Source organism: Neolamprologus multifasciatus, chromosome 8, assembly GCF_963576455.1.
Source record: "Neolamprologus multifasciatus chromosome 8, fNeoMul1.2, whole genome shotgun sequence".
NCBI lineage: Eukaryota > Metazoa > Chordata > Actinopteri > Cichliformes > Cichlidae > Neolamprologus > Neolamprologus multifasciatus.
In genome coordinates, this window is record NC_140446.1 from 7460123 (window position 1) to 7532211 (window position 72089).

Below are 72089 nucleotides of genomic sequence, written 5' to 3' on the forward strand. Positions count from 1 at the left end.
TGGTGTTGTTCATCGGGATTCAAAATCTGATGGTACCTCAAGTTTCAGATCTGGTTTCATTACTTTGTAAGACCTAGCATACCTCGGTCTATTCTTCCTATTTCAGTTTCCACAGCACATTATGCTAAGTTTTTGGATAACATGCCTTTCTCTTTGTCACATTATGTAGGATTTGGCAATGTAACAACTACAAATCTATTATCCACTAGTGAAATCGGGGTACATGATGCTCTGTGCTGAGTCTGCATAATAAAAAGAGGGTGTGTATGAATGCAAAAACTTCAATATGAAAAACCTCTATTACTAGTTTGCTTTGTGTACAGATTTGTGGAGTGGCAGGGTGATTTTCTAGTGTCTGTAATGAATAAAGCTACTTTTTATGTGCTTGATGATTTGGTGGACTGCCTCTATGTGATTAAGAGACTGAAATAATGTGCATGTTTTTTATCTGATCTGTTTTTTCTAAATAGTCATTTAGTTATACTTCTTTAATGACTGAGCCTTTGCAGGATTGATAACCAAAGGCTCCACCATAAAACGTGGAGATTAGATTGAAACGTCTGATTATTCATTCTGAATTATTCTTAGACACTAAAAGAGGTCATCCAACTAATTAGGCTGCCTTTGAGGGTAACATTGTGATGTGTATTCAACTGAATTGAGCTTTGCAAATATCAAAAGAGCTGATTACATTTGCAAGCAGAATATTTCATTGATATTGATTACAAGGCACTGCATGCATGACATTATGTCTGGGAGCTGAGCTCGACAAGAAGTTTGAACCTAGAATCACCCATGACATGAAACCTTACTTGCTTAAGTATATATATATATATATATATATATATATATATATATATATATATATATATATATATATGTATGTATGTATGTATATATATGTATATATATGTATATATATATATATATATATATATATATATATATATATATATATATATGTATATGTATATATATATATATATATATATATGTATATGTATATATATATATATATATATATGTATATGTATATATATATATATATATATATATATATGTATATGTATATATATATATATATATATGTGTATATGTATGTATGTATGTGTATATGTATGTATGTATGTGTATATATATTTATTTATTTATTTATTTATTTTAGCCTGAGTTTAAAAATATGTTACAAGTAATATGTGTTAAATATTATTTGTTATAATAACTGCACCAATTTTAGGTGAGGTTGTTGGTGTCTTAATACTAACCTCTCACGTGCCTGCGGTTCGTCCAATCTCACTTCCCTGTTTAACATCTCGTCCCCCGGAAGTACTTGTTTTTATCTAAGGAGGTCAAAATGGCGGCTCGCTGCATGTGAAGGGGTCGTAACGGGGACCGGTTTTATGATTCGCGATCATGTATAAAACACCATGTAGCAGGCTGTCAGGTAACATGCAATAAAATTTGTATCTGGTTCAAAGGGACATTATTTTCAGCGCAACTTTAATCTGCGGCGGCTTAAATCAGCTCTTGATGCTAAGGCATAAGCTAGCCCACTAGCTTAGCATTTAGGTAACTAGATGCAACTGAGCTGTAGGCAATAGGCTAGCATTGACCTTGTTTATAGAGGGTATGCGCCCCAGGCAGAAGTCGGTCGCATATACAAAGGGGGGGGGGGGAAGAAGGCTATATAGCGACTGTGGCTATCATTGCACCTGCGGTGTCAAAATACTGAACGTTTACCCTTAAGAAGAGTCAATATTGGACATAACTTCGATGCTTCGCCAGTCGGTCTAAGGACACTGTCAACAGCAATTTAGGATAACGTTTTATCCACAGTAGGATTCGCTGTGTTTGAGCTATCGTCTTTAATAAAAATAACAGCGATAGTGTTACCACTAATGTGAAAGTAAGTTTGGTGGGTCGGATTAATGTTTAGGAAGGCTAGTAGCATAACGAAATCTATATCTCTGAGTTGTGGCATTGCATCAGTGGTATGAAAACCACGTCAAAGGATGCTGATTGTGTTTTATTTTATCTGTCTGTCCATCCATTCATTTTATTTGGTCATTTCCCCTCCTGTCCATAGAGTAAATGTGCTTTTTCCTCATGGTTTCTAGTATTTCTCACAGTATTTGTGGCAGTAGGGTGTGAGCACAAAAAGATGAACACCCATGCTTTTTTAAAACAAATAGTAAAAAAAAATAAGTAGCAATTAAGCAGTTTCCCTGCTAATTTCCAAATCCTCTTTCTTGAACTGCATGTAGCAACAAGGTTGTTTTCTGCTCTGCAGCCTTGGTTAAACATATAAAACAAGTCTCCGCCTGCTGCAAATGCAATTTAGTGGTCTTAGAGCTTGCAGCAAACCTTCTGATCTTTACAGCCAACAGGTAGCTGAATGACAAAGATCACCACCGCACTGAGCAGGTTACCTTGCCAGAGAAAGGTACATGAGGTGGGATGAGCTAGCTGGTTAAATTTTCAAATAAGAGCAATGGGATCGTTCAGTAGTAAATTGACTGTGGTGTTCTCTTGGATACTGAAATGCTGAAATGAGCAGCAAAATGTATCTGGGCAACAAATGTTGCCCAGATAAATTTTGATTAAAGCATGTTTTAGTTTTTAATGACCAAGATAATCTAACCAAACTGAATTTTAATAATTTTTAATGTCTTGCGTTTCTTGTAGGTTTTGTTGGTGTAAGTGTGAAACAGAAACTAGCTCGAAATGTTCCTCGATGTAACCAGATTACTCGCAGCCTTATTCAGTTGCACAGACGAGATCCTTCAAACTGGCTGACGTATCAACATTTTAACTTCCTCAAACGTCAGGTATCATCTTGTCGTCTTCGAACGTATTGTATCTCGTAAAATCAATTTATTAAACATTTTTGCTTATCGTTAATGCTGATTTATCCCAGTATTCTGAGGCTAGCGGAGTTTCTTCTTTTGCCTCTTTTTTGCCATTAGAAAATATTTACCCAATAAGTCTCCTTGCTTTTGTTTTTTTCCCCAGTATGTTTCAAAGAACACAAGTGAGCTTCACCAGCGAGCCATCCCCAAACAAGCACCTGTTCTGACTATTGTGGATGAGAGAGATGACAGCGTTGAAAGGCAAGTGGAGCGAGTACCAACCATCAATCCTGCAGCTACAGATGCTGGTCCACAGGCAGAGGATGCAACCCATAAGCCTCAAGATAAACTCTCCATCTTGAAGCACACTGCAGAAAATGCAGCAGCGCAGAATGTTTCCGTTTCCCATATGACTGGAACTTCAGATGAGCCTCCACATGTCCGGGTTGAGACTGAAGAAGAAAAACAGGCACGTCTAGATAGACAGTGGAAGCAGCTGAAGGTTGATAGGACTGACTTACCGGATATCTATGCAAGACTTTCAAAAATTAAACTAACAGGTAGAGTATTCAACACTTATATATTTTATTATTACAATATTAGTTGACTCAATATTCAGGCTGTTCTAAATACTTTAAAAAGCTTTTCCTACTGTTGGATTCATATTAGGGAGGAGGGATGTTTTATGTTGTCATCTCGGGCACACAACTCTGGTTTTGAGCACAGCAAACTCACCTATCTGGTTTTGAGACCTTCTGTTTGATAGGGGCAGCCAATCAGGAGAAAGCTGAACTAAAATGGCTTGACTGGCTCCACCAAGGCCCAGTATAAGAAGATAAAGGGATTGTTTACTGTGAATTGTGCAAAGCTAGAATTGACGATGAACTAAAGGAAATAACATGCAAACACTTATCCCGACATCCATACAGAATCACTGACATTGTGTAAAAATTGAGTAAGTAAAGAACACCAGTCAAATAAATAGAAAAATGTACAAGATTACTGTGGATGGGTTAAATGTGCACATAGACATGACTATGTTGTTGTGCTTAGTAATATAATAAACAGGGATTCATGCCAGTCATTCGGTGAGTGAGTCAGTGGGACTGATCGTCTTCATGAGAGTCACTGTAATTCATTTCCCTCTGTATCGCAATGGGTTATAACAATAAATCCATCACTTTACATATTTAAGTAGAGCTTTGGAGCAATTGGAGTCAGTAGTTTTAATACAAGACCTTAAAGTCATTCTGTTAGTTTTTAGATAAGGTGCATGAAAAGGGGAACAAGCTGAAATCTATTGTTTTGCAGTTTGTCTTGTCCTACTATGTGCTTTCTTTTTGTTTACACTGAATCAAACTTCTAGGGATATTAAATGTTTTACATATTATTTTGGAGAGATAATACTCCGAGAAACTAGAATGGATTATGTTGTTTCTTTTCTTTTTATCACCTTCGTTATTTCAGCTCTGGTGGTTACAACTGCAGCTGCCGGCTTTGCAATGGCTCCGGTGCCCTTTGATCCAGTCATGTTTTTCGTGTCATCTTTGGGAACAGGCCTTGCCTCTTGTGCTGCCAACTCAATTAACCAGGTTTGTTTTCTTCTTTCAAACATACATATATACACACACACACCTTTGTACATATTAGCATGTGGTTTTTACACAAACTAAGAAATTCTAGTCACCATATATGCATTAAAATCATTTGAGCTTAAACAAACATTGTATCAGCTTTCATAGTTTGGCAGTGAATTTTAACCAACAACTCATCAATAAATTGTCATTGAGTATGCAGTTCAACAAGGAGCAGTTACTCCTGTGTTAATCTCAGCTAAATTTCCTGCAAATACAGAAGTCCCAGAAAGCAAGAAATATTAAACACATGGGCTGTTTTAACTGCTTCAAGAATCGCTGTAAACATTGCAGATGTTTGTGGTCTTGAATCACTTTGATTTTTAGTACCAATTTCCTTTTGGAACAAAAGTGACCCGTCCCAGAACTGGCCTGATATTCGTTGGCCTTGAAGTTGTGTAATATAGTTTTTTTGTAGACATGTTATGACAACATGCCTGTTGACCGAGACCCACATCCACCGTTTTCTTTTTAAGTTGTTTTAAGAGATGTTCCAAAAAACGCTAAACGGACCAGCACATCCCCTTATTTACCCAGCCTACATTCCTCTTTAGCTACGCATTTCAAAAATGCATTGAGCTAACTGTAATGCTATTATTAGTTCCACGCTGAAAGCTTTTTTGAAGGTTTAAACAAAGGGGAGCTAGTGTACTTAGACACTTAGAATGCCTAAAGTAGGGCCTTCTCTTGCTCTCTAATGTTGATGTTGTACATCGGAATTCTCTCTGACTTAATAATATTCACATAATGGGTGACCTCTTCTTCAGCCCTGGATTGAACTGTGGTTAGTGGTGTTCTTGGCCTATAATTTGACAAAGACCTTGATTACCCTACAGGTTCATGGCCTTGAAACAGACTCCCCTTCCCCCACCCTGGCTTCCTAGCAGTGTGATTCAGTCACGTGTTCACTGTTTTGCAACCGTGAAATGCCAGGAAGTCAACGAGTTTGTACTAACGCTGATCATCTCGGACGTAAACTTGCATTGTGCCATTTAGGTGCAGACGTCTATGAATATGAATGTGCAGATGTTTACACGGTTTTGTTGCTGGGACCTGAATAGAGTCAATCAGTCCATTGCTAGGGTTAAAATCGTATTGTCTCTGAAACAGAACTGACTCCTCGGTACACCTCACACTATGCAGGTGTGTAAATATCCTTGAGGTATTTGAAAAATGTCTCCCTCTTTCCACGCCAAATAGTTGAGCCCAGGCCTGAGCTCCTAGACATTCATAGCGTTGAGTGATGCAAGAGGCGGCAGCCACTGTTCGTGCCACGCGAGTCCCTGTATTTGTTTGCCCTCCTTGACATCCGTCCTGTCAATCTTCATTTACTCCACTAACTCGGCCTGAGGTTAGGCTACAACTTGGCTTCATATTTCACTGAAACTGCGGTATTTCCCTTTAGTGCCTCGATCTACTTGCAAATTGAATAAATGTGTGTTAAGACCTGAAAATACATAGAATTAAGGTTTCTATTGTAAAAAAAAAAAAAAGGCAAAAACAAAGAATAGAAATTACAATTTTGAGGAGCAGCCTAGTATTGTCATTTTTAAACCCTAGACCTGAGTAAATGCAGTTGGATCCACATCACGCCCCTCTTCTGGGAGGATCTGCAAAATCTGTCATTTACTTTTAATGAATGAGTCACTTTTTTCTCATTCTACGTTGACACCACAGGTGTATCTCTGGTTGGCTTAATGTTCAGGTAGGACCTCAAGGCACTCAAAGAACTCCCTGAATTCTTTGTGGCACAGAATCAACAAGGTGCTGAAAACTTTTCCCAGAGATTTGGACGCCTGTTGACATGATAGCATCACACAGCTGCTGCAGATTTGTCAGCTGGGATGATTTGAGCTTTGTGACATGACATATCATACTGCTGGAAACTGCTATCAGAAGATAAAGGGAAGGACATGGTCACCAGCAATAGTCTGGCAGGCGATGGCATTTACACAATCCTCATTTGTGTGCCAAGAAAGTATAAATATGCACTATACACTGCCAGTATGAACCACTGAATATTGTAGCAGAAAGGCTCATCAGATCAGGTGATGTGTTTCCTTACTTCTGCTGAGCTTGTGGCAATTGTAGCTTCAGTTTCTTTTTCTTATTGACTTACTGATTATTGACGTAGCACCCTTTGTGATAGTCTCCTCCTGTAGCCTCTCCTCTTCTTCTTGCTGCTCTTATGCATATATTGCTTGTGACAGGGGTTATTTGAGTTACTGTATCTGTGCACCAACAACTATACCACTTTCAAAGTCCCTCATCTCCTTCATTCTGATGCTTAGCTTGAACTAAAGGCATTGGGTTGCTACCGTTGAATTGGCTGATTACATATTCACGTTAACAAGCAGATGAACAGGCCACTAATAAAGCTACCAGTTAGCGTACATTAAACATTCAGGCCTATTCATTATTCACACCATGAAAATACTCAGAGATCATTCTGTTTTCAATTTCCTTTTGAGCTCCTTTGACTCTAAAGAACCTCTGACTTACTATTCATGTATATTCAAAAGGTGGCTCAGGGACTTTTGTCTGGTCAACTTCACACAAGAACCTGATGATGAAAAACTGTGGCATCACTGTAGTTGATCCTTCTGTCTTTGTGTGCCACTGCTTGAGTGAGATCATTGATTTCATATGCATAATGTTACAGTCCTGAGTCCCATTGCTACAGGTTTGCAGAGATGTAGAGGGTGTAGAGATGCATTCAAGGATGACAGGGAAAATTGTCAAGCGCTATGTTCAGTGAGTGGAGCAAGAATACCCCTTGTAAGCTTGATGGCTGCACAGGTTCAGGTGGCTGCAGTGCTTTCTTCCTAGGATTCCCTACTGAGTGGCTTCTGACTGATAGATGAGAGGTATGTGGGGTGTATATCTCTGCATGGAAGGATAAAACTGTCTCAGAAGTGTCATGCATTCCAGGTAATTGCTTTTATTGTGGCTTTCAGCTGTTTCAGCATGACCTTGAATGTGCATTCCTTGTATTTACTTCCGCAACACATAGCAGGTACTCCCTTTTTGTCCTTTATTTTGAATGGCCAGATAGTCAAATATTCTGTTAAAACTCTAGACGTATAGTCTATTTTTCCTGCAGCATACACTTACAAAAACACAGAATAATTGTTGATTTAAACTGATATGTCTTGAATTCAGGAATGTGAAAGAGGCTGATATAAATGGCGTAACACATCTCCCAGTTCATTTTGCCTCATTAATGTGGGTAAAAGTGTCACATGGAAGAACGTATAGTATTTTGGGAATGCTTCACATGGTTTTTGAAGATAAATACACAATGTCGTGTAAGGAGATCCCGGTGGCAATATTACTCCTCTCTGTTTTCACAAATGGCCTTGAGTATTTAAGCCTGAAATCCATCAGTGTTTACTCTGAGCCCAAGACATCCCTTTTTGTGGCTAGATGCTGGGTATGTGAGCCGGATCCCCCACACAAGTTGGATTCGTTCTCCTTCTTTATCCCTCGTTCTCTGTGGGCACATTTTGCATGTCATCATAGTCTTAATTGGAAGGAGTTTGAGATGAGCTTATTTTTTCAGACAAATTAACCACCTGTCTTGAAGGGAAGTTGACTTTGAAGTAGGTTGAAAGTCATGCAAGCGGAAACCTTAAAAGGTGATTTAAAAGAAGAAACACTGTCAGAAAAGCAAACCTGTTTAGTGTGGTTTGTGTTCGTTTCCCTCGGCTCGGCTGGTATAAAAAGTACGTGGCCTTCTACAGACAATCCAACAGTTGTTGTTTGTTTTGCTTTGTTTGGATGAGAATGTAATTATATGCACAGAAGCAGCTGGGATGTTGTTTGTTATATAATTGCCAGCTGCACTGTCACTGCGATCATACTTTACACCTCTTTCTAAGATGTAACCTCACCTGGCTGCAGTTGAGCTCAACACCTTGGTTATGCATTTGTTATTGATAATCCAGAAAATCAAGGAATGGAGAAGACAAACATCCCATCTTCTGATCTCCTGACTTTAAAAAAATTCTTTTCATCTTAAAAATACTGGGGCTTCACTAATAGCGTGGTTCGGTGTGATCAAAGAACTTTTTTAATATACAAAAAGTAAATCAAACAAAAGCTTGACAGACAAATCAAAGCAGATAAAAACTCTTGTGAAGATTACTTCCGATGGATTCTGCCGCTCCGCCCTAATCCCTTAATGTTCAGCATCTGAAGAGGCACAGCAGTATGACCAGAGTTGTTGAACCACCTTGAGGGAAGGAGGAAAGTGCCCCGAGGGAGAAAGAAATGCTTTGGCAGAGAGAGCTTGAGTTGAGCTATCAAAAGCAAGGCTGGTTTTTGTCCAACTTGGAAGTGCCCGTAGGGCAAACTGCAATGTTGTGGTTTCTTTTTAAGATGTTACTCTATTTAGGAAACTGACGGAAGGGTGTAAGCGCTGGAAGTCACGTAACAATGGCGTTTTGTCGTCTAGAGTTCCCTGCCACAGTCAAAAGGCTTAATGCTGTCATGTCTGTCTTACAGTGTCGTCCGAGAGCAAAGGGATTTAATTATTTGACCTTCCAGTTAAAGTAGCTTAGATTTCCAATGAAGTCAGAAAATGAGGAATACTTCACACAGACTGGACTCTGTAAGGAATGACTACCTCAGAGGTTTGCAGCTTCCTCTTGAGCAGAGTGTCTGTGATGTTTACACTGTAGCTCAGATTAGTTAAAATATGCCTTTTGCCGGGGTCACGTAACTCCTGGACCCCACACCGAGAGCAGCAACTGCAGGTGTTCCAGCTGTCATCGGCTTCTAGTCTGGCCACTACTTCAGCTAATTGGATAATTGGGTCAGATGAGAGTTTGAGGCTAGAGCCTAAAATACCGAGGGGTGGTCTGAAGTCCCCGGCAGTGTAAATAATATAACCCGATATGGCCTTTTACTGTCAAATAATTACTGCTCTGCTATTTTGGCAGCATCGTCACTTTGTGTGTTTGTTTTGATGAAAATTCAAGCTGGCTTTCTCTGCGGCTGACTGGTGTCATTTCTGTCTTTGTTAAGAAGGCACAGAGATTTCGTTTCTGCGCGTCTGCTCTGTGGTGAGCTGTCTGAGGCTGGCACGCACAAGCGAGCCCCCACAAGCCCCCTGCCCATGCACTCCACACACTTGAAGCTACAGCCTTCTCTCATGTCCTGTGTAGGCATGCATTATTTACCCTCGCAGCATGCTTCCTTCTCGATGCATCTTGGCCAGCCCTTTTAGAGTAGATTGGTGCATGACTGAACACACGCACAGGCTGTGCAGAGAATCACGTGTTACCAGTGTATATAATACAGCTGTGTACGAATATGTGGTTAAATACGGTCGAAATCACTTTGAGTTGGTCAGAAAGGCTAAAAGAAAACGATATAAATTCCAGTCTATTTCTGTGTAGCGGTGTGTTTGGTTTGCTTTTTCCTAAAATTTTTAAAATACAATACTGGTTAAAGGTTTTGAGCCACACCTCATTTCTTTATATTTTCCTTCCAAGGAGCCAGACTTTCTTGGCATTTGTTGTTGTTGTCTTTCTGAAGTTCTTCCAGAAATTTTCTTTGGACATTTGCTGCTCATTTTAGTCCATCCTTGTACCTGACCAATTTTAGAGGATAACACAGTCTGACCAGCACAAAATAGTATTTTTTTGCACAAGCAAGGTGATTCCCAGGGCACTAGATGAACTGTCTTTGAAAGAAGAAATCCTGACAGGAGACCTGAGAGATGAATCTGTTCCGTCAGTTGACACTTGAAAATCAGTGGCAACATATCTTATGAAATGATTATTCCAAATTTGAGATTTGTGTTTCAAATTGTCATCTACATCTACAAAAGAGGTCTGTAGAGGCACAGTAGCCATCTGTAACACATAGTAGAGGCTCTGTCATGGTTTGCAGATTCAATGCAGTGATGTTGGGAATTTTGTCAAAATTGATGGAATTCTCAGTGCAGAAAAGTACAATCATTTTGATCCGCTGCGCAGTACCATCTGGAAAGTGTCTGCCTGACAACAGCTTCAGCATTGCAGTCTCACTGCCAGTGCAGTAAAAACCGAACTGGATATAAAACACCATCAGTCGTGGATTGGCCTCCACCTATGCCAGACCTCTCATTATGGAATTAAAGGCAGCCGTCATCCAAAGAAGAGCTTTGAATGTCCTTCAAGAAGTCTAGAGAACTGTTCCTGGAGGCTGCTTAAAGAAATTATGAGAGTTTAAACTGTTATATGTATTTCCACGCAAGTTTTCAGATGTTTTAAGAAATGGCTGCACCTATTTCCTGTTTTACTATCAAAATATAAAGAAATGGGTAATATGACAGTGCTGAGAGCTTATTCTGATCCTTTTCACGTTTCTAAATGTACCTTTTAATCAGCAGAATAACAGGAATTGATTCTAAATGATCTGTTTACACAATGAAGCGTAGTCATTTTAACCCTCCATAACAAGCAGACGCGCATGCTTTTAACAATGAAAGAACTCCAACACAGTCCTCTATTTCAAACGCGTTCTTACATGCAGTCTTATTCTGTAGCTAGCATCTGTGTTTTGTTTGAAGTGGCAGTCATCTTTTTAATCATGTTTATCAAAAGCTTTGGATGTCAGATTGGTATGCTGTCACCTGTAATGTGATCTGAATCAAACCAGGAATTTCCCTTGCTTTGTGGTATATCTAATGTAATCCATAATGTAATCTGAGTTTTTGAACTACTCTGATTTAATATTTTCAAGCTGGTCCTGGTTAAAGTCCTGAAATTGCACTTAGTTAAATTCAGATAACCTCAGCATAAAAAAATGCATTTATTACAGTGTATTCACTCAACGGGTAAGTTTAAAATGCTGGCTCCTAATCTATAATTGCATCCATCTTGGAAGTATTTTGCAGAGCATGTAGCTCTTTTCTGTGCATAGTCCAGCTATTGTAGTGTTCAGAGAGCAGTCAGACAAATTACTGTGGTTATGTAAAATCAGTAGATTTGAGTCCCTAAATAAAAACTATCGGGCAGTTCTAAACTTTAGAACAAACTAAAGTTGTCCTCTTGTCCTTTATGTCCCAGTACATACTTGCGTTTTCTTTGAAAGGATCGCTGAAGCCAACATAACTGAACACTAAGTCTGCGTGTCAGAAGGGCTGTATGCTGTTTTAGTACCAGGATTTCAGCTGATACATTGTCCAACTGCCTGCTGGGTATAATGATTGGGGAATTTTTTTAAATGTAATTTTAAGATATTTGCTAGACATGTTATCAGACTACTCTTGCCATGGGCTATACTTAAATATATAAAAATATCTCAAAATCACACAGTGAGCATTGCTCAAGCAAAGCATATAGTCTGCAGGTGGTCTTTTATTTTGAAAGTTGACCAGATTCTTTTTTTTGTTTTATTGTGCTTCTGTGTCTGACTTCCTGTTTTCCCAATTTGCCCTGTGCAGCAAGATGTGAAGAAAAGAAAGCAAGAAAGGCAAAAGTCTCCTATTTTTAAGACGACAGAATGTGTAGCTGCAAGTGGAATTCTCCTAAAACACAGTGTAGCACGTCGGGTGAAATTGCAAGGATTGTTGTTCCATCCCTCCAGTTTCGAGGATTGGGAATAGAAAGCAGCCGAACCTGTTTTTTTTCCCCAGGGTTACCCTCGGTTGTTAAGCTGATTTCTGTCCATTTATTTTTGATAATTACAAGAGGCCTAAACATTTATCCATATATGTAAAAATGCAACTGTGGTTCAGTAGACTCCACTTGGTATAACCTTTATTAGTTTTGCTGTGTCGACACAGAAAAAGCATCGCTCTTCTGTCGGTGCCATGTAGCAGGTTTTATGATGGGTGGATAGACCAAAGGATCTTTCCTGTGTTGACAGTATGACTGAAACAGTGACACACTCAGCTGACGGTCATTAGATCTGCTTGATAGCTTTGGCTGTATCGCTGTATCGTGAAGAGGAGCCTTAATCTCTCTTATCCTGTGATGAGTTGTTGCCTTTTCTGCATCAGTTCAGAATTGTGACTCTGTGTTTATATCGTCATCTGCTAAAAACAGCAACGATAATAGTTATACAATCATAATACAAACACGAAAAGAGAATTTGAGTCAAAACTAGGCGTTTTACTGCAGTTGTAGCTTCATTGTATTTATTGTATGGGCTGAATGTTCATTTATTGTCTGTCAAATGATTTAGTTTGTAACATTTTGTTGACTGCTTTTACTAAGTTAGAGGTCAAATGCATCGAGGCTTTTGCTAAGTGTGCATTTTAACAACAGCGGAAAGACACCCCCCACAGATAAACCACAGCTGCCATTCGTAAGATCTTGTTTTCCACCAGTGCATTTAAGACAAAAGAGAAAGCTGATCTTTGACATACATACTTTTTGGCTTTTCCTTTCGACGGTCCCCTCCAAGCTGTTAATTCAGCCCGAGAGAAAGAATGAAAATTCCTTTTTAATTGCCTAGCAAGATGGGACCAAAAGGACTAGATGGGTATCTCTCTGTTAGCGCTGGATTAAAATGAATATTTAACTAGACAGCCCTGTTTAATAGTTAATTTCTTTAAAGCCTTTTGTCTTTGTCAACTGTGGGGTGCCAGTCCATTTCAAACTGTACAAATGGATCTCTTGTAGCCTCAGATGGGAAACAGATGCTATCCTCTGATAAAGTCACGAAGGCTAAATCCATCTATTATATGCCCCAGAGATAATGAACGCGATCAGGCACCAGCTTATACTGCTGCCAGGCTAAGTATTTGTTAAGCTTAGATACAAGGATTGATAGAAATTCTGGTGTCTAGTATTGTCCACAGTTTGTTTGTGAGTTTGTTCCTTTCTTTTAGAAGAATTTGCCAAAAGCTTAACCTGACTGTGTTGTGTGCGTGTGGCCAAGAAGTTGTCTGTGTTATTACAAGAGCCTAATATACTCCGTGTTTCTCATTTTAAAGTTACATTTAGCCGGAAGCTTTAAAAATGCATGTTAGTTATGATGTGGCTGTTAGATTTTCTGTTCTTCTTGTGTATCTTTCATCTGCTATAGAGAGAATTAATTGGTAAGTAGGCAAACCAAACTTAATGAAGTAAATGAACTGGAGGAAAGGTTCATTTATAAGGGCTTTGGCAGGCAACAGCCTTACTCTAATGAAGCACTTGTGGGGTGTTAATCTTAGGTGCTTTTCTATTGATGTGAATCCCTAAAAAACTACATTTTTGAGTCAGTTGAAAGCTGCCTCATTAAAGGAGATCAGTGCAAGAGTGAATTTAAAGAAGTACTGAAGGCAGCTAAAGAAATCTCTTTGTTGGTATCAGGTTTCTTCAAGTTGTCTGTTTTGTTTTTTGTTTGTTTTGTTTTTTGTTTTCTTGAATCAAATACGACTTAATTCAGTATTAAAAACCAAAACGTTACATTTATCTGGCATTCGTCATCCATCCCTAAACAATTCACAAGTCAATAGTTAATTTTATGTCATTTTATGGGCACTTTTCCATTTTCACAAGCATTTCTCTGCCCAGAGTACTGATCAAATTTTAGTTAAATGACTTCTTAGTGGGTTTAATTCTCATGAGTTTCTACATCACAGTTAAACTTCAGAGTAAAACTTACAAACATACACTGATATATAACATATTTCGCTTCTTCACTTCTTCTTGTGAACAACCTATGAAAGAAAAAGATTCTTAGCAGACGCGACAACAAGTGCGATCTGGCCTTTTGTCCAGATCACACTTGGGTGATGCACAAACACTCACGTCTGAAGGGCTTTCAGTGCCACAGCCTGTTAGTTTAAACACACGTCTCCACAATAGTCGACTTCACTCCACGGGATAACTGATGGGCAGGTGGAGCACCTCCTCTCCACCTTCCTGATTATCCTTTAGTTTTGAACAAAACACTGTGATTATGGGCTTCAATGACCAACGTGGCAAGACGCCGACACAGACAGACCCACACGCAAACACACACCTCAACACCGTCTGGCACCAATGAGCCTTTTTCCACTCCTCACGCACACACACATACTTTTGGATTCATTTAGCAGTGACAGACCTAACACGAGAGTAAATATTTTTAACACCAACTGTAACAGTCCATCTGTTGTGTTTAATTTCTCAGTTGCGATTAATTCTTGCAGTTGAGAGAGGGTTTTTTTCAGATTGTGGTATCTGAAAGGAAGAAACTGAAAGAAGCCCTTGAGATCTGTTTATATGTTGGTGCTACTACAGATAGTGTCATGTGCATTCATAAAAATCAAAAACCACACCTGATTGGTGAGGTCTCATATGTCTGCTATACGAGACCATTCCTCTGTTTCACCACACTGAAATAGATTGAGGACAGTCCTGGCGGGCTCCTCATTTTTAGAAATGACCCTCTCTGCATTGCTGAACATTTGCAAGTTGGAGGCCAGAGAGTTGCATGTCTATTTATTGAATGTAATGTCACTCGGAGACAACTATCCCCAGCCCAAGTGTTTTTTGTTAAGCTGAGCTCAAAATTACCCATTATGGCATGAACCAAGCGAAAGTATCATGACAGAAAAAGCAATGGCTTTGCAATGATGTGGAACGTCTTTTGTGAGGCTAATGTTAGTCAGATGAGAACATACTGTGTGGTGATATGTACTGCAGCACTTTCAAAACTGTGACAGAGAAGCGAATAATAAATTTGATGGAATGACCTGCTGTTTTCAGTTGAGTTTTTGTTCTTCTTTCTTTTCCTTACTGTGTTTAGTTGCTGGAGGGATAATTGGACATGTGGATATAAAGACAACTCCAAAGCTCACTGATATTTATGCTCTTTATATTAATATGTTACAGGCTTTTGGTCTTATTTAGACATAAGGCAGAGAAATAATTCTTTAAAAAACTGCTTTGTGCATGATTCTTTCTGGTTTTACAGCGAAGAAAAAAAGAATTGTTGTTTTGGAAGGCTAATTAAAGTAAGGAGGCTGGGAAACGCACATTTAGAGTATCTGTTTTCTTAATACATCACATTTATGTATTTGTGTGTTCTATTTTTTCACCTTTAAATGCAAGTTTTGCCTCTCTATTTGAACGTAACTTAGCCAAAGGCAAGTAGGAACACTCTTTGTAATGCTGAGATCCATGGATAATTAACAAAAGCAGCCCTGTTTATGGCGTGCCCGTGAGCCAACACTGCATGCTAATTTGATTCAAACCGAGAAGCTTTTGGGGCAAGGGCATCGTTGCTGGAAAACAAAATGGTTCCCAACATGCACCAAGATTTTCCCCTATGCTTATGGTGTTGTCTTACATTCTCCAGCTTTTTTGCATTTTTCTCTAAATGTGATGAAGAGTGCAATTTTTTTTCCTTTTTAAATGCCACACGGAGGGTTCAATTTCCAGCCATTTTCACAAAGAGACATTTATTATATTTAATCTTAAGATAAACGAAGCTGTGCCATGCAGATTGACACCGTAGGATAGCCAAGTCATCTCAGACAGGGTCTACAAAACCCCGAGTTGAGCCACGTTGGACCGTTTCCTATACAGCTGTTGCTCTGCTTCTCACTGTCAGCAAAGAAACTGTTGCATCTATTGGAGAAAAGTCCTCAGAGATCGTTTTGCTTTGCTGTTGCATAGTGCACTCTGTCTGCTAAGCATTATGAAGACGTCGCATTATTATCAGGAACCCCAGATATAGACTAGCTGTCTTTTATTACTATTCTGTAGTTTGAATAATTGTTTTGTGTGCTTTCAGCTCCTGCACATATTTGAAATTTAAAAAGGTCTCATGCCCGGTCTACAATGACTGTTATTCTGGCCATATTCACCCAAAGTCTTCAGTACTTCATTATGTAATCACAAAGGATAAACTGAACAGCTGAAAAATGCCACAGCTGATATTTTGCATATAAAAAGGTTGTTTTATGTGATCGTGGATGCCCTTTTAGTTTTGCTCATAATGGTCTCATTTAAAAGCAGAAATATCCTCCAGGTCTACTTTGTCATTACAGTTATTACCATGCTAAAACTTAACAAAATACGGGGCAAGAAACAAAAGAGAAAAAGATCTGATAATTTGGAAAGCCTTTGAGTACATAAACTTCATTAGGGCTTGTGTATACTTTAAAATCCATGGATATTGACAATGTTATACAATCACCCACCACTTCTTGCTTACTTACTGCTGGGATGGAGCTACTTTTGCCTTGAAACTAGGGCTGCACTATTTTGCAAAAAATGAGAATCACGATTTTTTTGCTTAGAATTGAGATCACGATTCTCTCACGATTTTCTTTTCCAATATAATATTTATTGCACTTATTAACTGCACATCAACTTCGTAACAGTTGAGACTGAACATAAAAACAATAAATAAACATAAAAACAACAAATGTCTCACATTTTTCTTGTTGCCGCAAAATGTTGTACTGCTTGAAATTCCGTCTCCACTGTTGCTCGACACTGCGTGTATAGAGCAGGTAGTGCAACAATAGAAAAATAGTTAGCGTTTGTCTAGGGTGTTGATCATTTTCCTAAATCCCTCGTTTTGCACAGTGTTGATGGAGCCATATCTTTGGTCAGGTGATAAGTAATAGCCTCCGTAATTTCTTTGTGCCTGCGGGAGTTCGACGGGTATAGGGAAGCGCTGTATAAGGTTTGGGTGGTTGACCGGGACGGATTTTCTCCTGTCACTTTCTCGTCATCCCTGACATGCTCTCTGTTGTTTTTTCCCTGCCCATTTTAGCAGCCAGCTTCTGTATCACGTGGTATAAGGCTCCGCCCTTGTCATTTGTTGAGCAGGAAGAGTGAGCGCTTGTTTTCATGCAGCTTATGTCCCGGATCAAAATGCGGTACAATCGTCGTCGTCTTTTCTTTTTTTTCTATTTTTTTTAAATCGTTGTCATTTGGAAATGAAATCGCACATAAGTATGAATTGAGATCGCGATTTTCTAACGATTAATCGTGCAGCCCTACTTGAAACTGTCTTAATTTTAGCACAGACCCAGCAAGGTGCAGCAAACTTTCTCCAGAGAATTGTGTTCATATTGATATGATGGCATCCCGCAGTTGCTACAGATGTTTTGGATGCACAGATCTCCTGTTCCACTGCATCCCAAAGTTCGATTGAGATCTGGTGACTCTGGGGTCATTTGAGTACAGTGAACTCGTCATGTTCAAGAAACCAGTTTGACATGATTTGAGCTTGGTGCATTATCCTGCTGGAGACTGTTATTCCAGTACGTACACTGTGATCGTAAAGGGATGGACGTGATCAGTAACAATACTATGGCGTTTAAATGCTACTCAGCTGGTACTAAGGAGCTTAAAGCGTTTAAAGAAAATATCCCACATGCCATTAAACCTCCAACACCAGCCTGAACCATTGATAAAAGCTATATGGGTCCATGCTTTCATGTTGTTTACACCAAATTCTCACCCTGACGTCTGAATGTCACCGCAGAAGTCATCAGACCAGGCAGTGCTTTCCTATTGTTCAGTTCTGGTAAGCCGTGCAAATCGTGGCCTCAATTTCCTGTTCTTCACTGGCAGGGGTGGTGCCTGCTGTGGTCTTCTGCTGCTGTAGCCGATCTGCTCCAAGGAAACAAGCGGTTGTTTGAGTGTCTGTTGCCTTCCTATCAGCTTGAAACAGTTTGGCCAATCTATTCTGAGCTCTGGCATCCACAATGCATTTTCACCTTTTTACTGACAAGGGTTTGCACACCTTGAGCATGTTTGCGAGGGACAAAATGCTCTGTTTGACCTTCATACAGTTGTCTGAACTATGTCTACATGACTAAATGCATTAAGTTGGTTAGATGTTTGCATTAACAAGCAGTTGAAGTGGCTTTTTTTGGGCATGTATCTCGTGCCACGCAGCAAATGCTACGATTTATGTGGGTGGTAGCACTGCAAGGGCAGACACAAGACTTAGTAAGTCTGTCGTGCTCGTGCTCGGATATGACATTTTAGAGACGCGTCAGTTCACCTCTTTATCCTCCACCCGTCATTCCTCTCACCCGAGGAAGCTATTATTCTGTGTTGGGTGTGTGATAGTTAAAAGGATCTTTGGGCATTTGATGACACGGCAGCCTAGCAGACTCTGTCATGTAGTAACTGCTGATTACTGCTTACAATACAGTTCAAAGCATGCGTCCCTGGGTGTGTACGTACATATTTGCTCAGGCTTTGACGTCTCCATTCATTTCTTTCAACACCTTATATGAGGCAACACTTTTTGTTTTCCCCTCACCTGGGAATCACAAAGGGATGGTGAACTCAAACTTGCTTTTTTATCATCTCTACACTATAATATCACTTGATTGCTCGTTGCTGTACATCGCATAACCATTTTCTCTCTTTCTAGTCTCGCCCGTAAGCATCACTTTTTCATCCCACAAACAAAACTGGTGTAATCGCTCAATGTAGCCCCCATAACATAACTTTGCTTTGAAGGGGCTTCTGTAATTAAGGCTTTGTTGTCATAGACGTTCCCCTAAATTAATGCTCATGGCGGTTTGTGTTATAAGAGAGCTCATTTGATCGTTCAGATTTAATTCAGCAAAGAGTATATCTGTGTCTGATTGTGCGTGCCTACATGCTTCCAAAGCAAAAGATGTGAATGCATAAAAAAGGGCTTTTAACTGTAAAGGCTGCACCATTAATATAACCTTGTAGCGACTCATTCAAGCAGAAGGACGTAGCAGCTGCTGTGTTCCCATTCATTTTACACCCACTCAACTGTAATGAGTTACAGAATGATAGACATCTAAAAAAGTACCCTTAGGTGGTTATACCCTATATGTGTGTGTGTGCATTACATGCAAAATGTATCAGATCCAGTGAATTAAACATTTAACATCTATAGGCTGGAATTGGTAATAATAATACCCGGTAATAGGGGTAATAATTGCTTACCATGAGACAGGGTGAGTAGGGGAAATATGGGTCTGATTTTCACCAGCATACAATCATAATGGCACTTTTTTAATTGTGTCATTGGGATTTTATTAATACTATTATTCAACATTATGGTTTTAATGATAGGTATTGACTTACAGTTTTTAACTTAACCATTGGTTTAGTGGCCCAGGGCTAGTAAAAAAAGGAATACTTGGCAAATTGATTGGCCATCTGCTGGCTAGTGAGGAGTTTCCATTTATCAGTTCACCTTTGAAGTAAGCTAACCTTGAATAGCTTAATTTTGAGAGGCAGTGTTTTTACATTAAAGTATCACTAAAATACTTCAATATACCAGCCATGGTTTAAATGAGAAGATTAGCAAGCGTTTTAGCTGATCCCATTCATTCCTCAGTTTTTTCACACAATGATCGCAGAACTAATTTAACAAGCAGCTTAACTAAGTTAGTCTGTAGATGAACTACATGGTCATTGAGATAGCTTGGAGCAGAGTGTTTATGTTGAACACAGCTTAATTTATTATCCATACTCTGTGCTCTTTAATGCTATTGTGTTTTTTTCAAATTCAAATCAATTATTGAGTCAGGCACAGTAGTTTCATATCTGGCTTTTACTGTATGACACCTAACTAGTGACTGGTTGTCTCACGTGGACATACTGACAGAGATTTTTTGGGGAAAAAACAGCATTTAAATTTGTTTAAAAGACTAAAATTGAATGCTGATGAGCAGATATACTGTTTCTTTGGTTAGCCAGCTTTGTCGTTGTTGCAGCCAAGTGTTTATGCAGCATTCATTCTAGGGTTTCTTTATATTGTGTACCAGTTGACATGTTAAACCCCTTTCCCTAGTAAAAATAAAAGCCTGTAAATTGACATTTTCTGATAATTCGATGACAGTTAGACAATTAGACACATTTTTGCAGTCATGAGTTTAACTTCTCCTTGAGAACCTGTGCTAGGGCTCATACACTCTACAAGTTGTGTTGTGCCACATCCTGACAGGAAGAATATTTGTTGCTTTCACAGGACAGATAGTTGACAGCTCACTTCTAACCCATCAAGATGCTAACTGGTTGCTTTTCCACTTGAGAGGATAGTGAGGGAGATGAGGAGGCACAGATACAGAGACATAGTGAGAAGGGATGGGTCTCCGGGGTAAAGCTCTGGTAGTGGAGGAGGACAGACTCTGACAGGAACTTTGTTACCCTGTTTACACGCTCTCCTCCTATTTGCTCCAGCAAACAAGATTGTCACTCACGGATAAATAATTTAGTCCCGCTGCTTCTTGCCACTGTTTACTGTCAGATCCCTTGCATTGCGTGTATCTGCATATGTTCTGCCTCCAAATACACATAGCTCAGCTTTTTCCTATTGTGTTTCCTGTCGCTTTAGAAATGTCAAACTGAAAAGGGGGGGGGGGGGCTGCCAGATGCTATCTAAGACTGAAAACCACAACTTTTTGTGGTTTATAAGCACGTATGTAGCAGTTGAGTTATGCTAAACATATTGACGCTGGTATGGCTACCTATACACTGTATGGTGAATGTAGAGGCCCGGGTTCCAGCCCTGTCTTTCCCCTGCTCTTCTTCTATCCTTTTCTTGTTTTCTATTCCAACAAAGATAAAAAGAAATGTATAAAAGACTAAAACAAATATACATCCTGCCTTTTCTTCACAAATGTGACCAGTTTTAAGTTTTTCTTTAAAACCCGTATCGTCTTCCACCTGAACTGAAATTTCATGTCCTTAAAGGGAATGCTATGGGTGAGTAGGGAAGTGCGGGAATGCTATGGGTGAGTAGGGAAGTACGGCTGTAAATAAAGGTCTATACCCAGCCTTGTCTTGTTCTCGTCCTCATTTTGATTTGAAAGGCTTGTTGAATGAACCTGTCTAGAGATGAAGAATGGATCTTACCACAGGTCACTGCCACAAATACAAATCCACCAGAGGCGGTGATGGCTTCTGTCATGTTTTAGAGAAGAGTGAGGGCTTTCATATGTGTCTGTTCCCTATTCTATTTTCCCAGCATGCATTTCTTCCACATCGAGCCGTATCAGAGCCATATTGAAGCACACACACACACACGAACACCCATTCACACTCATTCCAGTCTTCCTGTGGTCAGACACAGCTGCGGACGAAAAATCTAAACACTCACATTCTCTCAAACATACACATGGTCATGCACATGTCTCTTTTTCAACTGCACCCGAACTGTTGAGAGGCTTTCAAACTGCATGTCATGTCAGTCACACCCTCACAGTTACTTCCAAATGCACGCTGATGGCGGAAAGGACTGTTTATTTCTTTTTAAACAAGTGACCACACACACACACACACACACAGCCCAGTTCTATGAATTCAGCTTTCACTATTTTATTTTCCCACACTTTGTGAGACTGAATAGAAAGCAGTCAAGTGTGCCCAAAGTTAATGGTAATCAGAAACTGGCCTGAAATACCCTCATTAGTAAGAATGTTAACTTATCAGGCTGAGACTAGAGATATGGCTGGCCAGCTTTCCAAAGGCATTCCTCTTGTTTGCATAGTTATGTGTACTGTAGAGTGAAAGTAAGGATCTCACCCAGCGTGGTCAATATCTAGTTCTGTGAGAAATTATATCAACCCCTTCCTACTTTTCTACTTGGAAAACTACTGGGAAATTCATCCAAGGATAGAGCCGTAAGTCCAAGTTTAAGGATTTTACATTGTATAATATTTTAATGATCTGAATGTATCAGTAAAATCGCAAGTTTACTGATCTTGGGTGCTATGCACTCTTTCTGAAATCTGTTTGTGAGAGTGGATGCTTTAATCCCAAAGGTTTTCTCCTCTTCAACGTCTCCCAGCAAGAGTCAGTCTTGTAATCTGAGCCCTCCTTCACACTAGGAGGCACTGTGGCCTAGTCATAATACAGTGTAAAAGATGAAAATATTGATAGTTTATGACACGCAGGGAAAGTAAGATGAACTATGGCATCACTTCTAAACCCATATTCCCACAAGGCTGGGTCCTAGCAGCTTAAACCGGTCTCCTGCGCACAACAGAAATGGATAACACTCATTCATCTTTAGTTGTGCAGTAAAAACTTTCCTTCTGGAGGCAAAGCAGCAGCTGTCAAACCCTCCTTTGATCAAATGAATTAGAAGAAAAACAGGTATGAAAAATCCCCTGCATTTCCTTTCTTTCTTTCTTTTTTTGTTAAAGTTGCAGCACTCCATCCTTCTTCATGCTCCAGGCACTGAGTACAGCATGCCTCTGCCCTGCAGTAAGATTTCCCAGATCCTGCCCATATCTTCACAGGCAACGGGACTGATTATCGGCAGGGCAGAGGTAATGCAGCTCTGCCCGGCATTAATTGGCTGATTAACATGGGGACAGTTTAGCGCTTCACTGTCCCACACTCGGCCCATTAATCAAGAGGGATGCTGTGCCAGCTGAACCGCTGCCAACAGCTCCACACAGACCACTATAAAGAGAGCTGGAAGAGGTGTGGGTTCAGCACACAGCTGAAAGGGAGACGTGATCCACGCTTTGGCCAGACAGAGTACTGCAGTCTTTAAAGTGGTGCGTGGGAAGAGACTACGCTATACAGCAGCACTGAGTGCGGCTGGATTTCAGAAAGCTAAGAATTATGGGATGTTTCATTTGGGGTAGTTGCATGCTTTTAGAAGGCTAAAGCTAATAGCCTAATTCTGAACACATACGTGTAACGAGGGAAAGCAATCAGGGCTTTTTATTTTTAATCAGACAAGCTCGTCTAGCGCCATTGATCACATGAAGAGCCTCAGACACATCTGCCAGCTGTTCATATGCAGCATTCCAGACTCCGGAAGACATTTTTATCTTTCCCTTTCACTGCAGATAGTGGGATCTAAATACTGCTATATACAGAAATGGAGTAAGGGAGATGCCCTAAAGTGCTGCGCTTCTCAAGCAGTTTTTTTTTTTTAGCATTAAAGAAAATCCTGCATTTACATTTTCTGGAAACAAATCTTTTCTCTAGCTGAACATGTGTAGCTGAATTCATATTAGGACAGTTGTCTCTTGTGGTGTGTCTCCTTTGCCACCTCGGGCTGTGGCTCAGGAAGTAGAGCAGGTTATCTACTAATCGGAAGGTTGGTGGTTTGATCCTTGGCTGATGCAGTCTGCATGTATAAAGTATCCTTGGGCAAGACACTGAACTCCAAGTATGAATGTGTGTGAATGTTGGAAAGAAAGCGCTTAGATAGAAGTGCTTGTGTGAATGGCATGTTGTATAAAGCACCTGGAGTGCTCAAGTAGAGTAGAAAAGTGCTATATATAAGAATAATTTACCTTTTTTTCCCAACCAGTTTTAAACCACCAACAACCCATCTGTATCGAGGCTTTGCTGTCCTCACAGACGTTCACAAACGGCTCATCTTTGCAGTACTAATAAGTACTTTGGCAGTGTATAACAGGTTTTTCAGGGAAGCAGTGTAAAATTAGAGCATTACTCAAATAGTTCCAAGCCACTTTATTTGCCTCAGTTGCATTTTTTGTGACAGCACAGCTCATTCGCTAGAAGTGGAGACCCCTTGAAATAACCTTGATCTTCCATACCATTGTTTAGTGTTGTGACTAGTCAGGTCGCATGCCCTGTCTGTTTTTTTCTTTTTCTTTTCTTTCATTTGACTTCCAAACATCGCGAACGTCTGCCAGAAACATTGAATTGACTTCTGAGGAAAGCTTAATCTATGTAAATCTTTGGCTGCTTGTTTGTCAAGTGGCTGATCAGAGACAGTTCACAGTTGGTGCTGAAAGGGCTTTTAAAAGCTCTGATGCTTTTCTCTCTTTTTTTTTGTAAAGTAGACTTGGCTCGCATGCAGCGGAGCACCACCCACCCCTGTGGATGTTTGACTCTGCTATTCAACTGCAGTGCGCAAACAGGTGACAGTCTTGACAAGTGATGACTTGCGATTGTCGGGCTTACCCGTGCACCTGGGTTTTTTTCGCCAGAACAAGAGAGGGAGACGCTGTTGATGGCCAGCTGATGTTTCTGTGAGCCAAAGCCATGCAGCTGCTTAGTTGTGTCTGTGTTTAGGCACACTTTTGCCTCCTGAGTAAACAGAGTGTACTTACTGTAGCACTCCTTTCTTAACCATCGCTGCACTTCCTATTGTTGTTTTTGCTTTCAGATCAGAGATGTGTAAGCGGTCAGTTAACATTAAATTTGTCCTCTGTTGTTCATTCTTCTTAATTGTATTACAGGCCAACTTCATGAAATGATTTTTTTTTTTTTGCACATTTTGTTAAACTATGGCCTTAAATTATGCTGCCTGAGTGTTTAAATTACAGTCATCAAACAGATACACTTCTGCACAAGAATAGGAAATGCCTCCCCCAACCCTGTTATCAATTGAGCCCTGGTGGTTGGCGGTGGATCACGTTCTGTCTTTGATAGCTCAAAGGATCTGGCAGCTGAACACCCCCTCTCCTTTGCCTTTTTTCCTCTTTGGTCTCTCCTGCTCTCCATCCTCATCGTCTGGCAGATAATTGTCCCTACAGTTAGGGGTTTTGCGTGTGCGTGTGCGTTCATAATTGAAAGCAGCACTCATGTCCATAGCTTCCGGTCCTACACCGGTCTTTTATTGTATATCCCTAAGCTGATCCATAAGGTTGGAAATGTTGTCGGTTTAGTCATTTCTTTAGCTGGAGCTAAAGATGCAGTTTGTTTGTTGCAGCTACGCAGATTATTATAAATGGCCTATTTTCCTACACCGTTCGGCATTGTCAGGAAATGAACGATGAGTGAACAGTGGCGCTCTTAAAATAAACAGAAACCATCCGTTTCAATTAGACGTCATAGTGTATCAGTGAGTGCTGTGAGCAGAGCTGCATGAGGTTAAAAACAAACAAAAAAATCCCCCAAAAACTCAAAGATCTGTTTATATCTTCTTCTGAGACATTGTCCAGATGCATCACAACTCAAAATGTACTTTATGCATTAGCATATTGCTCATACCAAAAATAAAAAGAGGCAATCAAAGTCCTTTCCAAACCTTGTCACAACAATCAACACTCTCTTCTTTTTACTTTTTTTTTTTTTAAATCTGGGGGGCATACATTTTTATTCAAAGCAGGGTATTTTTATATATCTCACCACTAAACACATTTTTATTTTTAAATATAAACCCTACTCTGGTCTTAAAGTGGAGTTCGAAATGGTTTCTAAATGCTATAACCGTCATCCACAGTCAGTTAATTACACAATCAAGGTCTCGGTGTAGTTGAAGACCTGTCAACAATTACAAATCATTACAAACTCTGGACCTACCTGTAGCAGCACACGCGCACACACACAAAACACAACTGGCCCAGTTATTTTAATGCCACCACTGTAACACATGGCGATGTTGGGCGGAAATAATGACATGGGTTGTGAAGGCCGCTAATGCGAACCAGATGAGGCAATTCGACTTAAAAGGCAGAGAGGGAGGAACACGAGCAGGACTGGACAAACTGTGAAATGACAACACGGATCACGGAACAGGATCGGCCGCGTGACATTTACGTATCAGTCTCTGCAAATGCACGCGACAGCATGATCCGAGCGACGGGAGAGAGATAATTTACTTCACTTCATATGTACAGTACAGGTGTGTTGTTACAAAAGACAGAGTCCTGTTGTGCACAGAATTTGGGCTTTTTTTTTTCTTTTTTTAAACCATGTGGGATGATGTTATTGGAAACTAAGTGGGTCCTTTTTTATGTGAGCAGTGTTGCAGTGAGCTTGGCCCTGGGCCTGCCTGAGGCCAGCTTCAGTCCTCTTATGTTCTAGCCTGGCCGCAAAGTGCATTTCTCTCTCATGCGGCCCCTGACCTCCTGACGCATTTCCTGACCCAGGAAATAGAATTAACACCTTGGCCTGGGCCTTCGGGTCCTACAGCAGCATACGCAGCTGTGCCATAGCCTAGTACAGTCCAAAACCAAGCAGAGCAGTAAAGCTGAACCAAAGATGGAAAACAGAAGACAGAAGTTTTCTTTTGAGTGCATGAAGATGGATTATTATTAATTATAGGCTCAGTTTCCCAGGCATGGATTAACCATAGTCCAAGTCCCTTTTTTTTGAGTTTCAGACTAGGCCTAATCCAAGTGTAAGAAACTTGTTCTTGACTGTTAAACATTTTTATTGGACAGTTTTATTGCATTGCAATTTTAGCAGTAACTGCATCCAAATAAGGAGCTAAACTTGACCCTCAGTTCCAGTTTTGTTCTTTTATCTTGAGATGGGATGTAAAATTGTGACTAAAGGATAGCTGTATCATGTGACAACAAGCAAAATGAAATACTTGTATTATATTGTACTATTTGAAATGTGTGTAGCATTTCGCAGCCCTCATCTGAATGGCTTAGTATGCCTCCCAACACCAAACATAGTGCAAACTGATGTAAGGGGACCACATTGTTATCAAAGATGTTTGATCTTTCCATCAGTGTTTTTACTCCAAATTACAGTCGTCTATTATGAGAGATCTTCTGTATCAGAGATTGATGGTGTGGCCCACTCCCTAATGATTTTAGAAAAGAAAATCTATGTGATACCAAGGGTGGCACATTCCTCCAATGTTTTTTATGATATGATTTTAATGACTGCAGTAAATTTGGTAACTGGGGTTTAAGATGAGAAAAGTGGATTATCTGTTTATTAGATATTTTATGTGAAGCGTATATCAGGAGAGATGGACGTCGATATTCCACAGTTCACATGCTTTATCTGCTTTTTTCGTTAGTCAGATGCTTCATCAGACAAGAAACACACACGTATGTTCATTTTCTCACTTGCACACAGATACGCGCACACACAGATTAGCCAGTTCCTGCATTTAAGCACCCCATATGTTTGCGTTTTAGTCACACATTGCCAATCTCATGGGAGCACTTTGAAGCTTACTCCTCCAGAGCAGATCATAAAACAGGAGTATAAGTAGTTTTTCACATAGTTGTATCCCAGAACACTCCCACCACTACCACCTCCCACCCAACAGCTAGCTCACTGCCTCCACCTTCCACCTCCAGTCCATTTACTCTTAAAATGCAGTGCGAGCTTTCGATTTAGAGAGTTGGTATGACCGTACATAAAGCGGGTCCCATCACATCGGTTCTGTTCCTATGCTGCAGTAGAAAGACTCACATTGGCAGTAATAGTGAAAGTCTCCCATGTTTGCTCTATGAGGCACACTATATTATGTACATTTCTGTGAAAGCTTAACCAGTATGAGGTTTAGGCTTTTTTTCTCCTTTTTGCATCTGCACAATGTTTGAATTAAAAAACAAATAAAAACATGTTTGTCTGGGTCTCAGCCCAACCTTTGCATCTCAACAATATATTGAAAACTCATTTTAATTTGACAAGCTGCATGTTTTGAATTGCAGTGTAGAAAGTGTGCAAGAATTTACCTTAAACGTTTTGCAAAAGTTCTCATTTCATAGACTGATAAATATTCTCCGCTGCATGCCGTACAGAATATGTCTCACAGGACAGCTCCTCCTTGTTTCTTCTTGTCTGGTATCTTGTATCTGGAACTTGACTGTCACTTTCCTGCACTAACCCACTTGTTCTTCTGTCTCCACAGTACTTCGAGGTGCCCTTTGACTCCAACATGAACAGAACAAAGAACCGTCCGCTCGTAAGAGGACAGATCAGGTAATGTTTTCCTTCCTGCATATTAAACACTGTGTGATTGATTTGGTATAGAACTACCATCGGTACGTTTTATCCCTTTAGAAAGACTGTAAAACAAATGCACATGAGGAGTGAAGTGCACCAGCTCACCACGAGTTTGGGTTGAGTTTAGTGCAGCGACACTGTGTGACAGCTGCTCAGCCACCCTGACTAACTCTTGTACATCTCACTGGGTGAATGACAAAGTGTGTTACTGTTTTCTTGCTCACTGACCTGATCCTTACCTTGTGCCTTAGCTGGATACTTTTCCTGGGGTGAAACGTGATCTATGTCAGAGCCTCTGCGCACTTGCAGGCGATATGATGATTACTGCTTAAATAAAACAGTAGCACATATTAATTTACACCTTTCAGTTCCAGCTTTCCTTTTTGAGTTATTGTGGTGTTGAACCAGAGCAATAGCTGTTATGTAGAGAGATCTTAGCTGCCAGGAACAGAAATGCATGCCAGCACTGATGAGCCTCGGCTCTCCACCTGTCAGGTGTAATTTGAACTTGTCAGCAGGTTGGAAAGGAGGGTGATGAGGTTGAGATGAGGTGTAGGTTACCTGACCGCCCTCACTGTGCTACCTCTGCTCTTTAGATATCAGATAACCTCTGTTTTGGTGCTCAGTGAACTATGTGGATTGCCACGCTCCTACAAATCTTACTCAGTGACTGGATATGCTGGTCTCTGCTTGCCCCTTTTGAAAGACTAGCACCTTTAAGCAGCAGGCAAACACATGGATTTTCACTGATGCATAAACCCAAACCGACTACAGGTCTTCTTCAACCATTATCATTGCCAGGAAATTGCCTCATTTGCCGTTCATTCTTACAGGATGAACATCTCCCCAAGAAATAAAGCAACCTGTTGATGTGCAGCTCTCTAAATATAGACTGAATGTCCACACGATCTTTTTTTTTTTTTGTTTAACTAAAGATTCTGTTAGTACCATGACTGGTTCTTCACCCACACTATAGCTATCTCATCCCAGTTTAAGGAATTCTCCATTGACATGCTGTTTAAAAGTGTACTCGTGCTGCTGAGGTGGTTATTGGAAGTGCTCTCCCTCTGTCTAAACACAGCCTCTCTTCTCTGGCTTTTAGCCTTCGTTTGACAAGAGGAGGTGTACGTCTGTCTCCGAGATTCACAAAATAGCCGCATCTCTTGCTCATTGTTTCTAGCACGTCTCCCTTCTCCTCATTCACACATACAATCTCGTGCGGAGACAGAGAGCAGATGGCAGGCCGGACTGTCCTGTCAAACAAGCCATCAGGAAGCCACATTTTACACATCTCTGTGTTGCCTTTAGGACAGCGCTTTGTATGAGTTAAATTGTGTTACCCAGCTTTGTTTGTCCTTACTGCAAAACCTGCTCCGCCTAGTGTGATGTCAGTGTTGGATGTAGTTTGTTGTGTTACATCAGGACAATACTAGTATATCATCTTTCCCACCTTTTTTTTTTTCTTTTGGGAAATGTGAATGACAGTCACCCTCTCTTAGTTGTGGTCTTGTCAAATTTAAGGCTTCCAGATGTGGTGAGGCAGTAGATCATTTTGAGTATCTCTAAGGAGAGCAATTCAGATTGCAACTGTTACAACCAGAGATGTCTTGATGCATTCTCAATCATCCAGGAAAATCATCTCCAAAAGTTGATTCTGTTCTGTTGTTCCTTCAGTGGGCTGGTTTCAGTCATTATGCAAATGTACTGTTTATAAGATTGGGGAAACCTGCAGTCAGCTGAGACTGAAGAAGTCACTTGGATGAGTGACGAAACGTTTCTCCCAGAAAACGCTACGTCCAGATGAACACAATCAACTTTTGGAGACAACCAGAGATGGTTACAGTGTGGAAATCAGCACATACTTAAGTCAGAGTGGGATTTCAAAGTTCAAAGTTTTAATGGATCTGGGACTACTTACTAGCTTTTATAAAGCCATCAATGCATCTCAGTTTTACCAACAGATTTTATCAAACAACTATTTCAGTAACGTGAACTAAACTTTGAGTAATTTAATCATATTTACAGAACAGTATACAGTATTACATTTATTTAAATGCTAGTAAAATGCAAGGTAACTGAAGCGTAGTCACCCTCAGTGCTTTTTCAACTAAATATTCCGTTTTTGTGTGTAAATTTCAACAAAATGAGTAAGAAAAACAGCTTTTGAATGTTTTCTTGAGATTTTTGTGGCAGATTTCATGTCAGTTTTTTTGAATGTGTTCAGTATTTGCTAAAAAAACAAACAAACATCTTGAAATATTTTTTAGTAATACAGTGGGGCAAAAAAGTATTTAGTCAGCCACCGATTGTGCAAGTTCCCCCACTTAAAATGATGACAGAGGTCAGTAATTTGCACCAGAGGTACACTTCAACTGTGAGAGACAGAATGTGAAAAAAAAATCCATGAATTCACATGGTAGGATTTGTAAAGAATTTATTCGTAAATCAGGGTGGAAAATAAGTATTTGGTCAATAACAAAAATACAACTCAATACTTTGTAACATAACCTTTGTTGGCAATAACAGAGGTCAAACGTTTACTATAGGTCTTTACCAGGTTTGCACACACAGTAGCTGGTATTTTGGCCCATTCCTCCATGCAGATCTTCTCAAGAGCAGTGATGTTTTGGGGCTGTCGCCGAGCAACACGGACTTTCAACTCCCGCCACAGATTTTCTATGGGGTTGAGGTCTGGAGACTGGCTAGGCCACTCCAGGACTTTCAAATGCTTCTTACGGAGCCACTCCTTTGTTGCCCGGGCGGTGTGTTTTGGATCATTGTCATGTTGGAAGACCCAGCCTCGTTTCATCTTCAAAGTTCTCACTGATGGAAGGAGGTTTTGGCTCAAAATCTCACGATACTTGTCCCCATTCATTCTGTCCTTAACACGGATCAGTGGTCCTGTCCCCTTGGCAGAAAAACAGCCCCAGAGCATGATGTTTCCACCCCCATGCTTCACAGTAGGTATGGTGTTCTTGGGATGCAACTCAGTATTCTTCTTCCTCCAAACACGACGAGTTGAGTTTATACCAAAAAGTTCTACTTTGGTTTCATCTGACCACATGACATTCTCCCAATCCTCTGCTGTATCATCCATGTGCTCTCTGGCAAACTTCAGACGGGCCTGGACATGCACTGGCTTCAGCAGCGGAACACGTCTGGCACTGCGGGATTTGATTCCCTGCCGTTGTAGTGTGTTACTGATGGTGACCTTTGTTACTTTGGTCCCAGCTCTCTGCAGGTCATTCACCAGGTCCCCCCGTGTGGTTCTGGGATGTTTGCTCACCGTTCTCATGATCATTTTGACCCCACGGGATGAGATCTTGCGTGGAGCCCCAGATCGAGGGAGATTATCAGTGGTCTTGTATGTCTTCCATTTTCTGATGATTGCTCCCACAGTTGATTTTTTCACACCAAGCTGCTTGCCTATTGTAGATTCACTCTTCCCAGTCTGGTGCAGGTCTACAATTCTTTTCCTGGTGTCCTTCGAAAGCTCTTTGGTCTTGGCCATGGCGGAGTTTGGAGTCTGACTGGTTGAGGCTGTGGACAGGTGTCTTTTATACAGATGATGAGGTCAAACAGGTGCCATTCATACAGGTAACGAGTGGGGGACAGAAAAGCTTCTTACAGAAGATGTTACAGGTCTGTGAGAGCCAGGGATTTTCCTTGTTTGAGGTGACCAAATGCTTATTTTCCACCCTGATTTACGAATAAATTCTTTACAAATCCTACCATGTGAATTCATGGATTTTTTTTTCACATTCTGTCTCTCACAGTTGAAGTGTACCTCTGGTGCAAATTACTGACCTCTGTCATCATTTTAAGTGGGGGAACTTGCACAATCGGTGGCTGACTAAATACTTTTTTGCCCCACTGTATGTGAGTGGTGTTGGTTCCATAAATCTGTATTCAGTTTCCAGTTTTACACCAGTCCCTCAAGCCGCTTTATTTCTGGTCAGGCTTGAATAGTGAAGGTTTGCTTTCCACAGTTTACTTTGCGCTCTCTGACCATTTGAGTGCTTCACAGATTACAGGGCTTTAAGTAGATTCATCTTGTTTCTTCAACCTTATGGGTGTTTTACATTTGGATCCATGACCTTGATTGTGGTCTAACCAAAAGGAAACCTGTTGGGCTTTCTGTGTTGACATTAAGAGCCTGACGTTATGACTGCGGCTGTGTCGAGCTGTAAGCACAGGACACTAAACCCACCTCAGGCCATGTGACGCACTCCCTTCCCTGACCCCCACTGAGCCAGCCCAAAGCCAGCCTGCACGGCCCCATCTCAGCCCACATAAAAAAGACATAACACCACTAATCACATTAATGCTCCAATCCCCCTGTATGGCCACACCACCAAAATAAAAGCCCCGTTGGCTTTCTGAAGAAAAAGGCCTGCGTTCGGTCAAGATTTTAATCTCCTCCCTCTTTAATTTATGAAGCATTTACTGGTGAATTTGAACCAGACGTTGCCATCGCTGCTTTCAGTTAAAGATGAGGGGTGAAGGAAGAGGAGGAGGAAGCCTTCATCCAGCTAAAAGCCTGAGCCACAGTGGTTTCCTTCAGCTAGTTTTGATCTCTGGTGCGTGCACATGCTCTTCATCTTGCGGCGCTACTTTTATCCCTGACAAACTCTTATCAGATGAGTGTCCTCCACGCCTCCCGTTTTGAGACTCAGCCATGCTCGGCTGCTGGCTGCTGGCCCCCACGGGTCTGCGTGTGTCTGTACTGAACATTTGAAGCTATTATTGTCTTATCTGGTGTCTGTTTGAAAGACCTGGGAAACATTATCAGCACACTGTTCCCATGCTTTCTCCTGAGCTTTGTCTAGTCGATATAGCTGACTCCCTCTCTGTTTGTCTCCCTTCCTTATATCAGCCCCCTCCACGCAGTGTCCTTTGCTCTGGCCTGTGGAGTGCCAGGAGTCGCTCTGCTCACGCTGGCAGTAAACCCCTTGACAGGCTTCCTGGGCGCCCTCAACATCTTTCTCTACACCTGTTGCTACACACCGCTCAAGAGACTCAGCATCACCAACACGTGGGTGGGAGCAGTTGTGGGGGCGATACCTCCTGTGATGGGCTGGACTGCGGCCACAGGTTGTCTGGAGCCAGGTATGAATGTAGCATTGTACTGTTGTGAGCTTCTTACATATTTACCCTTCTTAAATAACACCCATATTATCATTTTTTAAGGTAATTACAACCTTTCCCATAGGTGTTCAGTTGGGGTGAAATCTGGAGACTCTGAAGCACAGAAAATATGATCCACATAGTTGTAATCTTCAAAATTACACTGTTATGTCCCCGAATGAAGGGACACGTTGCAAGCCTGGTAGAGACCACTCCTCTCTGCAGATATTTCATCACGTATTGATTCGTCGTCCGACATGCTCCAACAGTATAAGCGAGTCTTCTGATCCCGTCACTTAGTCGGGGTCAAAGGTTTGCATCTGTATTTTTGATACTAGTGTAGACATTTTGAAGTTAGTTGTAGGAAAACCTGCAGCTTGGATAGATTTATCAAACACAGATGCCAAATATCTGCTGCACACACAGCTTTTCGATTTACTGCAGATCTGTTTTATATCATTGTAAATCAAATATGTTCTGGTTTTAGACAGTTGAACAGGATGGAACAAGTCATTTGAAAACATCTCAAGTATAATGCACCCCCACCCCCTCCCCCCCCACATTATGGGACATTTGATATAACTAAATAATTAATCGAGGGATTATTAAAAGATTAATTGCAGGCCTACTGCACAATGAAACCCATACTGCGCCTCAGTATTACTGTCATAACGTCACTGTTCACTTTTCACTTGTGCCAAACTGTGATGCGATACAAACCCAGCATGTTATTCCAAACTAAAGGCGCGTGCTGTTTCGTGTCTTCAGCCAGTCTGTAGGAAAAAAGGCTGCATATACAGTACACAGACACGGCTTCCCGGACTGCCGTCTTCTAAGTTTTTTAGTCGTGACAAAATTATAGCTTCACTTACATCCATTTCAGCTTTAAACCAGAATGCCCCAAAACAACAGATTTGAGCTTCTGAAATATACCCTTTTGCTAGTTTTCCTTCATAATACTAATAACATTACATGAACTACATAAATCTTGATGAAAATAATTATTTGTTGCAGTAGGTAATTTGATCATGTGGCTGTGCTCTTGTGCTAACTTATTTTAGTGTGAGACCGGGCCTGATTTTAAAGCAGATAAAGCTCGATTTACATAATGCCCAGGGCCCCTGTAGCATTATTAGTGCTTTTGTTCGTGTGGAGTTTAAATACAGAGTGTCAAATGAATTTGGTATTAAATGAAGATGTTGGAAAGATGGAACCCGAGCAGGTTATTCAGCATGTTTGGTGACACATCAAGTGTTCGGTTATGACATCTGTGTGAGATGTGGCGTTATGTTGCTGCTCTGTAGAAATGTTCGTCTTCACATTTGTCCTACTTATTGGGTTTTTTTCTGTTTTTTTTTACTTTTAGTTTGAAGTAATTCATCATGAAGTAATAAATAGGCCAGAGTTATTTAAGTGGTTACGTGACCTCTCAAAGTAAAGTGCACTCATTTCCGTTCATAGTCACACGAAAGGTGTGTTGCTCTCTTTTATTACGGGACTTAACCTCATAGAGAGAATTTAGTAAAAATGTATTGTGCTGTGACCCACAGGTCTGTTTTTTTTGGGTTTTTTTAAACACTTTTGCAGGGTGTAAAATACAAGCCACTGCCGCTAAAACAAAGTCTTGTGGCGAGGGAATTAGATCAAGTATTTTCCCTTCCTGTCAGTTTGTGCGCTTCTTTTTCTGGTTTGACTCACTAATTGCGACGAAATTGAATAATACTTATGAGAAAAGCTGCCTCTAAGCAGAAAAAGAAACCACTTATTTTACTTTTGTCCTCTTTTATTAACCGTTTGCTTCGTTTCTATTTTAGAAGTAGGCCTAAATGTTTGTTTATTGTAAATGAGAATTGTATTTATTTATTTATATATTTTAAGCAAAAGCCGTTAAAAAATAACACAGTACTGGCTTGGACCCATTTTTGGTTTTAGGCCTTTAGACATGCTCAGCAATAATACTAAGGTAGGCCATAGCATTTAAACTATTCTCACTTAGTAGTAAAGGGGTTCAAAGTGTGCCAAGCAAATATCCCCACACCATGACACCACCACCACCAGTCTAGCTGAAATAAGGGCGGATTTATGGTTTCATTCCAAATTGTGACCCAATCATCTAAATGTCACAACAGTAATTGGGACTCATCAGACCAGACAACATTTTCCAGTCTTCTGATGTCCAGTTTTGATGAGCCCGTTTGAACTGTAGTCTCAGTTTCCGGTTCTTAGCTGACAGGAGTAGCACCCGGTGTTTTGGAAGTACATGTAGGTGTACCTAATAAAGTGCATGGAAGTACTGTCTCATCGCTTTTTTTAAGATTAAAAATATGTGGTTTTATTTTACACCTTGATCACAATTGAGTAATCTGAGTGTGAATTAAATAAGCACCGCATCAGTTAAACATTCATGTCTCTCTCTCACCCCCCCATCACTCTGTCTAGGTGCTTTGTTGCTGGGTGGTTTCCTGTACAGCTGGCAGTTTCCCCACTTCAACGCCCTCAGCTGGAACTTGAGGGAAGACTACTCGCGTGGTGGCTATCGAATGATGTCCGTCACCCACCCTGCCATGTGCAAGCGGGTGGCCCTACGGCACAGCCTCGGTCTGATCGGTCTGTCAACTTTAGCACCCGTGCTGGATGTCACCACCTGGACCTTCCCCATCATCTCCTTACCCATCAACCTGTACATCAGCTACCTGGCCTTCCGGTTCTACCACAAGGGAGATCGCAGCAGCGCCCGAAAGCTGTTCTTTTGCAGCCTCTGGCACCTGCCCATGCTGCTGCTGCTGGCACTCACTTGTAAAAAGTATAGCAGTAATCAGGAGGGCGCCGCTCTACCTCGGGCCTTTTTACCCCTCACATTTCCAGCCAGCTAATTTCATAGATAACCCATGACATCAAAGACAGCTGTGCGACCCTCGTTTTAACCACAATACTCCTTTAGTGTCTTACTTCAGTTGGACGGGAATGTGATCGGTGCTGACTTCATATCAGGACATGAGCTGGTAGCTGAATTACAGAAAACACACTGAATTATTACATCAGGTTGTAATCATTTGAATGTGTGTGTACTGTATATATATATATATTCTGTATTTATTTATAACGGGGCCCACTAGTTGATCTCTCTTTTACATGACTGATGTTGACATACTGCAGAGTATAAATTCCAATGCATTGTACAAATGCAAAAATCAAATCATCAAACGAAATGTTTTATTTTCAGTCAGTGTTGACAAAAACAGGACGAATCAAAGTTTATCTGGCAGCTGCAGCATAGCAGTTATGTCGACTTTTGCTCGACTTTCACTTGATCCCTGATACTTGACGGTTAATAGGCCTTGTTGCGTTTTGCTTTTACACTGATGGGTCTCGATTCGTTAACACGATGCTTTAATTCCACATGGTTTGCCTGCACCAAAACAAAGGGAAGGCTTTCACCCCTGTAAGGAACAAGGGCAAATGCTCTCTGACAATAAATACGCCATGATCGTGATTCTGTCTTTTGTGTCATCATTTACTGTGTGTTAATAACTGTGCATGCAGTTGGTTTCTCTATACATATTTAAAGAACACACACGAACTGCTAGCACACCTCGTTAGGTGTTGCTGCCTGCATGATGTATGGATTTAGGTTTCAATTAAAGCCTTAGTGGGTATGCTCACTTTCACAACAAATCGCCATCCCTCCAATGAGCTCCATTTAGCAGACCACCTCTGCACCTGTCAGTCAGCATGTGCTCCCCTTCCGCCTTTTACCCCTAGTTTTGGTATTTGGTTACATTTCCATCACCGCAGTCGGTGAAACAAGTGCCCCCTTCCTCTCGCTGCCATCCTCCTGCCATAAAAGGGGGCTGTAGGATTTAGCCGTGGCCGAGAGACCTGAAACGGCTCGACATCCTCGTAAAGCGCCTGACCGGATACAGAGTTTCATATCAGAGGGCTGAAGGAGAGCGATTGAGCCAGCTGCTACAGTTGGGGTGGGGTGAGGGGGGCGCACAACCTGTGTGGAGATTGAATGTCTTTACCAAACCTCACGGCTCAAAGTGATGGCCTGTTGTGGTTTACACGTGTTCTTATAGAGATCGAGTGGTGAACCTCGCCTTGTACCATCAGGCAAGATAGTTGAAGTCTTATTGCTTTTTGTGTTATTATGTCCAGCCGTTGCTCCGCGTATAGAACAGTTTTTGAGTTTCTCTTCAGATTTAAGGTAAAAGGAAAAGAAAAATGTTTTGTTTAAATCAGTAATTACCGCTGAAAATCTAGGGAAAGTTCATTCTCAGGAGGAAATGTATAGAAGCTATTTAAAATTGCAGAAAATTAAAATAAACCTACTAGCTGGATTTTAAAAGACTTCATCTCTTTAACTTTCTCCTTAACTTTCTGGAACTTTATTGGTTTTTTAACATTTTCTCAGCAAAATTATATATGTGCCCGACTCTTTTTTTCATTCCTGTGTGTCACCTTAAATATAATTTCAAATATTTGATTGTATCCAATAATGTAAGTTATTGCTGTAGCTTTAATGGAGGGTGCTTTTAAGCAGACTTTATTGTGGTAAAACTTACAGTAGAAATAAAAAAAAGAAAAGACTGTTCAAAGCAGGAGAATTAAGATGTCTAAAGCGAAGCTAGAGCAGCTCTTTAAGTATTTGATTTCCAAGGACACCACAAGCTTCTGTTAGTAATAATACTTTACATAAAAGCTGACTCCTATATTACATAATAGAGTACATAAAAGCTGACTCCTATGTTACTGGGCATTTTAAACTTTAGATTTATCACATTTACTCAAATGTAGAATGAAGAAAAACTTCAGAAAGGCTGCGTCTATTATTATTTTATAAGTCAACAATATTTTATGAGTACTCTTCTCCCTTATTTCACTCCTCTCCATGCATAAAAACATGGAGGTCTCTCTTCTTCCCCATTGCTGATATCAGCCATTAAATCATTCATGTGATTTGCCAGTTCAGCGCGAGTGGGAGCTTTCATGCCAGAGTCAACAAAGTGAAGATCGAAATATGCATCTGTAAACAGGGGAGACTCCCTGAGCAGCAATCTGCAGTCCAGCCCGGTGCAGAAAGCTTTCATATCCAGACTGAGACTCGGATCAGAGGAGGAGGGAAACGCTGTACAACAGCTCGGATTCCAGGACTCTTCAAACCAAGCGCAGAAATCTCAGGATGAAGGATGACCTCTGGCCTCTTTTCAAAGGTTGGTTGTTGCAAAACAGAATCCAAATAGCTGCATTAATCCTAAAGAAATATTTAGAGTGAAACTATACATCCAGCGCAGCAAAACTACATCCAAAAAGTCCCCGCAGGAATATGCTATTAGAGTAAAGAGTGACTGATGCCATGGGGAGAAAATATTCAGTAGGCTACGATAAACTCGCCGTGGAGCATCAACACAAGCAACAGGTCCTTTTACTGCAATGCCATATTTTTTTCCACCAGGAAAATGACTCATATTTATATATCTAAAAAAAAATAGATCTGCTCTTAGAAATGCTCTGTGCGTCACGTTGCGGGCTCGGGATGATTATATTATCTTCTGTTCTTATTATAATTCAGGCCGTTGTTGCGACGTGGCTTTGACTCTTGCAGTCAAAACTTTAGTGGGGAAAATGAATCGTGCTTGTTCATGTGTAATAACACGCATGAAAAAGAAGGCTGCACAAATCATTAAAAAACCCACAATAGTTTATCAGTGGGTTGGCTGTTTCATAAAAGGGGCTAAAATACCGCGAGGTTTAAATTATCGATCTGTTTTGAGTCATCTCCAATCGAAAAGCACTCGGTGTCCCTGTTCTCCTCTGTTTTTCTCTCAAATGAAAATTTAATGCATGTTTCCAATACTCGATGCGTTTTATTTTCTGAGTTTTGCTGAGCTTTGGAAGTTCTCAGATAAAAAAAAAAAATCATAATAAAAAATAAATAAATAAAATAAAAAGCATGCCTGGGTTTGGAAGATGGCTGAACTATGACCGAAAAACCTCTCCAAACAAACTATATTTTAAAAGTTTGCCTACATTAATGCGAGGGATCCTTTTTTTCATGAATAAATGAATAAAGACACCTTCGTGGCATACTTTCTTTAAAAGTAAAATAAATAAATAAACACACGAAAAAAGATTAATGAATGCAGATTAAAATCGTGATTTTCTGCTTCTCAAGCTTTTGTCAGAAGCAGGATATTAGAATAACAAAGCCCGGGAGAGCACTGCCTCCATCATGTTGGATTATCGAAGTATTGTTTCCTGCTTTGCATCGTTAATTAACTTGCTGAGTACTGAAAAAAATTGCAAAAGTAAGTTGGAAAACCATTATTGTACTATTATTGCTATATTATTATAGTAATATTACTATTACTATTATTGTAATGCGCGAAAAAATCCAATTAAGACACACGTTTAATACAAAGGAAATTAAAATACCTGGGAATTATAGGCTAACTATTATTATTAGTAGTAGTAGTAGTACTTAGCATGTCATTGTTAATAGGTTTTATTGCTCTTTATGGGGGGGATAAATTGTAATTTTTGATAATATGCACAAAATGTCAACTAAATAATGAAGTAACGCTTCCTGTTTCCAGTTCAAACCGCCAGCACTGTGCCCTCCTCATTTCTTCGCATTCACTCACAGTCAGTGTCATTCAAATTATGTGGTTTGTGAACTGAGATTATTTTTGCACTGTTTATGTAGCCTATAGACATTTTTTCACCACCTTTTTTTTCATATTTCTGACAACATTAGCTTTGGAATTCGTAGTTGTAAAAAACACATTTTGAAACTAGATGGGTAAAAAACTGTGTGAACGATGAGTGAAACATTTAAAACTTCAGCTAATTGAACTCTTTGCCCGGTGTGAAAGTTTTCCAAACTCTCAGCAGAGTCCCGCACACACGCCTCATTTCCATACCCGGGATCCCACGGCCGGACTCGCCCATGCTCCCACCTGATTGGCCCGCTTGTATCAACATAAGCCTTGCATATTTATCTCCCTCGCGGCTATTGGCCGTTGCCGCCGTCATTCTCGCGCGCGTCTCTGTATAAGGTCTCGCGCTCACTCAGGAGCTCGAGCAAACCTGAGATGAGGCTCGCGCGGGTCTGTGCTGCGCCTGTCGCAACTCAACACTTTCCCCAAATTTAAGCACCCTTGTGATTATCGTTTCCTCCATGCCTTCTCATTCCTGGATGCACCGATCCCTCCGCTTTTATTTAGGCTAGTTTATTTGTTTGTTTTATTTGTAGGGTTTATTTATTTTTAGTTTTTTTTCATGAGCATGTACTTAATTTTGCAAGGATTGCAAAGGTGCCACCGGGAGTGAGTTAGGCAATATGCGCCGCTGGGATATGGTTTTCAACCGAAAGGCTTATGGAATATAGCCTGATTTTCCACAACCTGTATGCCTTCTGGTCCAGCCCCGTGAAGAAGAAACTAATACTGCTCAGCATCATGTTTTTAATCTGGGTATACATGCTGTACTCATGCGTGGGCTACTGTTCCACCATGCCAAGTTTGGTCGTGGAGAGTTACCGGGGCAAGGAGACTGGTTCTGCGGTGGGCAAGAGGACAGAGGGCAGCAGGACGGACCTGGTGTCCAGACTGCTGGCCAAACCGCAGCCCTGGGAGGATATAGAGAGTGACTATGAGGAGCCGTCCATCAGGACCGCTGCGTCCAGAGACCTGCTCAATAACGAGCTGGACTCTGACAGAGCCGAAGACTGGGACGAGATGCACGGGGAGCACCAAAGAGCCCCGGAGCCCAGCGCCATGTCCAGCTTCTCCAACGGCTCCGGGAGCAAGAAGCTGCCGCAGGCGATCATCATCGGGGTGAAGAAAGGAGGGACCCGGGCTCTGCTGGAGTTTCTCCGGGTCCATCCTGACATCAGAGCCGTGGGAGCGGAGCCTCACTTCTTCGACCGCAACTATGACAACGGGCTGGAGTGGTACAGGTAAAACTAATCACCGGGCGTTTGTTTATCTGGATGCAGGGCAAATACACTTTTCCGGGTGAAGAAACTGCACGAAAGAATTTTCAATGCAGTGCAGAACAGCGATGCTGAATTTATTTAGTAAGCCAGACGAACAAGGGTCCGAAAGGCTGTAGATTTTCTTTAAAGTGCGTCAGATTTAGAGGTTGCACACAATTTTTGTAAGCTTGTTCATTTTTCAATCCAACAACATTTAAGCCATTTTTCTCTTTTAAACACAGCTTAATCTATTTACCCGTAAATTGATTTATATGTCACTCATTTGGAGCCCATCAAAGCACACCAAATTCTAACAATTATCCAGCATGTTTTGAGTTTATTTCACAACTTAAACCTTTAAATAAACACACAGGTTGTTACCTCCGCTTTGTTCTGTATGTTTGCGTCGGCAGCACAGATTAGGCATTTTTAATTAACTGTTAATTTTGAGGATTAATGGCTTGCTTTTTTCCCCCTTCCATCGCGTGCGTAATTTTGTTTTGAAAGAATCGAAGAATTGAAAGCGCATTATGTAGCCGGGTAGAGATTACGGTGAGATTGGCGTGTTTCTGCGATGTGCAGTGATCTCTGTTGGACACAGTGCAATATTGCACCTCCACGGGGATGCGTACTCAGGCTTGTATGTCAGATTCAAACCTACTTTTCCAATTTCTTTGATTGAGTCGTATTATTTTACGACCAAGGAGAGGTTTTAATTAAATTATTTCCCATTTATTATGTTTGTACGGGATACAGTCAGGTCCTGACCGACCTTTCTCTTTCGCTTATAGTGAGCAAATACGGACAAATTTCAGACTACTCAGCTACAATGCCTTATGAAAAGAGGCTTGAAGCGCAATTCAAGCAAATCTGACCAACCTCACTGTGTTAAAACCCAGTTTAAAAAAAGGTAAAAATCTGTTGATTTGTTAGATCAGGTTTGGAAAATTAAAAAATCTCAATATTATTACATGTTGTCCCGTGGAATATTTTACCTAATAGTGTTTGTTGCTCTGAAAGGGGTTGAACTATTGTTATGTCAATGGGCTTAATGCAAGTAAATGGCCTGTAAAAGACAATGAAAGGGTTCTTTATAGAACAAAAGCCATTTAACATCTTCAGAGGTCCAGTCTGAGATTATCCTGGTCACTTAAGTGTTAATATAAGGAGCTCAGGGACTATTGAGCTTAATGACCATACTTGGCAGGTCACAGCACAGACAGACTTAAAAATATATTCTAATACTAGTTTTACACATATTTTGTTTCGTTTTAGTTATATTTTACTTATCTTATTTTTATCAGTGCTCAGGTAATTTTTTAAGCTATTTTTAAAATGCAGGTAAAGTTCCAGCTGTTCATTTACCAATGGTCAACTGATTGTATTGATTTATTATCATTTACTAATTGATAAAATGACACCTACAGATACAATGTTATTGTTAACGTTATAATCACTCTTTCAAAAACATTTACCCAATGTGGTTAATTACCATCTTTATTTATTTATTTTTTGTATTTAAGTTTTGTATGAATATAAAAAAAAGCAAAGTTCATCAAAAGATTTTACACTTTAAATTATGATCACGTCTTTCTGATTTGTTTTTCATGTGCTCGCTTTGATAGAATCATTGATTTATTGCAGCCAGATTAACTGGTTTGGGAAGGCGGTTATTTCACTGACTTCCAGCGACTGCATGCCCAACTTTTCTTGTATGGGGAAATGTGGAAAAGTACAGTCAGCTTTTAGACTATGAAATTCAATACTTTTTCAAAACCGTGTAAAGAAATCAGAACTCGAGGTTTTGTGATAGAATTTTATTATTTGTTGAATATTTTGCATTGGAAACACAAGCTATTCGACAGCACTGGAGCAGTGTACACTCCACATTATTTTTATGTGTTTTATTTTTTGTGATAAAGGCGTTTTATTCTTTGGAGGCACATCTAAACAGTGCTTATGTTAAACAAAAATCCATGAACTTTTTGTTCAAGTTCATTCAGATTGGTAACAGCAAAACTTGTTATGAAATACTTCTATTAAAGAACTGCAGTGAGGAGTGAACATTACAGTGAAACAGCTGGTGTAAGCAGTCCCTGTAGTGAAAAAAAGGGGTTCTTTTTCGAGGGTGAGGATGGACAGAGAAGGGAAATTATACTTAATTCATTGCTGATCCCCCTCACTGTCCCATTAGAATAAAATACTGGAGACGATTTGGCAATTTGGGAGGGGAATACTGACATTTTCCAGACAGAAGCAAAATTGTGTGGCATTGAAATATTTTCTGTGGGAATGTGATCAGAGATCATGGTCATTTATGGAGACAGTTATGTGTGTGTGTGTGTGTTTGTGTCTGAGTTGTGTAACGTACCTCTCATTGTTTGTTGATTTGCACAATCTCCCTGTCATGCGCTATTGTAACTAGCTTGCACCATCCTCGCCTCCCCCAATGGGCACGCATTTAGCGTTGGAATTCCACCAAGTAAATGCAGCCGCAGAGAGAGATAGAGAGAGCAGAAAAGACTCGGGGAGGCAGCGGGAAGAGAAGTTTCAAAATGAAAGGAGGTGGAGATAACAAGTCCTTTTGTGGATTTCTGATGTTCTTTGACAGTTTTTAGTTGTGCCAAAGACAAACACATGATTCATGCTTTTGACCGAGGGGTCCTTGTATCAGGAGGTACACATTTTCGCAGTGAGGTCATGCATGAACTAGCCCCGGCGAACACACACGCACACACACACAGAAAGAGTGACTCAGAATTAAGCAGGCCACTGTGACTGAATGTGAAGAGGAACATTGGTTCTTTATTTTCTATTTGCACCTGTTTCCTGGAGGAGTGTAAGCGAAACCGGTGTTATCTGATAATAATTTTAAGAACATGTATGCTTCTCTATGGCACACACATTAATGGCATAATTGCAGTAAGGTAATTAATAAAATAAAAAACGAATAGCTCCCAAAGAATAAGCACAGGGAAAACAGTGCAAGTGCTTTTTTTTAATTAACCACTTTCATTTTTGTGTGACTGGTGTAGAACAAAGATATTTAGCAAGCAAACGTTTGTAACTGTGTTTCACTTGATGGAATAAAACAATCAGAAGTGACAGGAACGCTCAGAAAAAATTGGAGTGATTTGGCTTTTTTGAGAGTTTACAGAAGTTTTTAAGAAACTGCGAATAGCTTAAATCAGTTTTTCCCCCAGTTTGTATGATCTTGTATGTCACCTTGGAACATGCTTTAACTCATGCACATTAGCTGAAGGCCTCTCTCCTTCCAACCGACTTTGTTTTCTTCAACTTGCAGTATTTTATTTATTCCTAACTCTTGTTGACTACAGTCCTCATCCCGCCCTGTCAGTCTGTGGTGCACATTGCTCTCTTCATATCCCATTTAGCCGTATTTGCTATGAAGGGGCTTTGATATGTAATTACTGTGCTGTGGTTTTGCTGTCGTGTCGCGGGCTCTGGTCTTAGCTCACTGTCAGGCCCAGGCACTGTTGACGCTGCCGCTCCTCCCTCGGAGTGGCTTTAGCATTAAACGAGAAGCTGTACACATGTCGGGCAGGGTGCAGTAACACAGTTTACGGCCATATGGTGGTATGCGTCTTAGGTTTGTGTCTATTACTAAGCTCGTTTTAATTAGAACCTATCAGAGGCTGTCAGCTGTTTGTTCTCCGCATGAGAATTTTTAAAAAGGTTTGCTTCTGGTTGTGAGTTTAAAGAAATGGTGCGTCGAAGTAAAGCAATATAACAGTTGGATCGCACACTTCATGTGATTTGCAATCAAAGGTGATTCCACTTCTGTAGAGATTGTTCTGTCTGAATGGGTGCCTTCCCTGAGCAGGATGTCTCGCTGGTCAACCTTTGTATCGAGTCTGTGATAAAACACCGTGGAGGTAAACGGACTTAAAAAGCAGTGTCGGTAAAAGCTACTTCCAGCACCACAAAAGGACAAGTGGAGCATTGTTGAAAAGGGAACTTCCTTTAAAAAAAATGAAAAGAAACCAAGTTCCTCTATCAGACTTAGGATGCTTGCGGAAGTCTGCACTGTTTGAAAGCCGTTATTTATCTCTACCCCCACTGCTAGTTCTTGAGTTGGAGTCAGACTGCATCTCTTGACCATGTCAGAGACGGTTCTGGGTGGGTGCACGTCCTTTATCTGCTCGCCACAGGGGAGCTCCTATTTCCATGTAGGTGACCCATCCACTTTCTGTTGCCACTGACCTCACCCTCCTTTCTTCCTCTCAATGGCCAAAAGGGCCACCTGGTTCTATAGAGCATCGTTTGACCAACAAAACATCGAGTGCTAATGTTTGCATACACGGGATGTTTTAAGGAAAGTCAGCGGGTACGTGGAAGTGGTGTTCATTCAATGCATACAGCGTTATTGTAATAGGCTCAGCTGTGAAACCACAAATAATCTTCAGTTGATGTCACAGAAGACTGAAACTGTCAGACATCATACACAAATGTCTCCATGGCCTGACCCCTCGGGGATAGCCAGTATTGATTGGTCAGGCTTGATTGGAGGTAATGTGTAGAGGTGGGTTAAGAGCCTTTGACTGAGGTCAGACCCACGTCTGCTTGCTGACAGGGTCTGTGTGTTGACCATCTGCAGAGCTACAGAAAGCTGCTGGAAGCTACAAGCCCCACAGGGGATCTTACAACGCTTCATAAACAATCGCACGACAGCAGAAAACCTACTGAGTTATGTTCAGGAAGATTTAAAAAATATATATTTAAACTGCGTTTGATAAAAATCAAGTACTGAAAGTTTAAGTGGCTCTCATTCAGATGGAGCTGCAGTAAAGACAATGCCAGATTCATGATTAGATACTTTGGCCCTCTGATTGTTTCCTGATTCCTGGAACTCCACAGTTCCTCTGGGAATGAGCGCCCGGCCAGCCAACCGTACAGCTGACAGCAGGTTCACATCCTCTGCTCAAATCCTCAATAGCAGTGGCCAACGTGAAAACAAGCAGTTTGAAACCGTGCCTCCGTGTTGGCTAAACTTCCGCCTTCAGTTCCCATATGGGTGGATTATTCGTCAGTGGCACCCTGTTTCTCATCGGTGCCTCCCAGTTCTTCCCCCGAACATCATCCTCAAATCTCTTCCTTCTTTTCCAGTTTTCCAGCTGCGCACTTGTGTTGCTGATGTGCAAGAATGGTGTCACATGTCATACTTGGTTTTTACATTTCTGGGTGGGGCTCACTGCAGGCCTCGATGACCAGACGTGACCCACTACCAGAGAAGGCTTTGGTCAGTGTAGAGGGGCGAGGGGAGCCCTCTCCTCTTTGCCTAAGCTGGCGTAGCCCGGTCAAGAATACAGAGTGACCTTGGGGGAGGTGGAGAAGCAGGGAAAAAAGGCAGCTTTTATCCCCAAATTACAACCGGTTAATAGTGAAAGGGGAGACCTGTGGAGAAGGGAGTGGCAGCGCTGTGCCGTGGTGGTTTGCATCCCCCATCCTTCTCCTGTTGGCGTGCAGAGAACACTAGCCACACCAGTGAAGACAATCTAGCTGCAACAGACAGCAACCTCTTGCTGAATCAGAGGATAAAAGAGGAGGCTGACAGGAAGTTGCTGTCAACATTCGACTCAAATGGATGATGTAAAGAATAAGAAGACAAAGCCATTCAAACAAACACAAATAAACCCACACAAACACATTTTTAAAAGACACATTTTGTGGCATTGTTCTGTAGTTCTGTATAAAAGGAAGGTTGGATTGGGGGCTATGTTGGAGTGACTTAAGCATTGCAGTGCGTGTAGTAACATCTGTGTAAGTCAGGACTGGCGCTGCTTTGTTAGATGTCAAACTCCCCTGGTTACACAATGCCAGCGCGCTATGCAAAATCACACACCGGGGCGGCATTACACTGGCTTGTGTCAGTGTAAATAAACAATGGCATCATAAAAAGAGGCTTGAATGGCATTGAGGTAAAATCTCTCTGTTTGTAATGAGTAATTCAAGCCCACCAACAATAAAATGCAAAGAATTCAAATGAAGTGGTCTTGGAGCAAGGAGAAAGGAAGCTTATGATGGAGAAAGCGGTATACAAACCCTCCCTCTGTGCTACGTGTGAATTAGACCCTTTTTAACGAGGTGATAATTTGGATGTTGTTTTACATGTCAGAACAGAACCAGACATCCTCCCTCCAGAGTTAATGGTCAGTCATTGCTGCTAAATAAACACTTTCTGGCACATTAAAAAGGTTTCCCTGGAGGCTGCTGGAGACAGACACCCATATACCATTTTGTTAATTATTTACTGTTACTCTCCTAAAGGTAGGTTAATCAGGTGAGTCTTATGTCCTTTCCAAAGGAAAGGAAAAGTAATTTAGGAGTGGGAGGAACGGAAAAAAAACTGATGACAGTAGACCTTTACAGCTTCACTTGTCCCAGGTATTAAGTCCCAGAGGTAGCCATTAGGGTGTTGGAGAGCGAGCCTGCCTGTGGGAGAAAGGAGGACACGCTTTCTCTCTTACACTCACACACACACACATACATACAACACACACAGAAAGAGAACTCAAGGAAGGTCTCCCGAGGTTTCCATTAGCCTGGCAGTAAAAGAGCAGAGCTCATTAGAAACCTCGAGCTGTCTCCCTCCACCTTGGCTGCTCGACACTAGTCACTCTCTCCATTTAGATGTACTCCCAGTGCTGTTGGGAGCTGTAAGAACACTTCAGCTCACCTCTAAGACAACCTGGCCAAACTCTACTCAATGCCAATTATTTTTCCACCACGTGCAGTTTTTCTCTTCCTTGTTCAACTGATCTAAAGCTGAAAACTGCACTCAGTTACTTTGGAAGCAAAAACTACTCCTCCATTATCTGTAAGTTGTATTAATATTACTGTAGCGGTTATGTGCTAATTTAACACCAAAACACCCCAACAGGAAGCCAGATATTAAGATCTTAGTGAAGTTTATTTATGAAAAGTGGACTAAATTTTATTTGCTGAAAAAAAAGATGAAAAGCCTCACGATTTCTATCTTTGTGTGAAGAGTGCCATCGAAATACGACTAAAGATAGTTTCCAAATCGGAAAATTTAGAGCATTCTGCGTTTTGGCATGTCTGTTAAATTATGGATGTGCGCTGGCATTTGGAAGCCAGAAATACATCAAAGTGAGCTTATCACGAATGTGTTTAATCGCAACATTCTTTTTTTTCCCTCCTAAATACTGCAAAAATGATTAATTGCGTTGCTATTTTTAGACACTGGCAGCACTGGAAGCACTTGCAGAATTCAGGAAGGTGACTTGACATGTAACATGTTTATTTACTAAAACCACGGTATTTCTCTAACCCTAGCAAAGCATAAAACATAACCACCAGTTGGAATCTGGATGGAAACCCTGCTCTTCTGTGTATTGAGAGCTCAGTTTGCCCACCTTAGCGAAAAATGCCTCTGACTGGAATTTATAGCAAACAATGCAGCAAAACATAAGTTCTATAATGCTGAAGACAGAGTTATTGCTTGTAGATGGTATTGTATATTTATATATAAAAAAACATCTATGCCTCAGACCAAGGAAAAGAGAGAGATTAAAGCCTAAAAACTGCTTCTGCCACTGTTTCCATCTCGGAAAGGAGTAGGTTAATTGTCATGCTATCCTTACTCAGTATAGCTAATTATATGTTTGCTTGGGAGGCAGGCTGTCTTTAGGAATTTGTAAACCATTAACCTGCAGCAACAGCTGCAGTGTGAGTAATAGAAGCAAAATGATAGAGCCCAAACACACGCAGAGATGGTTTTGGGCTCGGTGAGTGACATACAGTAGAGAGGAAATCCCCTCTTTCTTGCACACACGCTTTGTAGTTCACCTGTCTTCAAAAAGGTGTGCAGGCAGTTACGGATGACAGCCAATTCAAACAGGATGCAAAGTAGCTTGCTCGCTCCCTCTGTCTCTCTGTGTGTGACTGCGTGTGCGCCTAGGGAGTGGGGGTGGTGGCATGTAAGTTCTTCTTGAGTCTGTTTCATCTTTTATTCATCTCTGCTGTAGCTAGATCAAGGAGTCATGTGCCTCTTGGTGCATGTCAAGCGTCAGGAAAGCAGTCAGAATCAGCCATTCTGACTGCACACCCACACATCAACACCCAGATATGCTTAGACACACACAGAGTAGGCAAACACTTGCTCCTATACACAAGCCGAGTCTTCACCTGCAGCTCCCCGTTGTTGTTTGCCCCGTTGTTTTTTCTTTTACGGTTCACTGGTTTATTTCATCCCAGCTGTCATCCAGTCGCACCCTGATACTGATGGAGTGGTGGAATGCGTGGCTAGCTCCGGGGTAACACCTTCAGCAAACACCCCAAGCAAACACATTGATTAAAGAGGATTACTAGTGCTAAACAAATTTTGGCTAGTATCACAAAGTGGAGGCTTTCACAGCGTGTCCGTCTGATGGCTGGCGCGCACGCAGCGAGTGGCTTGATCGCTGTGGCGCTGTCAGGTGAATCATCTTGTATCACATGTCAAACAAAGTGATGAGATGTAGTCTTAAGTGATGCTCATATGATGGGATGTTTCACTTCTTTAAGGTTGGCCATTTAAAGCTTTTTACTTTTTTACTTCTTGGCCGATGCTTTTAAAAGCCTGAAGGAGGAAAAATAGGACAGCACTTGTGAAGAGTTGCACATTCAAAGCGGGAGGAGTTACTGCTACTTTCTTCTCTCCGCCATGCCTTTCACCAACTCCTCTGTTTTATTTATGCCACATGGTGGGCTCCCTCGCTTCGCTGCAGGGTTATTAACACTCAGTAATTCTAGGCAGCCGCCTATGGCCACAGGCCGGTGTGGTTCCAGGCCTGAATAATCCCTGCGGCTCCACACATTCCAGTGTTGTTTTCCGAAGGTGCCAGATAGCAACAAATGCACTTGAAAAGAGATTTTCCGAATAGGAAAACTTATAGTTAGTTTTAAAATTGAATAATTTGTGCTTGTCACGCCTCTGCAGCTCTACCCATCATAAGGTAACCACGACAGCATCAGAGAAGAATGTCTCAACCTCACTTAAGTATTTTCAGGACATTACAGAGGGGGGTAAACATGAAGCCCATGGCATTATATGTGGTGGTTTGTTCTCTGTTTATTTATTCTGCTTTACTAGTGTCTGATGTTGCCTCCAAAACCGGGCTGGGTATGAGCCCAAACCAGTGTGCATGGTCTGCAAACCGCTAGGCCTGACTCCCCTTCTTCCCCACTTTCTGTCTTTCCCTCTCTTGTCGATTCACATTGTCTCTGTCATTCACGCTCCCACTCCTACACACTGTTTTACACACACATTCCTTCTGTAAGAGGCGCTAAAATGAAGAGGGAAAAAAAAAAAAGCTCCACATCAGTGAAGTGCAACTCCCTGACTTCAGCTTAAAATGATGGATGGACGGGTTGCGACGGTTGGGTTAACTGTTTTGTTTACTTGGAGGGTCAGGATATTCCCAGGCTGCTTTGACATAGCGCAATGTCTTGACGGAGTTCAGGGCCTAGGAGTTACATTTATCAACCAAATCAGGACTTCAAGCCCAGAATTTCTGTGTCAAAGTGTCACAGAGCTCTGACCAGTTTGTCCTCTGCAATCTGTGCTGCTCTGAGAAAGATTAAAATGCTAGCGAATAATTACACCCTGACCTTTTAGACCCGGCTGTGGAATCTTTGGCTATTTCCTTTTTGCCCTTCCTTCTGTTCTTGATAAGACCTTGTTAGCAGAAACGCTGCGATAAATGTTCTAGGTATGACCTTGAGTCAAGACCATGGGTACTATTGTTGGTGAGACGGTGGGACTTTCTAAACAGAATCGCTTTTTAGTAGAGGAATAGAGATAGGGGTGCACAGTGGTCTGCAGTAACTCCATTAATACTGACAGGCACTCTTGACAACAGCATTCCCAGCAATTCGGAGGAGGAATTTTGCTTTCAAGCAGCACTCCTCCTTTTAGCTGCAAGATATGCCCCATCCCATGCAGGGTCCTGCTCTCAAGGTCTGAGTGTGTGATACTAGGCTAGCCTGCATTATTAATCCCTTTAGCAGACAGAAGATTTGGAGGGGCTTCCACTCAGCCACCTTCTCTTTACAGTGAAACCATTATGCACTGAAGCCAGGCTGTTAATTTGAGGCTGTAGCATGACTTTGGTGTGTGTGAAATGTACATGCACATATGGAGACTTACTCAATAGTATGGCCAAAAGAATGTATATTTTTTGGAGTTCCCAAAGATATATCGCCATCAAACTGTAAGATAAAGATGCACACAGACACCTTTCAGCCTATACTCCTGCAAGATCTCATCTTTAAGCAGGGGTGTCTGGCTCTTCTCAGCCAGGAAATGAGCTGTCAAAAAGCTCTAAGTGACCACATACTAACACCTGGACTCCTCTTCGAGTGCTTGAAAGAGAGACCAGATGAAGCTTCTGCGACTCCATTCAGAGCACTCCTCCCTCTCTGCATTGGAGTGGCCATAAACCATCTTCTTTATTCTTTTAATTTACAGCCAAAGCCATGCTCTGCGGTAAATATAATGTCAGACTCCAGGCACGGTGGAGCGTATTTCAAAATGTCTGGCTTCTGTATGTACTTAAATGCTACTTTGAAAATATTCCGTGAACCAGCAGGGCCGTGCATGCTTGCCTCCCTCAGTAGCATCTGTAGTGCTCGTGTCGTGTAAATGCAGGCTACTATGAACAAAACCCTCATCCGTGAATTCTTTCGTATGCGTTCGTGATGCACATGAAATGTCCTGCATTTCCAAATCAGGCTCAAATGCTTGTTGTCTCCAGGGTTGAAAAGATGGAAATAGGAACACTTTGGACTGCGAACGAACAAATGGCTTTCGAGATCCTTATCATCAAGTAAGGAATAAAGATGTGTCTTTGTATTTCCTGAAAATGCTTGTACGTTCAGCGCATTGGTTCATGAGAGGGTCTCGGAAGGAGGCCCTTGGAAAAGAAAGGGAGCCTTTCAGTACCTCTTCCCTCATTTCCTCCCTCTCCTGCTTTATACTCGTGAAGTGTCACTTTGCTATCGGACTTCAAGGCCTGATTGCCAAGGGTCGAGTGAACCTTCTTAGATCACTGGAAAAGAGACGGGAGTGAATGCAAAGAAAACTCAGCACAAAGTTAAGTGCTTGATTCCTCAGAAGTGCCCGATTTGTTTGAGTTTCTTACACTGGTGTAGTCTGACAGGTTAATTGAGCCTGTACACAAACATGCTTAGAGCACTGTACAGTGTATACTGTTGTATACTGTTGTTGTGGGTGTTGTTACCTCCCACGGGACGGTAATACTCACTCCAGGGTATTCAAGCCATAGAAATCAGAGTGCATTAGCTTTAAATGCCCACGCGAGTAAAGCCACACCCTCCCTTTTTAATGGTCGATACAGAATGCCCTCCGATTTGTCTGTATTCAAATAAACAAACCCTAATTTGAGATTCAAATGCTTTCAACATCCAGACATGTGAGATAATTGAAAACCTTTTGTATCAAATATAAAATCGACAGACGCACGCCAAATAGCTTTTTTCCTTTTGTCTATGAGCAAACCAGTCATTTTGTCAGGGATGCTGTGACACAGACAGCTCAGTGGCAGCCCGTTATCATTGAATCAAATGTGACAGGAGGGAGGCAGAAACATCAGATCGAAATAACCCTCATTCTGAGCTCCGATGGGATGAGGGCTCTTTAAAACGCAGGCCAAAGGGCCGCTCCGCTGGCCCTTCTTTGATGCTGTCATGTGACAGCGGCTTCTGCTTTCTGTCTTATCACTGTTTTTAGCTTACCTGTCAACTTGGAATTATTCTTAATGGAAAACGATGTCCACACACACACACACACATAAGTATATAATTTCAAAAGTGCCACCAAGCAAAGAATTCTTTGTGATATACTATATGAGGTCCAATAACTTATTTGGAGTGTTATTGTTTCCTATAAAAGACAAGAGTTGCTGTTATCTAAAGGGGACAGGGTGATGTTTGCAGGGCAATTTTGGCACACGTTTCACTTAAGAGCTCTCCAAACAGCTTCTCTTGAGGTTGAGAAGGATGGCGAAGTGCTCCACTCAGGCCCCAGTAAGCACCCACCCTCCACTTTCTGCCCCCTCTCTACCCTGCCCCCATCCCCGCCCCTGTGCCCTGACCACTGCCCTGCTCACCCCTCCGCTCAGGGACAAAGGCTCACTTTCAAAGAAAAGGAGGAAAAAAGAGGAGCCTGGTGTCACAGAATTGCCTGTTTGCTGACGGAATCTTTAAAAGCAGCACCTCATAAATCAAAAGAGAGCATAATAGGCATTGTTTTTCCAAGAGCTACTTGTCCCACTTAAATTCCCCTCCTTTTCTCTCTTTTCTCCTTTCCTGCCTTTTCCCCCCCCCCCCGGCTTCTTTGGCAGAGAGAGTGGGCAAAGTCTGAGGTGGAGATTTTTTATTAGGGGGGCCCTCTTCTTGTGGATTTGGCGCCTTTTAGGGGTTTCCTCGCCACTTTCTGACCATCCCCTAGTTTTATGCTCCTTCAACCCCCAACACTTGATTTTTTTTTAGGATTCCCTGAGCTTGGATCAGCATAATCTATCACTATGCACATTGTAACTCAGGCCTCCTCCCTATCTCCATGCCACATTGTCGTGTTGAAATCGGATTAGCTCGGGAGCCATTTGCCTCTTCTGTTTGGCTCTGAACTCTTTTTGTATGTTAGCACAAGGAATGACAAAAAGCTTGCAGGCAGTATCGCCATTGTGCGTCGAGAGAATGAAGAATGGCATGCAGTTTGACTCAAGCGTGTTTGGTTTATACTCCTCGAGGAGATTCAAGAGGTGCTTTTCAAAAACGTAGCGTGTGCTCATGTGCTGTTTGCATTTATACATCCAGAAATGGCTTGCTGGCGTGCACGTTCTGATTTCAACAGGCTATTAATGTTTGGAAATAAGCTCGCTTTTCCCTTAGTTTGCTCCGTTCACTCTACTGATGTGTCAGTAATCAAGATGATATCATCATAATTAGATCACAAGCACTGCATTAAGATTACACAAATGCCAACAACATTTCCATGAGACATTTTAGTGATTACCCAACATTACACTGGGTATTTTTTCTCCCCTCCCCACTTTTCAACCTCGTGCGCACTGATATGTGCATTGACGACAGAGAGCTGATGTTACATGAATTAACCACGAGCTAAATGGACATGAACTAGATTCCAGCCTTTAGAGTATATTCCTGAGGAGCAGATGGAGGTCTGGGAACGAATCAAGCATTACAAATATCTAAATGTACAGAATGTGTTCAGCCTTTGTCACCTGTAAACATATTGTGTAGGATTACAAAGTGTTTGAATGGGATCTGCTACCATAGTACTGTCTACACAATGGGCTATTAGTGTTCTGGCCTTAACAACAAAGGCGAGCTTCAGGCTACAACAGCCTAACAGGAACCTTATCTGTGAGAGTGTTTTTCCTGATAGATCAATGCCCTCAGTTATCTCTCCCTTCCTTTGAATGACTTCAACTGCTTTTTCTTCATTCTTTGTTGGGATGTTTTATGTCTTGAATTTCAGCTGATTTTGTGTGTGTGTAACAGTCCTTTGAATCCTTTCCATCCAGCAAAAAACAGAAACATATTTGATCTCATGTACATTACACAGGCTACTTTTTCTCCCAGTCTGGGGGCCAAACAGGGAAAAGCGATCCACATCCCAATGTCAGTCAAACCGCTCTTATCGCCTCCACCATAATCTAGACTTTGAGTTTGGCCACTAGTTCTGAAATCCGATGCGGAGAGAGCGGAGTGATTCACTTTTCCTTCAAAACCAGTTGTTCCCATGTACCTCTTGATTATATGTCTGCGTGTAACATATATGTTTAAAGCCCATTTGCCAGTTTTCGCACAAAACCAAAGCCATTCTTGTAAAAAAAAAACCCTTTCTGAAACAAGCATCATCATCTTTCAGTGGTGCTGCATTTACTGGGGGTCCAGTCGGGTGGTAGAGAACCGTGGCCATCTATACCTGAATCAGCAAGGCAAATTTTTTGTGCCTGTTTGCTCCATTGGGCATATCAAGGGATTTTGATTAAATGTGACCACTTTGAAACATTATATCCAGCAGTGAGGTTTGGGGAAAAGCAACTCAGGGAAGACACATCAGATAATGGAATCTGCACATGCTGTGAGTTAATTTGGAAAGAAAATACACTGTAAGGCTCATCAGAATTATTCACAATGAAATGAAATCTTGCCCCATCTAGGTGATCTGGGTGTTGCATTTGTCTTCTCAACCATGCAAGTCTGTGCAAAGCTTAGAAAACCTAATATGGTTAACGAGAGGATTGGTCACGTTTAGAAATTCCTCTAGTTGTTTGATTCTGGAGTAAATAAAGGTTTTCTGTTTTTTCTCAGAAGTGAGATATCTCATGAGTGAGTGAGCTTGTTGATGTTGGAGAGCTGCCTGCACTAATAGGTTTTCAAGCCCTATAATAAGGCTTTACAGGCTTAGTGAGTCATTGATTGCAGAGCACAGTACACTCCATCAACTTGATTACATTATGCAAGAACCTACTGCATCTTACCCTTCTCCTAACCTTCTTTTTGGGCCTGCTTTCTTTTTTTCTGCAGGGAGCTGATGCCCAAGACCCTGGAGGGCCAAATCACAATGGAGAAAACTCCCAGCTACTTTGTGACTAGGGAAGCTCCTGCCCGAATCTCCGCCATGTCCCGGAACACCAAGCTGATCGTCGTAGTGAGGGATCCTGTCACTAGAGCTATCTCCGACTACACACAGACACTGTCTAAGAAGCCTGACATTCCCTCGTTTGAGAGCCTCACCTTTAAAAACAGGACTACAGGGCTCATTGACACGTCATGGAGCGCCATCCAGATTGGCATCTACGCCAAGCACCTGGACAACTGGCTGCAGTACTTCCCCATGGAGCAGATCCTGTTTGTGAGCGGCGAGCGTTTGATCAGCGACCCAGCTGGAGAGCTGGGCCGTGTGCAAGACTTTCTCGGGCTCAAGAGGATCATCACAGACAAACATTTTTATTTCAACCAGACCAAGGGATTTCCGTGCCTGAAGAAAGCAGAAGGCAGCAGCAAGCCCCACTGCCTTGGAAAAACCAAAGGGCGAACCCATCCAAACATTGACCCTGAGGTGGTGCAGAGACTACGAGACTTCTACAGGCCCTTCAACATGAAGTTCTACCAGATGACAGGACATAACTTTGGCTGGGATTGATGTGAAAATGACTTTTTTTTTTTTTTTTTTTTTTGAGAAGTTGTCTTTTTTCCTCTGTAATTCAAAGGCAAGATGTGGAGATATTGTTATATATATGTAAAATGTACAGAAAATCTATTTTATAATAATTTATTTTTATTTCTAAGCAATTAATTCACTAAGCTGCCTAACCATATTTGTACATAACATCTGACCCACGTGTTGTTTTTAACATTCCTCGTTTTTATTTTGAATTCTCATGCTCCTCCCTTGTGGTCCTGTAAACTCAGTGGATTTACTGGTGCTTCATAATGCAGATAATCAGCGAAGATTGAAGCAGAAACTAGGGCGGAAAGTGTAGAGGCACGATATTACGGGTACAGAGTGCTCACGGAGAAGTGGAGAATCTTCATGTATACTTACATCACACACTTTACCTTCATCCTCTTCATACCCTTTCTGAAAGCGATTCTTTTTTAAGGTGTTTCACATCCTTCTAGGTTTTTCATGGTGCAAGTTTCCTGCTCTGCCATTGACCCTAAGCAGCACATCTCTTGTCCCATTCCACTCAATAACAGGTAGATCAATAGACCTAATTGATACTCATTGTGTCACTCATGCTTAAAGTATACAGCTGCCCTTTCATTCTCAGTGCTCCTGCTGCCTACTCTAATGAATGGCCCATCCATCAAATGTTAAATCCTATCCCGGACCACATAAGGGCCCATGTTAACGTTATGCTAATCAAGTAAAGGTAACTGGCAGATCGATCGAGTCTCTGCTCTCTAGCTCCGCATTTGAAGTAGTGTTGGCTGGTAGCCAGGCTTTTGCCCTATCTACTCAGTTCAAAGGTCACACAAAGTCTCAATCAAATTTCCTTGAGAGGCATTTGATTTGTTGAGGAAAAGAGGAGTTGGTGCACAGCGGGTCACAGGGACAGCGTGTCCTATTTTCTTTTCTTCTTCTTTGCGTGAGGTAGCAGAGGCATATCTGCCAGAAATCGAGCATAAAGATAGAAAAGATGACAGAGAGACGACGGCAAGGTTTCGCCTCACTGAAATGGCACTTCTTCAAACAGAAGTCCACCAGGCCCCATCTTAGATCCCAGACTAAACAGATCAAAGGAACAGGAAAGGTTTTTGTGAAGCACTCATAGCACAGCAAGAATTGCCTCAGGCAGGGTTTCGGTGTCTAACCTCTTGTGTCATCAGAAAACCTCATGTGCCATCATCCATGGCCGTTATACTTTATGCCTTATTCACTCTTCTCAAGTCTCATCTCTTCAATCTTAACACTCGTTGCCAAAAAAAACTTCATGTCGATATCGTGTTTCACACGGCTTAGTCGCGATCTGCTTTTGTCCCCGGCATTGCTTCGTAGTTTTTGTCTTTCTACTTGAATTCTTAATATGCAAGAGTGAGAAAATGTGTGGTGATCATCTTTGAAGTGATGTCTTTGCAGCGGATGGTGCACCATCATAAGGGCACGGGGCTGCTTTCAAGCTATGCTACGCTACGCTGTGCTATACTAAGCTATGCATGCTCGGTGTGGCAGCGGTTATGAAAATGCAGGCATGATGGAAATGAATTATTAGCGCCCAGAGAAGGGTTTTAATGCGTTTATGCAGAGCTCAGACTGAATGTAGACAACCTATCCACACAAGAAAACTCATTCAAGTCAGACTGCCATTTAGTGAATAGTCAAATCTGATTGTCCTTATTAAAATAAGAAAATGTTGTGCCTCTTCAACTGTTGGATCCAACACAGTTAGCCTGCTTGCGTTAAAACAGGCAACCACTTATTCTGCTATTTCTCTTATTTTCCATTTGAAACCAGCTACCGGGTTTCACGTCAAACCAATGGTTGCTAGCAGGGGTGATTGAGGCTTGCTTTTATTCTGCCTGAGCGATGGTACTCCTAGTGAGAACGTGTTTGAAGAAAGCCTTCATCGCCTCTTCTCTCCTTAGTGCAATGTTTGATTATTAAAAGCATTTATGGTGACCTCTTTCAGCAAGCTGTCACGTCGTTGAAGAAAAGTTGGACATTTTCCCGTAAGCTGATGGAAGTACTGCATTTGACTTCTGTTCATTTTTACTGAGGGGATATCTGAAGAAAAAAAAAGAAACAAGAAAAAAAATAAAACCCTTGCACCCATGGGTTTACTCCCATGTTGCTGCATCTGTTATGGTTGAGTTTTATTCAGCCTGTTTTCAGATCTAAAAATGTTAGAAATGTTTGTCTTATCCACATATTATATGTATTTAGTCTAGCAGATCTGTATGTACAAAAATGAAAAAGACATGTAAATCAAGTATTTTGTGGTATGTACATCAAAGGAATTAATTTTACACAATGCAAGAGCAACATGGAGCAGATGTTTCTAGATGATTAAATACTGAACATTCATAATATTTCTTTGTATGAAGAAATAAATAAAAAATATATATTTTACCAAATCCTCTGGTGCTTGACTTGTATCCTTGATTCTATTCGAGGACTACACCATCTGCATAAAGTACTCTCATGAATACTGCATATTCTACTACATACTACATCTTTTGCATCAAGTGGTTTTATCTGTGTATATAGTTTTAAATAGAGTAATTCACCAAGCTATGTTATTTATTTAGTATTTTCAGTGGCATGAGGTCAGACAAGACAAGCAAAGTGGAAAAGAAATTAGGAAAACAGAGCGTCAAAAAAGGTGTAGTAGGTACACAAAAACTGATTTTATGGTTAAATGTCCTTTTAAAGTTTAACTGCCTTATTTTTACAGTTTCTTTTTCACGAGTCAGCTTCAGCCAGTCATGATATGTTCTAAGTATATGGCTTAGCTAGCTACACTTGTGAAAACTCAAAGTCAACTTTGTCGTCAGTTCTGTAATATGTAACTTACACAGGATTGTAATGTCGTTTCCATGTGCAAATAGAACGAATAATACATAAGAAAACAGAGCACTGCAAGAATATGAGGTATAGCTATAAGAGATCGACACATAAATATGAATTACACAAAATATATTAAAGCCTCTTTATTAAATTATTGCTGTCTATGTATAAAAATTGGAGGTGTACATGCATGCTCAAAGTTACATTCATTACTGCAATTCTTTTTATACAGAGTATAAATGAAATGCTTTCTTTGTTTAGAATGGCCTGACTATGTGATGGCATTCATAAGAAGTTATTTCCTGTACAGCCGCAAACACAACACACTGCCTGCTATTACTATACAGCAATGTAAACAACCTGCAGATGCTCTTCAGTTCTTTGTGTAAGATGTTCTTGAGAAGATTTTAAACAAACTGCGCGGGGATAAATCCAGGCATTTTAAGATGTAGTGAGGACAAGCCTCGTGGTGTGACACCTACTTTATATTCTTCAAATTCTTCAAAATAAAGTCTGTAGTGCATATTTAGAGTAACCACACATACCAGATTTTTAAAAGAATATTCACATCTGTTCAGCTTTACTTTATGTGGTGAAAGGAGATATTTCATATTTGCAGTTTCTGTGAACTGACCCTTTAATTTAATGGCGCCACTTTGAGTTTTGGTACCCCACAACAACTACCAGCAGACATTAGGTGGCCATTTTCTAAAAAGTATATGAAACACACTTTTAATAATGCAGGACTTTATTATCAAGCTGTTCCCCTAACAGTTCAGTTATGCCACTTCATGGAGAGTTTGTGGAAGGAATGAGCGCATTTGTTAGTTACTGGCTTTCTTGGGCTTCCATATACATCGGCTTTGGACCGGAAGTAGCTGTTGTGTCCAAATTCATGGGCTGCATCCTCCTGAGGCCGCATTTGTAGACCGATTACGTCACAGCGACGCGCCGAAGGCTGTCCAAATTCGTAGACTTCTCCGAATGCAGCCGACAAATGCGTCCTCCTTTTCCCCGAATTTGAAGGATGGGTCGGGTGTGTCCTTCTTGGCCCACCATATCCCAGAATTCATAGCGCGGCCCAGCCAAGCTCCAGTTTCCGGCAATGGCGGCCGCTACTAAGTTTTAAAATTACTCTTATTAATCTTTCTGGGCCACAAAATAAACTTTAAACATATTTTAAGGCGAGAATGTGGGTTAGCTCGTTGATAATTAAAAATGAACACAAAAAACGGAGAAAGATTTCGGGGTCCATTTTCGATTTTCGTGCCGTGGTGCTGACAACCGGAAATACTCTGAATTAAGGGCGGGAGTAGATCGAGAAGGCTAGACCGTCCAATTCCATAGCCGTTTACTTCCGGCCTACCCGACCTCCTGAGGACCCGGCCCACGTAGACCGCGAAGGCCGGGTCCTCAGGAGGATGCAGCCCATGAATTTGGACACGACCATTGCAGCTTTGGATCAGGATGCAAAAATACGTAATCTACTGAAAAGTCAAAGACCGATGCTTCACGTCTCTTAGGTAGGTCATTCATGCATGTTTCTAGTTGAATGAATTGTCACTACCGCATGGATACAATGCGTGGATGTTGTTTGTGGATTCTTTTTAGCTTACGGCAATGTCGTTTTAAATAGACTAAACAGAATAGACGTCTACAATTGCACTCAGCTCTTTGGCATTTTACCAAAATGTAAAAGTTTGATGAGAAACTCACTTTATCTTGTCCCGTGCATGGTAGATATAAACTAAACGTAACACAAATAGTGTTAAACTCCAGTGGCATTACTTTATTATTCTCCATTGGTGTTAGGTGCTTAATTGTAAACTCTAGGCTTGTCCGCTACTTCTTATCAGCACTTTGTTTGCTTCAGACAATTATACGTTACGAATGTAAAATACAGAAAAACTGCTGCTGCTTTTATACTTCACCTGTCTTTGTGGAATACATATCATATTCCAGTGTTTTGGTGATGGCAAGCCTCATGATTATGAGATAAAGTAGATGGTAAATTACCTGCACTTTTACAGTTCTGTACCTTCTAGCCTGCTAAGCTCTCTGTAATGTTTTTCATTCACTCATTTACACACGTGCAAAAATAGGTGCTGCCCTGCCATCAGGAGCTACTTGGGGTGAGGTGTCTAGGCCAAAAACACTATTGCACGTGCAGAGGTTACAGATTTAACCACTAACTTTTTCTCGCGCATCAGATATGAAGGCAGGAAAACATCTGTACCACAGTACATACCCCTAATGCTTTCAGTAGATTCTGTATTCAAACTAGTTTTGTCAGGGAGCTTATAACTTTCTTCTTTCTCTGCTGTGTGCTTGCTTTGTATCTTTTGTTCTGTGTATTCATATATCAATTACTTTATAATTTTATTTACTTAATCACCCATGTTTTAAATATGAATTTAAGCCTAAATAGGAGTACAAAGTACATCAAAATCCTAGCTTTAAACACAGTTACATTTCTGTGCACAGCATGGGCAAGGACTGTTTCTTAGTGCCTTTTAATTCTTATTTACTCTTCCTATAAAACACACAAAAACTGAAATAAAGACCTATCAAATTCACTGATTGCATTTGGTGTGAGACACAGTGTTGTAGGATGATTTTCTGTGGAAGGGGTGGGAAAGTGGGGTAGGGTGGATGCGGGGAGTGGGGCATCCTGGCAAATTCTTTCTTTTTCTGTTTCCTTCTCAGCGTGGTGCTGTGGTTATAGAAGTGGGGGGCATGTGTGGTTTCATGTGACCCATAGCTGTGTGGGAGGTTTGGCTGCTGGGAGCGGTGGGTCTGCTTGCCTTATCGGAAATGCCCTTTCTCCCTACCCACACCCTCACTCCCTGTAAAAGCAGGCAGTGTTTCCTCACGGCTCATAATGAGATATACCTCCAGGGCAGTTTATTTACAAGGCTGTGAAGTACCTCCTTGTATCAACAGGGCTCTCATTCATAATATCAGAGGTGATGTATTTACATACCTGTCCAGAGGAAAGGAATGTGGCATCTGTGACTGAATTTACTTGGTCTTCCAAAATTTTCACAATTTATAAGCCTCTACATATTCCGACCATATAGTGCAAGCAAAGCAATTGTGCCATCACCAAGCGGTTTGTGAGGCCATTATCTTAAGACTTTTGGACCATCACTTTTTTGGAGAGAAAAGAAAAGGGTAAATTGTCAGTAACAGTAGCAAGCTTGGATGCCCGCTAATTAGTGCCTGGAACGCAGAGTTAATGGATGGATTTTCAGTTCCAATTAACCACACAGCAAGCCATGTTATTTATAAGGCAATCGTAATGAAAAATCTCCAAAGTGCATCCGCACAGACGTGGTGATGCCTACCAGATAGCTACCAACTATAGCTGTCTGTGTCACAGACAGTCAGCCTTATTGCAGTTAACCCAAAAATATGAACTAGTGAGTAGTAGTCATGGAAGAGAAAATTTCCCTAAAGAAGGGGTAGGGAAATCGCGGTGTCGAAAGCCGGTGTCCTGAAGATTTTAGATGTGTTGTTGATCCAACACAGCTGATTTAAATGGCTGAATTAGCTCCTCAACATGAACTAATCATTTGATTCAGGCGTGTGTGTGTATGTATGTATGTATGTATGTATATATATATATATATGTATATGTATATATATATATATATATATATATATATATATATATATATATATATATATAAGAGAGATATATATATATATATATATAAGAGAGAGAGAGATATGTGTGTATATATAATATGTTGGGAATATGCATTCAAAACTGGATCGTGAGCTACCAATGTATAGCAACAAATTGGCGCTTTCGAGAGTACGTTTGCTGTTAGTAACGTCAGGTGATTCAGCTAGTAACACAAGGATTTCATCATTTGTGAAAATACTGAGCAATTTGTGAATTCATGATTGGCTGTAATACTGGTAGCTTAGCTGTAGCATTTGTAGCTGAGGGCTTCAGCTTCCGGGTAACAAGGGAATCACGTAATTCACTGATTGGCAGCGCCAACTCGAAATTTTGAGTTGTTTTTGTCAAGATTTTGAGTTAATAAGTAAAAAAAAATTGAGTCATTTTTGTCAAAATTTTGAGTTAATAAGTAATAAAAAAAATGAGTAATTTTTGTTATAATTTTGAGTTAATAAGTCGAAATTTCAAGAAAATAACTTGACATTTTTTTTAAGCGGTGGAAACGGGCTTCCATAGTTTATTCATGCTGCAAAGCTGAGCATTTTACCATTAGAGTCAATGGGGACTGATTCACTTTTGAGGCTCAAGTTACCATTCAAAAACTTGTACTTCTTAACAATTTAAAATCGGGTTAAATTTTAACCACCAAAGTCTGCAGGTTGCTTCTAACAGATGTAATATCATGCCGATATGGCAGTGTGGTATAGTGTAGCCTTCTGTTTTGTCATCAAGTTGTTGTCAGAGTTTTGCATTTAAATACGTGCTTACCTTATATAGGTAAGCACGTATTTAAATTGACGTTAATAGCAAGTAATATGAAATTGAAGATTATACCTCTGCAAAATACTGTTTTAGTTTAAAACAAATTAAACCAGTTACTTTTAGCATTGACCAAAATATGTAAGAAAATAAATAAGAAATTTAAATGGCTTTGCAAGTTAAATTGATAAAAAAGATTCTGTGGCTTTGTGGCCAAATCTGAGATATTTAGCATTACTTTACCACTACATTTTTAAAGTTAAAATTAGGTGTGAATCATTGTTTTCTCTTTGCGGTATCAGGGGTATAGATGCTCCACATATGACTGACACATCCTGTTATTTGTTGTGTTCCAGTTTGGTTGCTCAGCGCAACAAAGGACCCCTGCTGCAACACAATTAAAAACGCTACTTATTCAAATATGGGAGCGTTAATACTTGGAAATATTTCAGTAAATTTACCAAAATGCAACAGTAAATCTTAAGTCTGAATTCGTTCCACTGGTACAGCCTCAGATGGAAAAGAACATTTTTCAATGCAATTACACTTCCCATACCAATTTGTATTTGCTGAACACACCAAATGGGCCTCATCATGATTTCCAGTCCCCCAAGGAACACGTGGGCTGTAATGAGTGGAACATAGCAGAAATCCCTGCCGAATGCTCGCTGTGATGTAGTGGCAAATAAAAAGGTGGGCAAGCAGTGTCTGTTTCCTGTCAGTCACAGACATCCTCTTGGGACGATAAAGACGGATATAAAAATGTATATCGTGGGCGGTTCTGCATTACTTCAGTGTATAAAAACTTGACTTTCAATAAGACAAGTGAGGCCTTGTATTAGTAGGGTTACATAGATAAAAAAATATGTGCGGTGGCTGAACTGACATTAATGTATGGCAGCGTGATGGTGTCCAACCAATGGTAAAGATGTGACTCAGACATTATTAGTCATAAATATCAGCTAATACCACTGTGGGAGTGGTGTATGCTTCTGGCATTGCGTTTCTATTAAGCCACTCAACCTCAATGGAAAACGTATCACACCAAGTAAACAGAAGTCCATGATATATGATGGAGTACAAACAGAGCCATCAGTAAGCAATTGAAGCTAAGCAGCATGTGGTTTTCATACCAAGCCCATTTCCCTGTCCTGAAGCAGGTAGTGACTTGCTTCTCATCAGAAAATCATCGTTGATATTTACAAGTCTGGAGCTGGGTAATTGCTCAGCTGGAGCACTGAAAGACATGCTAGAGAGGAAGGCAAACAGGATGTGGTGTGAGTGACGGAAAAAAATACTTTGAAAAAGCCCCAGCCGGGCAGGTTTAAGTGGAGCATGCACTTTTGGCGTACACCCAGGTTGTCCCCTGAATCGAAGCCACCTGTATTAACTCGTGACTAACCTGATTAACCTGTTCATGGATCCGACTGATACAGATACAAGAATGATAGATTTCTGGGCTAGCAGCCAAACGAGCCATCTTGAAGGAAATGGTTTGTGTAATTAACGGAGAAGCTCAGCAGAATGACAGGGGGTAATTGTTGAGTTTGCAGATGATCTCTTATTGTCATCGAGGGTGCCTCCTGGGCTGTTATGGGTACAGGCGGCTGCTGCTTTGGGTTTTGGGATGGGAACAGACACCTGGCAGCACTAGACACGCGAACCCCTGTTGACGCTTCCCATTCATCACCTCCTCTAGATTCAACTCCCCCTTTCCCCCCACCCTTCCTGTCCCTTGACACTATACCTCCAAAGCAGTTTGCTATGTGGTGTGTTTGATCATATTAGCTTCAAGCTGCTGCAAAACAAATGCACAATATTCAAACAACCTTGTCAGAATGGCTAGAAACATGGCAGAGGAGCTCAGTGGGGGGTATTAAAAATTTAGTGGTCTGCCTTGCTTGCAGCATGGAGCAGCTCTTTGAAAAAGAAAGGAAATGGAAACTTGGTGGATCTTAGACATTGTCCTTTGGTGTACCTTAACATAGGCCTTCATCCTGATATTTAATTCGGGTTTCGACTCACCCAAGATAGCTATTTACTGTGAGAAAACTGTTTTTGTCACTTAGCTCTACTGATATATGACTATTTGGATATTTGAAAGGTTTTCTTAATTAAAGCCTTGAGACACTGGTCTACGTGTAGAATTATATTTAGCTTTCCAGAAATATGAATCCAGTGGCAGGTCTTCACAGGTTTCCTTTATCAGTGACCAAAGCCAGAACTTGAGTTGAGTTGGATAACATCCTCATATTTTTTGACATTTAATAGTGCCAATTTAACAGTGCCAACCACTGAGAGGCTGTATTTCAGTATCAGACCTTGTTTTACATCCTGTGTGGGGATAATTGAGTTTTTAAAGGTTTGTGTAAAAATCAGAAGCCAAAGCCAACAAACCCGGATAACGCTGAAAAAGTGGCCTTATTTTGGCAATCTGCACAGACCAGGCTTCTGGTCATCTGCCTTTTCCTGATGCCAGTGGATAAGTGTTGTTCAAGGTTCTTTATTTGTCACATGCATAGTTATACAGGTATAACACACAGTGAAATGTAATCTGACACGCTCCTCGACTTGTGCAAAAAAGTGGGGGGGGGGGGGGGGGGGGGCAAAAAATAAGTAAAAAACTAAAAAGGTGCATAGTCAGAGCAGAGCGGTCAGGAAGGCGTCTGGACGTGGCCGCGCCATCCTGTGTTGTGCGGGGAAGCATGGGTGTGGGAAGCTAGGCTAAGTCTTTAGGTAGTCAGTTGCCCTGCTAATTCTGTTTTCCAATGGTCTCTTGCCAATAGCTTGAGCTACTGTTCGTTATACAGTTTCTTTCATGGTGGCCCAAGGATAAACTGGACATTACACTAGCCGACTAGCCCATTTGAGGTACAAAGTAGGCTAGGGGCTAGCCGGTTAGCATGCTAACCTCTATTGATTGCTATTTATTCCGCATATAATAAAGACGATTTCAGGTTGTTTTAATGTTTTAAGTTATTTTACCATTAATACAAACACTGGACCTGGATCCAGTTTTAATGGACTGTGGAAAACCTTTAATGATCCTGCATTTTAAATTGCTGATATATTCCTCTATTGTTACCATGCTGCTGTTTACCAGTTTTGGCTATACGGTTATAACTGACTGTGATGTTGCACAGCCTGAATTAATTTAGCTTTTTATAGTAAATATTATATTGGGTTAGGAACTAGAATGAGTGACATTGAGCAATAAAAATAGAAATAGCATACAGTAAATTTAGACACACATCCACACGTGTCAGTGGAATTAAGCAGCAGAAGAAGATAACGAAGAGTGTGCTTACATCTAAAAAGGCAGCACTGTCTCAGTGGAATTCCCCACAGTCTACAAAACCGCAGTAGAGATCAAAAGTGACCTACTGAAAAATATACTTCACTCAGTTTTCACTGGGATTTTGCAATTATTTATTTTATTAATTTTTCTTTTCTGTGCTGGATACTGAGCTTCAATCTCGATTTTACTCATAATGACATCTGATGGTTTATTAACTCTTTCAGAAAACAGAGAGTGGATTTCAATTGGATAGAAGGTCTGCAAAATGCCAAATACAGTGCTGCATCTGAGGCCGCCGATGATCAAGGCTTTCCTCCCCTCACCTAGCGCCCCTCCTCCTCGTCCACTGCTTCCTCTATCTGACAGATGTCAGACATGCTGCAACAGGCTCAGCCCCAGAGATATTACAGTGAGAGGAAACTGAGGGATCAAGAGGTATATCACAGGTTTGAATGGGGGATTAGCTCTTGCACAGAAGTCAGTGCTAGTTTACATGCAGGTAATGACCGTTTAAAAAAAAAAAAAAAGTGGTTGGATTGGGCTCCTATGCTTTTCGGGATCGATTTTCTCAGATTAGTCAGTTATCCTTTACCTATGTTGACCTTAAAGCCACAATCAGATTTTGGCTTTGGCTTATACTCTTTTTCATAACCAATACAGTGAAGTTGGATATTGACTCACTGGAAACCCTAGAATCACGACAAAGGAAATGCAGAATTTTGCAAAAGTAATCAAAATACAGCAACTGAAGAGTAAGAGATTGGGATGGATATAGCATTATGGATTTGTGTTTTCTACCACACTCATTTATGAATGCAGGTTCAACTTTGCTCTATCATGTAACAAAGAACAGTATGCTATACAAGTTTAAACCCACCCTTCAGGTCACATTAATCCCCTGCTGGCTCTATAAATGTATCTCTATTGCCAGCAGACACAGAAAGCAGCAAGCTGCCTCACGCACCTGTCTGTCTCAAGATTGCCAAGAGGGGGGTTATTCCTTTTTTTTTCTCCCTTTTTTTGAATTAGGAAATGTAAAGGCAGAGTAGAAGGCAGGTGGGTTCCACTGATTAAAGAGAATGAATAAAACAACTGTATGTAAGACAGATGTTTTGACTGGTGCTGATATACCTGTGAGAGCCGCCTCAGTACCGGCGATCAGTACTGCTAGTGTTTTTCTTATTTTTTCATGACATCTGGAATTTCTGATTGTATTTGATTTTTTACAGTCTTTTGCGGTCCATTCTGACTCCTCCTCAGAGTCGGCTGCAAAGCTCAGAAAGCTGCTTTTGCTTTGTTACCTTTTGAACACTTTATAGCCATTACCCCATATTAGCTCTAGCGTACCACTCAAGTCCATAAGTAATGCTGTTTTTATGTCAGGTTGTAGATTTATACATGATGCAGGCTTGCATCATGCACTTTTACACTGCTGACTATGCAGTAGTTGGTGCTGCTTTCTGTATCTGTATAACGTGATCCTAAAAAACAAATAAACAAAAGCACTTCATCTGAATTTTCTTTCGTGTCTGTAGCCTGTGTGTGAGTAAATGGTACCCAAATGAAAAAAATAAGGAATGTATGAAACAAAACACACATTTTACAACTTGTAAATCCTAAACATATAATGTTTATGTATTTGGCAGACTGAAATAATGCCAGGAGCTCTAGTTTACCAACTACTCACTGAGCAGTGGTGAAACCTGAAGAAGGTTTTTTACAAACGGAGGCCATTCGCCTTGGAATACAAATCAATACATTTTAAAGGGTGCAACTTTTATGTTTGGAGAAAACAGTTGCAATTTGTGATTAGCTGGTGAGTGTGGATGGGAGAAAAGCTGACATCTGACAAGAACAATCGCAGTTTGGTTTTTGGTGCTGCACTGTATGCATCTTTGGCTATAGACAGCTGGCAACCTCCAGCACCCACAGACTAACCAGTCGGTTGTAGACATTATTCCCTAGTTACCTAGTGGATTTTAAACTGAAATAAAACATTTAGTGTATTGAAGACAAATGACTGACTTTAGAAGAGTTGAATTTGTTGAGTGATTTCAGTTGAAAGCATTACTTGATTATAGGATTGACAGACCTGCAGAGATATAGATAATTCTTTCAGCCATTGTGCACAAAAGAGAAACATTTGCTGTTTAATTTTCTCAAAGTGCTGCTTTTCTATTTTAGATCATTGCAAATTGAATATCTTTGTGTAATATGCAGTGACAGCAAATATAACAGACTTCTCTAATACATCTTGACATTGTTGTGCCTGCCTCTTTTTCCGCTTAATGTCATGCTGCTCCTCTGTTTAACATGCTTGGCGTGTCTGGGGCGGGGGTATACATATGTCCTCCACATGGTTTTGCTTGTTGCGTTTCACCTCGCCCTCTGCATCATCAAGCTTCTGATTAAAAACACCACACGGTAGATGTGGATTACATGAGAAAAATACATTAATTAATTAAAACAAAAGCCATTTTAAGTGGGACGTGCTAATTAAATGCCACAAGAAGTCTCGTATTAATTATGTAGTCTTGTCACATTCTCTAGCATATGATTGCGTGATGCTTCACGGGGACACATGATCTTTTTTGGTGAGATTTGCTGAGATTATAAGATGCAGAAAGTAAAGAAAAATAGGTTACCATCCAAAGCAATGAGGCTGTTTACCAGTCTACAGTACACGCCAGTGCGGCGCATCCCTCGTGCGTATTTGTTTGCATGAACACATCACTTGCAAGTGCCAGTTCCAATCCGTTGTGGACACTACATGATGAACTACGTGAGAGGGTGTTATCAAGCAGGAGACAGTGCTGTGTGTATGTGTATTTTGATTACTGCACCACCCCCCTGCTGAGACACTTAAATGTGGTCAGACACACGCCGACTGATGGCCATCAATAATGCACATGGAGGGAGGATCCAGCAACCCATGTTATCATCAGGGACTATTGGTCTGTCCCTGCTGGAAGCCTCCATCTCAACAGACGGATGGCTTCAATTTTCTATCTGATGAGGGAGAAAAGTAGGGAAAAAAAACTTTCATTGCCAGGCTAGACTGGCTGAAGTCTATGAATGAGTATCATCATTCCATCTAATACATGATTATTAACATTAGGGGGAAAATGGGTCCTTGTAATGGTTAAAGCATTCGCTGACAGATGAGGCAATACCTCAGAGTTTATCACCAGGGGTCCTAGCCCAGCTGTTAGCATGATAATGTGTGGGAGAGAAGGATGCTGTGAAAGTGGGGAGGCGAAGAGTCGGAAGTGTGGTGTTGATTTGTTTGTGTTTAGAGCAAAGAAAATCGAAAGCGATCAGGACATCACTTAAGCGTCAGTGGCTCTTATATCTAATGGTTATCATTCTGTCATCGGGAATTACTCAGTTTGTCAAGTGTCAAAGAAAATGGAAATAATATGAAAGGAGATTTTGGAAGTGGAAATCTTGGCTGATTTATATCTTATGAAAGATATTTCTCTTCTTTGTCAAAGCCGACTGCGGTTGCAATGTTGGGTATGTGTGTGCATCAAAGAGGAAAAATGTGGGCATAGCTGTGTGGGCACGTGCGTGTGTGCACAATATCGTTTTCACATGTGGCTGCAATGGTATCACCGCAACCTCTGCCTCAAGGAGAGCATTTCATCTTTGTTTAGGTGATGTCACATTCAGACTTCAATGGTGGCACTTCCACAAAAGCAAAGTGAATAGCTACCACTCTTTAGTCTGGAAGCCATTGGCTTTCCACTTCCTTCTGCCGGTCCATGACCAACAGCCCACTCACAGCCCTAATCAAGCCCTGATGAGTGGCCCAGCCTACCGCCCAGCATTTCTACATGGCAGAAGGGGCTGTTTGAGGTGGTTAGCTGGTGATGGAGGTGGTGGAAACTCCTTTGCCGCCATGCGTTCCCAATCCTGGCATGGAAATGGGCCCCATTTGAGGTTTTCCTTCGGAGACGTGCGGACAAAGCAGACGCAGTGCAAGCGTGTGTGGTAAGATGCCCAGTGAGAGAAGAATGGAGACGTATCACGAGCAATTTTTCCTGCATATATTCAACCTTTCCTTAATGGCTATTACAACAATTGCCTGCATCACCGTTTGAACGTCACTTACAGTTTTAGGGTCGCTACATTAGTGTAATAAATTTATTCATAGCTGTCTCTCAGCCCCAGGGGCTGGTGGGCATCCTCTTTAATAAGGCGCTGACATCTGTCTGCAGAGATTGCCCACTGAGCATCATCTCGCACAAATGGGGGCCAGAGACCCGGAGTGCGTGTGTGTGCGTGCCTGTCATTGTGTCTCCAAACAACACATATACTCGGGTGTAATTTTTGGCTGCATGCCATCAATGCACCAGGAACACAGAAATGAAATGAACACATTAGCTCAAGTCATTGAGCAGTCTCCCACCCATAAGCAATCGTACCTGTGTGTAGCGCCTTGTTCACACATGTTCCCACTGATTCTTCCCATGGTACTGAATTCTAATACATTTTTTGCTCCATCACACACACGTTACTTGCCATCGACAAGTAATTTGAAACATGCAATCACTTCATTACATGCTAGACTGTATTTCTTCTTATTTTCCATCCCCCATCTTTCCACTGCTGCTTCCTGCCATTATAATTGCATTGAAACTGCAAGCAGCGTTTCTGAGCAGACACTTGTAGGCTATATGTGAAGTGCACAGATAAAAGGCAATTCTTCCTCCCCCTATATCATTAGTTACCATTCTGATCAAACTGCCAGGGTCATGGATAGTTCGCCAGACTAAATTTACCTACTCCAGTTTTGAACCCATGTTCAAACATTTCAGTTTTTTGTCCTCTAGGCGATAAGTTCTTCATGGTTGTTCAAAGACATACACGCAGACGCATATACACACAGAAACGGGATGAGGATTATGCGTTTGATTGTATCTTCATCACAGAGAATCAAATCGTGTCATTGTGCATGTGTAAGTGCGACAGCTGATATGCAAAAGGAAACCGGCACAAAGGAATAGTGTAACATCTCAAGGAGAAAAGAAACCGATACTGGTTAGCGGTAACGCTGCATTCAGAGTCAGAAATGTCTGCTAGCATTTGCTGTATTAATATT

The 72089-nt window shown here is 41.1% G+C and overlaps 2 protein-coding genes across 2 annotated transcripts; both read left to right on the plus strand.

Moving 5' to 3' along the window:
- Window positions 1–1311: 1311 nt before the first annotated feature.
- Window positions 1312–36664, plus strand: cox10 (cytochrome c oxidase assembly factor heme A:farnesyltransferase COX10). Its single transcript, XM_085170312.1, has 7 exons — window positions 1312–1444; window positions 2686–2828; window positions 3013–3409; window positions 4317–4441; window positions 27950–28020; window positions 32921–33153; window positions 35611–36664. The coding sequence occupies exons 1-7, from the start codon at window positions 1414–1416 to the stop codon at window positions 36042–36044; spliced, it is 1434 nt and encodes a 477-aa protein (XP_085026438.1). The 5' UTR covers window positions 1312–1413; the 3' UTR covers window positions 36045–36664.
- Window positions 36665–40233: 3569 nt separating this feature from the next.
- Window positions 40234–58804, plus strand: hs3st3b1b (heparan sulfate (glucosamine) 3-O-sulfotransferase 3B1b). The gene is made up of 2 exons (XM_085170313.1): window positions 40234–41131; window positions 55751–58804. Exons 1-2 carry the CDS (start codon window positions 40551–40553, stop codon window positions 56367–56369), a joined length of 1200 nt encoding a protein of 399 aa, XP_085026439.1. The 5' UTR covers window positions 40234–40550; the 3' UTR covers window positions 56370–58804.
- Window positions 58805–72089: the final 13285 nt, after the last annotated feature.

Excerpts from the sequence above, each read along its gene's own strand:
- cox10 (XM_085170312.1), top strand. The coding sequence starts at position 1,414 with ATGTATAAAACACCATGTAGCAGGCTGTCAG. Across the intron at positions 1,445-2,685 it reads ACCATGTAGCAGGCTGTCAG|GTTTTGTTGGTGTAAGTGTG; the intron begins GTAACATGCAAT and ends CGTTTCTTGTAG. Across the intron at positions 4,442-27,949 it reads CTGCCAACTCAATTAACCAG|TACTTCGAGGTGCCCTTTGA; the intron begins GTTTGTTTTCTT and ends CTGTCTCCACAG.
- hs3st3b1b (XM_085170313.1), top strand. The coding sequence starts at position 40,551 with ATGGAATATAGCCTGATTTTCCACAACCTGTATGCCTTCTGGTCCAGC. Across the intron at positions 41,132-55,750 it reads AACGGGCTGGAGTGGTACAG|GGAGCTGATGCCCAAGACCC; the intron begins GTAAAACTAATC and ends TTTTTTCTGCAG.